General features: G+C 40.4%; 1 protein-coding gene across 2 annotated transcripts; it reads right to left on the bottom strand.

The window, feature by feature from the left end:
* Nucleotides 1-19289: 19289 nt before the first annotated feature.
* ANKRD55 (ankyrin repeat domain 55) lies at nucleotides 19290-65638 on the bottom strand. Of its 2 annotated transcripts, none has more exons than XM_075136559.1 (11): nucleotides 65238-65638; nucleotides 58586-58708; nucleotides 56590-56720; nucleotides 54389-54498; nucleotides 50927-50987; nucleotides 47220-47348; nucleotides 35021-35205; nucleotides 33145-33312; nucleotides 31036-31700; nucleotides 25434-25535; nucleotides 19290-20044 (listed from the first exon to the last, which is right to left on the bottom strand). In XM_075136559.1, the coding sequence occupies exons 1-11, from the start codon at nucleotides 65275-65277 to the stop codon at nucleotides 19776-19778; spliced, it is 1983 nt and encodes a 660-aa protein (XP_074992660.1). In that variant the 5' UTR covers nucleotides 65278-65638; the 3' UTR covers nucleotides 19290-19775. The 2 variants fall into 2 exon arrangements, with proteins under 2 accessions (XP_074992660.1, XP_074992661.1); XM_075136560.1 differs by having other exon boundaries at nucleotides 31036-31697; nucleotides 65238-65592.
* Between the last annotated feature and the right edge of the window lie 6451 nt (nucleotides 65639-72089).

The raw sequence follows: 72089 nt of genomic DNA, 5'->3' as shown, positions 1-72089 counted from the left end.
AGGGTTACTGGAATATGTTCAACATGTCGTTTCAGATTTTTTTTAATGTTACATTTATGCATACCTTATTACAAGCTTAATTGTGCATCAGTGAGAATATGCAGATTTATAGAGACTCAGATGACCATTAATGCTTGGAAATACAGCAATACATTCACAATAAGTACCCATCTACTTTGAAGCGATTACATGTTTAGTGTAAAGATGTATTCCGTATCTCATTTTGAAAAAAGCTGCCCCATAGTGCCTTTGTGTACCACTCCCACTCCTGGGAAAGCTCCTCAAATGTTGTGTAAGTTATGGTCTGAAGTTGTTTTGCAGATTATTTGTAGCTCAAGGTTTCTTAGAACATTCAGTGTTCCCAGGAATGACCTGGTAGTTGCTGTTTCTGTGCTCTTCTGCAGTGTTTTAGGTCTCAGGCTCTCCTTTTCCTGCCTTGTCTTCCTTCAGAGCTTTTTTTTAATTACTTTTTCCTTGCTTGCTCCACTACATTTCCTTCCCCTGACTTTTGCATCTGGCTTTATTTAGTGTCGTCCAGGGCATGTCTCAGTGTCAGGAGGCAAATTTGGCTGGTATCACAGCCTGTGATCTGTGGGAACCTTTGCCACAGACAGAAGTACTAGGAGCAGATACAGACAGGGAAGAAAAGGAAGATATGATTAACAGGCTACTGCCCTCACTGCTTGAGTTAGGACTTGGTGGTGGCCAGAAACTAGTACCTCACATACAGATGAGCTATTGACTGTATGGTGATGGGATCTTGCCCCTTGGGAAGCATCAGTTCCTGGCTCATGCTGAGTTCCTTCCAGCAAGTTCAACCACTGACTTAAAAAAGAAAAATACAATCTGACATATAATCCTTGACAAGTTGCTGACCCTTGTATCTGAGGGATGAGAGGAAACTATTCTCAGTGTTCACACAGTTCTTTTCTCTATGAGCAGTAATTCTTTGTCCACAGCCTTGGGGAAAAAAAAAGTCTGGATTGAAGACAGAAAGTTCAGTCTTATTTCTGTGTGTAAGAAGTCCGTTTTACAGATGATTGAATTCAGCTGTATCTGGGGTGAATGTGACAATTGTTTAATAATATGAAGCGTTAAATTATATCCAGCTGATTCTGTAGGGGGATTTTGCAGGCAGGAAGAAGTTAATTATCCAAAGCTGGATCCAGATCAAGATTAGGCTTATTGGCTCACACACTGTAGGCTTGATAGCTCTAAAGCGGTAACTGACATTTTTTTTTAATATCATTTGTGAGTATGTGCTATATTGTAAGAACGTCCTTTTCCAGCCAGTTCAAGAAACAATTTTTTGCCTGCTCATTAATCAATTATGCTTTTCTTGAGGAAAGGAATGTAAACCTAACATAATACCCCAACAGTTACTGCAAAAAGAAATCTAAGTAGCAGCTTTTCAGGTCATGATTTAGGATTTTTGAATGTCTTTTCATATCATGAATGCTGGCTCTTAGATGAGAGAGTTCTGTTTTTATGACTGTTTTGTTTTTTTTTTCTCAAAACTAGTCAGTCAACATGACCAGTATGTTTTCAGTGTTCTCATTGGTAGTAACGTGAAGTCATCTTGATGGTATGAATATATTGAAGAATCAGAGCTAGATTTTCATCATGTCAAGGGCTAGTTGATTTGCTTCCTGAGCTGTGAAGTGAAACTTACTGATAAAATTCTAGACCAGTAAAGCTAATGAGTGTTTTGTTATTGACCCTGTAAGGTAAGGATGTTCTCTGAGGAATTAAATCTTCAGCCACTATTAGAAAGAGTATGAATGTATATTAATCCTAATTCTGATTTCATTTAAATCAATAGGAATTTGCTATTGAGTTCAATAACAGTTGGACTGGACTCCCATTGTCAAATTTTGCAGGGTTCTGCTGGCCTCTACTAATCCCTCTTGTTTATATGAAACCTAAGTGATCAGTACCAAGAGTTTGTAATGATTTACAGGAAAATACTCAACAATATAAATTGTCATAAGAATTCTCTTATTTCATCTTTAACTTACAACTTAACTTTGTGTGACTTAACACACCAGTTAAAAGATTTTAGAAGTTATAGCCCATACTTAAAGTGAAGTTGATATCCCCTTCTAGGGATATCCCCTTAGGGAGGGTGAAACTCAGACTCATGAAGCAGTGGAAATAAACCTGTCACTGTGCTCTTAAGACAGGTTGCTGCTCAGAAATTAATAAGAAGAAAATACTTACTTGCAATTATAACAGGCAAGACGTTTTGAATTACCTATAGACATATGGGATCATTGTGAAAGATCTTGAACTATTCAGAAACTTTATAAAATGCTGCTATACAAAAGTGAAGTTATTCCAAGATCCAGTCGTATCTTTTTCTTTTTTTTGTTTTCCATGTTGTTGAAGTTAACTGAGGAGAAAAAGTGTTCTAGGATATATAAAGCCTATCTCTGGAAAGAAAAATCCTTACTTCAGCAGCAACCTTCTCATTCTATATGAGACTTTATACTGTTAATGCAGTGTATCTGTGTTAAATGAGGTTGATCTATATATGCTAGTTTTGTAGAACTAATTTTTTGCAGATGAGTCTAAAACGCAGACAAAAAATGACATCCCTCTGGCAGACAGAATTCACTTTCTGCAAGGGAATTTCATCTGTTGTGTGCACAGAAAATGTAACGCCTAAATAATGTTTTGTGAAAGTTGCCCATGTACAAATGGACACTGAAAAACAAAGTTTCCTCGGAAAAACTTAATGTATAAAAGAAGAAGTAGAGGGAAATTCTGATCTCACTGAAGTTAAATTTTTTCCATTGTCTTTTACAACATCAGTTTTCATCTTCAGTTTATCAAAAATAAGCTAGTGAGATCTAACCAAAAAATGTAAAGAAAAGTAATGGTAACAGAGGTCATCTACATTTTGAGCTTTTAACAGTACATGTTTTACCCTGTGTATCTTTTCAGTTACTGTTGATTTTTGAAATATATCTTGATTTTTGAAACGTTGGCACTAGTGTCAATTCCTTTGTGAAATGAAGCTCCAATATAATGGTGAAGTGAAATGGAAGACCAAGAAAACAAGGACAGGATGCTTAGTGCTTGACTGGCTGACATACACTCAGCTTGAAAGGAAAGGAAACACAGCAAATCCACTTCCTATTTGAGTCAGACCATAGTGCTAAAAAAAGAACTAGGGATAATAACAGCAAAGTAAGTTGTCTGAAAAGGGCCACAAATTGTCAAGGTAAAAGGGAGGAAAAGGCAAGTAACAAGGTTATTGAAGAGAAACAAAGCACATTGTGGCTCTGTCAACCATATTTCGGGTAGTGTACAAATTTTAGCTTCTGCAAGAAAAAGAAAAAATACCTTTTATCATTTACCTTACACAAAGAATGTTATAAATTGCTTAAAATAAGTTGCTTTAAGCAATAAATTGCTTTAAAACACCACCAAATTTCAACATTTCAATCTTCTCTATTTCTTGCACTAAAACCTCGGGTTTCTGCCGGTTTTTGATTACATTTGTAAAATGGGCATACAACTCACTCTGCTATGAAAAACAAACATATTTCTCTAATTATTATTAATGTGTTATATTTCCTAGATAACTTCTTTGAATTCTTGCTGATGATAGTACTTGCTTACTTTTGTAAAGTATCTAAAGACCTGAGGGTACTATAGTAGGTACAGCAAACGTTGTGTTGTCTAATGTTTGTATGGGAAATGCTTCCTACCCCAGCAACTAATAACACAAGAATGAGATTTGATAGTTTTATCATCTTAGTCTAATGTTGGTTATGGTAAACTAGTAGTAGAGTCAAACCCTGCATTGTTCCCCTCAGGTACAAGTTTACTGAGGCCTTTCCTAGCAGCCTATAGTACCTCGGCAACAATCAACATTTAAGTGGGGTCTGACATGCATTTAAATGAAGGGTTTGAATTTGTGAGCCAGACTGTGTAAATTTACTGACTCCAGACCTTTCAGAATCTGTAAAATTTTCAGTTTTTTGGGACATCTGTTATTTTGCTAAGCCCAATCATCAAGCAAAGCCCTTTGTGTTCTCCACTAACCATGATTAACCATCTGGCAGCTATCTGTAGATTTAGTTTCCCAAACCATAATTTCTTTCCAGTGCTAAGCCTAGGAGGACAACTATGGGCCTCCATTGGCGTCTGCTTTTTTGTTATTTTAAAAAATTACTTCCAGTATTTCTGCCCAGTACTTAGCATCCTTATTTACTTTAGAGTATTTCCAGCAGATGGGGAGGAATGTTCCATTTTCCTCACATTCAGCACATTTCCAAAGAATGCTGATTTCTTTTTTTGGGCTATAATATGTTTCATAAGGGGTTTCTTTGATGGTTGCACTTCTTGATGATCCCAGAGATCTCTTAGATGCCACTGTTCATCATCCTTACCTTGTGTTGCTTCGACTATGCCATAAAAGCAGAAGCATAGTCTGGAGAGCCAATCTGCTCTGAAGAAGTACTCCAAGTCTTCTCTACTGCCCCTTACAGCTCTGCATTCATGAAAACCATGCTAACCATGTCCAACAATTACAATTTAGAAAACAAACAACTGCTCCAGCTTACAGGAAAAGCAAAATAGTGCTCAATTCCAAGATAATAAGAATTTAAAAAAGCAAACCAAAACAATGTTATCTGTGGTTTTTCTCCTGGTTTGGAAGAGTGCCAAATTTGCATGCTATGGGGGCTTGTAGAAGCTTTAAATTGTGAACACTGTCGCTACGGTTTTGGTAGTGCTTTGTGTCAGTGGTCTGGCTTCCACTCCCTCAGCTACAACATACAGGATTTATATTCTAAATATATGAATCAATACCATTGCAAGGCTAGAAAGCACAAATCTTCCATGCACTTAGCAGTGTTGTGAAACCAGTGAAGCTATGTTGAAGTTATGCTGACATTGAATTGTTTTCCTGTTAAGGGTGATGGGGATGGTGCTGTACTTCACCTTTGTAATGTAATGTCAGAAAGAAGAAAAACTGCTGCTTTCCACGGTACATTTTGTGGCTGACTCTCAAGCTGTACCTAGGTAAGATTACTTTAAGGAGTGTTCTCAGCAGCCAAATTACTACATTTGCAGTGAAACAATTCTGCTCCAAGCCTAGGAATTGCAGATAAGAAATAAAATAGAAACATTAATCTAAACTTTGTGGTTAAATAATTATTGGTAGCAGGGGGTCTACCTTCCCATTTTTTTCATCAGCTGATTCATCCAGATCAGGTCTTATATCCGTTCTGAAGAGACTGAAGTCAGTGTAGTTTGGAAAGCTGTAATAGGGGTTTCTGAACCTTTTCAGTCTATGGTAAGAGAGGCTGTGGGTAGTGTAGCTACATGATAGGCCTCTTTGTATGTGCATAGAGAATTATTATGCAGGACACAGAATAGGCTCAAATAACATTAGTGGGGAAAGTCCAGGGAAGGACCATGGGAGTAGGTCATGTTTCTAATCTTTCCAGGCTACAACACAGGCAGAAGCTGTTTCAGAGTGTATTCTGGAAGACAGGGTGTGGAAGGCTGTGCAGTCCTCAGGGAGCTCATGATTTGGCAGGTGAATTCCCCCTTTACAAACACGCTCATAGCCTGTAGGTCCTGGCATCTTGCCTGGTTTTCTGGTTTGAAAAGGGAGGAGTGAGTTTCCATGTATAAAAGTACCTCTGTCTACAGTTCACCTCAAATAGTTGTTGAGCAGCTGCCACACTTCCTAGCAGGCCTTAAGCCTCAGACTCTGTGACAGAGAAACTTTTTTCCTAAAAGCACCAGGGATCATAATATATATATTTTTTTGTGATTTTTTTATATAAACACTTGAACTACATTGGACATATTGTTCAGATACAAATTGGAGTTTTTCCTAAAAAGGACGAGAAATATTTGGGGAAAAAGATGTTTATCTTTCTATTTTCACTTTCTACATTAAATCAGTCAAAGCTTGTGGGTGCTGATTATAATATTTCCTCTTTACTTCTTGTAATGCTCTTCTCTAATACAAACACTCATGTAAGCATTGCTGCAAATGGTTCTGTCATGTATTTCTTTTTTCTTTTCACCTCAGGAGTGTAAATGAGTCTAAAAAAAGTTTTAAAAGTCTAAAAATCTCAAATATTTAGAAAAATGCTTAAAATGCTTTATAATACTAACAAAACATCAAGAATTTATACTAAATATATCTTGAGGCTTTTGTGACATGAGACAAAAAAGGTTCTGAAAGTCCTGCTGCCCTTGTCTGCTGGTATGTTTTGCAGTCCAACAGCATCCCTGAGCTCTATAAATGTTATTTTAAAATTGTCAGGAACTTACAAATCACTTACTTGATTCTGACTGGCCCAATGTGCCTCTACAGTGATTTCACACTAGCATATGCAAGAATCCAAGCAGCTGTATTTTTCAGCTGGCCTTGTTGTATCTGTCTTACACCAAATGCAATCTTCCATTTTAGAGAATACGTTTAAATCTCTGGCTTCTAAAAATAGTAATGGGAATGAGGTAAGGGTAAGAGATGCTCTGCATGAGGATTAAAGAGCACTCTGTGTAAAAGATCCTTTGAAGGAGTGAAGCTATGTAACTGGTGAAAGAACGTGGATTTCTTAGTTTATACACATTGCTGACATGTTTGCAGGAGCACAAGCTGTTATCATAAATTTAAAAATAGCTAATACTTAGAGAAAGCCTAAGGAATTATGCATATGTGATGATTATATTTTATCCACTGCTAAAATGCAGCCCCCTCCTAGGGTGGCACACAGTGACTGTTAAAAAAAAGCTTATCAGCCCTACAAGGGTTGTATGTATTTGTTAATAGATCCATTCTGTCATGTCACAGTGAGAAAGGTGAGGTTGTATGCACAGTACATAACTAGGAAGGACAGACAGTGCATATGCAATGTCTGATAAAATCCCACATTCAGAGAAAATGAGAATATGACAATATAAGCTTATGAAAATCAAATAGCAAGGATGTTTAGAAGACCCTGTTGCATTGCAATGACGATATGAAAGGTTTCAGTCTATGTGAGAATTAAAAGGCCCCAAGAGAGTAGTGCTACAGGGAAAACAACAACTAGAGGTTTAAGAGAAAGCAGACCTTTCACACTTGCATGGGTTCATCAAAGTGTCATTTAAAGCACCATTTATTTCATTCCTGAATGTTGTTTCACAGAGCTCACATAAAGAAAAACACAATGGGGAATGAAGTTTATTACTTTTACGATTTTCTTACCATACTTCTATGGAGAAACAGGCAAATTTTACAACATGCTAACAGCAAATGTTCTTTCTGATTCATGGGTATCTGAAATGCCTTCCTTTCTCCAAATAGCATATCTTTCTTTTACAGCTGAAAGATCTGAAGCAAGGAGATAAAAGGAAAAACCACTCCCTGCTACTCTGTAAGTTTCCTTTCCTGCTGAGCCATTTTGATAACCAAACAGAGTGACTGATATTAATACATAATGACTTGAGAATGCCACCATTTTCAGTCATTAACTGCAAACGGGCATCATATTTTCAATTTCAGAAAGCTACTAACAATACGTATGGCTGAATCAAGAAACCAGCCAAGACATCTTTGCTGTATCACCTTGACCAAATTATTTCATTTCACCACTGCTGTTACTCTTGCTATTCTATGTTTAGTCTGCTTATATCAGTTCTAAATTTTGGGATTACAGGGTTTATTTCTTGTATTTGCACAGTAAGAAGCGTAATGAGATATAAATCTTCATTGGAATGTCCAGGTGCTACTTTGACAGAAGTAAATCAATTACAAACAGTTAAATAAGTAGTCACATCTTCTGTATAACAGATGGACTTTAGTGCAATTAGAGTCTAATGGAACAAGAATGAATAGCAAAAGATTTGCCTGCAGCTTGGGAGAGGACGGATGCAGTCTGAGGCAATGCTAGCTTCTGCCACAAGCTGTATTTCCAGTTATGCTGACTGCAAAGTGAAAGAATATTTTGCATAATGGAATTTGCATTTTTTTTTTGCTGTTTAAGCCAACCGCACAAATCACACCCTAAATGGTTTCTCTTTTATAAATCCCAGTACAGCTTACTGTCATGTGCCCCGCTGCTCAGTGACATTCCATTCTCTCATAAACGTATTTATTGGTTACTTTCTTAAACTCTTGCTAGAGGCTATTAAGAGTACTTGCCACTAAGATCTTAATTTAAATTGGATAAGTATTCCCAGAAAGTCAAAACTGTTAGCACAGTCCTGGCACTATATGGCACAGCTGTACGATGCTAACCAGTTCGCATGTATATAGAACACATTCCTGAGGTGGTGCCTAAGCCAGCCATGTTGGTGCTGGCCAGTATGAACGGGTGGTGTGAAAATCAGTATATGTTCACAGCAGAACGTGGCCAGGAATCCACAAGAAAAGGGAGAGTCACTGTTAGGATGGCAATGGGAAGAGAAGGAATAAGCTCCTCTGGCTCTGCCTGCAAAGCACCTTCCCATTTTTGAATGCAGAAGCTGGAACTGTATTCTGGTGTTTGTTTCCCTGTATGTAGAAGCATAACCCTGCAGATATTCTTGAAAAATAATCAGATCAAGTCAGAGACCATGCTGCTACCTCTCATGAATATCTTAATTTGATGTATTTGCTAGTCACTTAGCATCCGGTGGCAATAGTTGCTTTCACAACTATCGTGAATACCTCATTGAAGCTCTTGATTTAGCTCAGATCATATTGTGAGGTTCCCCTTGGAAATGTGGCATCTTGTGGTTTTTCCTCAGTTCCTTCCTTCCTGTTTGGCAACAGCTTTCCAGGGTGCCTCTGTATGGGCACACGGGACTCAGAGCTCAACACATTATCATCTTTCCTTCCATTTTGTTGTTATGCTGCTCTGTTCTGCCGAACTAGGCACTACCGTTTCCTCTTTGCAGAGGGTTGGGGTGGCAAGTGTAAGCCTCAGGAAGCAAGTTCTGATTTAAAAATAATGTATCTTACTAATCCATTGAGAATGCCACTGAAATAAGTGAAGGTAACATACCATTTTTATAAAGAAAGCGACATTTTTTTCAGAGTACACAGCAGAAATGAACTAGTGATCTGAGATAGCTCGTTTTGTTTTCCTAGAATTTCAACATTCAGCTGATACTCCTTTACCATTAAAAACAAAACAAAAAACCACCCAACTGCCCCACATCACCAAGTATTCTTATTCAATGTTTTCTTACTCAGTGTACAGACAAGACTACATGTTCTGGGAGACCTGCCCAGGAAGACTGGGTAATCAGTTTAAAAATGACAGACCGACATTTTAAGTCCAAAAAAACAACACCTGAACAAATACATGTCATTATACTGAGGTGGTACACCATACCTTGATGTACTGGAACTAATTATAGCCATTTGATGTTGTGACATGGCTGTTTGAGAGTTTGCAGTGTGTTATCATTTCCAATAATGCATCACATTACTGTGTGTTGATGGCATTGAGGAGTTAACGCTGTTCATCCTACCATGTGGATAATATTTCAACAGCTGGAGGGTCAGTGCTGATTACTTTCAGGGATCTCCCGTAAACAGAAGAAAGGAATACTCCCCAGCAGAATTCAGACTCTTGAAGAAATCCAGATGGCTGTCAAATCAAAAATGTCACCAGGATGTTCTTCTGTCTAAAAATTCTCTCTTGAGCTGAGATACGATTTCTGTTATGAAAATACATTTAAAAATAGCTTGAGAGTCGGTTTCTCAGACTAACTCTAGGATTGAGATTGTTGGTAGATGTGCTTGAAAGGAAGTAGTTCACACCTGTGGCGGCATTTCTTTGAAGGTCTCTTTATTTAGAGAACATTTTGACACAGATCTCTGACATCTCTCAGCTTCAGGCAGCTGAGGAACTAAAATTTTTCTTGAAGAATGTTTGGAATAGAAAAATCAACTTGACTATCAATGTAATACTGTTACATAGTTAAATAATACAATGTGGTTATGCATAGCAACCAACAGAAAAAAATCCCAAACTCTGTTGTGTGGAATGCAGAATTTTTCATGCTCTTGCAGATTGTAAACTTGCAGAAATGCACATGAATGTGAGAATTAGCTCGATGTTCTGACACAGTTGAGAAGATGGGCCAGGAGATAAATAAAGCTTCTGCTCATGTAATGGCATATTCAAAGAAAACCATAAACAAGTGAAGGTTAGCGCAGAGAGGAAAGTCTACAGGCTTTATTCACATTTTAAATTAGGATAATTTAAGTCATCACTTGAAACAATTCGTACTTGTTAGTTTGAACTGGCCCAACTATTGAACTTAACCCAACATTTGGGTTAGTAAACTAGGATTATGGAGTTTAGAACATTAAACAAGGGAGTTATGCTAATGTGGATTTTATTTCCATGGCTGCACATATCTGAGTGGCACAGTAATACAAGAAACTTTTCAGAGTAGACTGCTGGCTGAAACAGAATGTGTCAGTAAGAACTGAACTCATCCTATAGCTTTCCAGTGACCTCCGTTGTTTGAGTTGATGATTTTGGTTCAGCTTACAGAAGACAGTTGTAAGCACTGTTAGCACTGGCCTTTTAAATCTTACAGGCAAGTCAAAGAAAAGAAAAAGAAACTTGTGATTTAGATTTTACTGCAAGAGTTTTCCATTTGTTACAAATGGAGAACATGACAACCCCCTGCCTCTTCAGCACTTTCCTGTGGTTAACCTGTAAATACAGCTCTGCATTCCCAAGTGGTGGTCATCCACCATCTTGTTTGGGTGAAAATGATGTACCGAGGTGCTTACCAAGCAATGCTGCCCAAGAAAGGTTGTGCTGATCCCATGTACCGTATTTGGTGTCCCTCCACAAGCAGTACTAGAGGGCAGCAGCATTTCGATTCGGATCAGCTAGAGGATGTGAAACAAAACCGTTCTCTGTGAGAACGGCTGCAGCTCTCCTATGTGGTAACAGTCATTGTTCAGTGACTATTGCAGAAAACCTAAAAAAACTAAGAAAGCCTAAGAAAAGTCATCATTCTAACATGATGAGTTCAATTAGAATTAACAAAACCTGTCAGGAAAGCAGCTGGAACATGCTCTTTACGTATTAGCTTGTTTAATCTCTTTTCTGTTGTTCGAGATGGCAGAGTGGTACTGTGACTCCAAAATCTCTGCCTATTCTCTTCCATCCTCTAAGGAGATTGAGGAGGCGAGAGGACAAGGACGATCAAGGAGACAAAGGAAGAGCTAATCTCAGCTGGCAGATAATTTATGCAATGCAGCTCTACGTCTTTCCTAACCCAGACAATAGTCACACAAAGTAACTGCCATGAAGGTTGTCACTTAATTTTCCTGAAGATAAAGGCTCTTAGTCCTTTACTACTGCTCTGTGGCTGTGGTTCCTGGCCAAGATCCCCTACTGTCCTGGGTGAATTGTCCATAGCCGTGGGTAATGTTGCTTTTCAGACTGTCTGTGATAGCACTGTGACTACTACACGCGCCCCAGCAGGAGCTTTACAGCTGAGCTGGCCAAGGTGGCTTTTGGCCAAGAATAAGCATAGGCCACTGGCCAGGATCTGCTGTGAGACTCTAACTCTCCACACTGTGCCCTAAGGAGAGCCATTTATAATCTTTACTTTTCAGCCCTTCATTTGCTTCCTGCATTTCTCCACCTGATTGTCATAAATACTGAACACTCCCAAGCAAGTTCACGTAAAGAGGGAAAACAGAAGCCACATTTTGGAGGGTTAACACCTGCACGCTGAAAGTAGCCCTCCAACCCCAGTTCTCAGAAGCCACTATTGGTGTCTAATCTTTCTGCCTTAGTGTCTTCATATGTGACATTGGGATAATATTTACTAGCCTACCGGGAAGGTTTCAGTGATGGAGTGATTACTTTTTGTTAAGTGCTAAATTTCATTAGAACATATAAAAAAATCCTTCAGTTTGCTACAAGATCTCCATGGATTTTAGTGACATAAAAGCTGAGAGGAGAATAAAACCTCTGTGAAAGCAGACTATCTTCCTGTTTACCACCTTAGCAGAGAGCACCAGAAGCATGCAAAAACTGGTGCTTGCTTTTTTCCATTCAGATAAAGAGCTTACCCTGGTTCCTGCCACAACTTTACAGTCTGTTTTTGACACTTGTCAGACATGTGCTGATCTTACCTTTACAAAAATAACATTGAAAACTGATGTTCATAGTATTGATGTCAAATGAAATTTTCTTTGTGGAAAAGAATTCGGAAAAGTATTTCTTGCTGTTGTGAACCAAGAGGCTTAAGACCTCACAATTACCACAGTTAAAAAGGTGGTGTCTGAATTCTCAAAGAGTACTTCAAGGAAAGGAGTAATATAGCTGAAAGTCCTGTCATATTGCTTTTGCATTTCTGAAACTAAGTAGTACGAGCTCTGCATCAGGAACAGTGTAGGAAAGGCTTGAGCTGTGCTTTTAAAGTGCCTATAAATGCAGCATTTGATTAAGTGTACAGTAGGCATGTATGTAAGAGTGAAAACAATAAAATCGTGATGTAAATACATTGGACATAAAAAAACTCTAATGGAACAGAAGGAAAAAGAAGGACAGCAAGGGCACAAATTGCTCCTCATGGCCCATGCCACTGACAAGTCACTACATTTCTGTCGTGGTTTAACCCCAGCCGGCAACTAAACCCCACACAGCCACTCGCTCACTCCCCCCCAGCGGGATGGGGGAGAGAATCGGAAGGGTAAAAATGAGAAAACTTGTGGGTTGAGATAAAGACAGTTTAACAGGTAAAGCAAAAGCTGTGCACGCAAGCAAAGCAAAACAAGGAATTCATTCAGTACTTCCCATCAGCAGGCAGGTGTTCAGCCATCCCCAGGAAAGCAGGGCTCCATCACGTGTAACGGTTACTTGGGAAGACATCACTCTGAACGTCATCCCTCTTCCTTCTTCTTCCCCCAGCTTTACATGCTGAGCATGATGTCATATAGTATGGAATATCCCTTTGGTCAGATGGGGTCAGCTGTCCCGGCTGTGCCCCCTCCCAACCTCTTGTGCACCCCCAGCCTACTCGCTGGTGGGGTGGGGTGAGGAGCAGAAAAGACCTTGACTCTGTGTAAGCACTGCTCAGCAATAACTAAAACATCCCTGTGTTATCAACAGTGTTTCCAGCACAAATCCAAAACATAGCCCCATACTAGCTGCTATGAAGAAAATTAACTCTACTCCAGCCAAAACCAGCACAATCTCTGAGTGGAAATTTCCATGCATATTAATTATAATGAACTCTTTTAGTGGGCATGATTTTGTGTCTCATGAAGAAACCTAAGCAATGGCAAATCAGAAGCAGCTTTCCTAAGATATGTCTTGGAACCCATAATGAAAATAAGATGGCAAATTTATTTACAGGAAAATTAATCCTTTAAATATGTTGAGAGAGAAAGACCACAATGACAATGACAAACTTGAAGCGGCTTCAGTCTGTAGTTCCTCGGACATACTAAAAAAAATGCCCAAATCAACAAAGGGAGGAAAATCTCTGTAAGACCACAACGTAGTGAACTATGGAAAAAATACTAGACACTGTAACAGCAGAGGCCAAGGCACAAAAATATTTTTAGAGTTTCAAGTATTAGAATTTTCAAAAGCATCCAATCCCTTTCTGATAAATTCCCTACACAGGAAGTCTTTTTGGATCAACAGCTGGAGGGTGAATGAACCTTTAAGAAGCTCCAGACCTCCAGTTCAGAAAAAAGTACATCTATCTGGTACTAGGAGTTGGACAGAACAGGAGGCAGAGCCTCCCTCTGGGTTAAGTCATCACTTAACCGTTTGGTTTAGCTGTTCTTGATAATAAATCTCTGCCTTATTTCCAAGAGTATACTACAAATAGTAACTTCAGAAACAGAACAGGATTGGCAAACTTTAGAAACTGAAAATGCAGTCTTTACAACTGTATAGCCTTTCTGGTTAGGCCTTATATTTTTTCCTTCCTCGGATGATATTTACCCTCAACTTCTGTGTATGGAAGATACAGTCCCATTTCTTTTCAGTCGTTTAAGTGCAGCCAACTATTCATGCACTGTGGGAAGGTCTCCCTTCATAGTTTTCAGCATATGTGCAAAGCTACTTTGAGCTGAGTTGACAAACTAAAATTATAGCTGAAGTTTGTGCCACTGTGTGTTTAAGCAGGGGATCTACCTCTCCTGCTGCTTACCCTCACTTGTCCTCTTACCAAACTAATTTTCCTGATGTAATCTTGATAGGGAAGGCTATGACTGTGGGGTCTTTGGTAGTGGTGATGATGGCTACAGTGACACCGTCGGAGGGCTTGGACCTAGCCTTTTCTTAGTGCACTGATGTATTCAGACAGCTTCAGTCTGCTCCTGTGTGATACAAGGAACTCCACCACATTTTTCTTCCTAAGGACGGGATCCCACACACTGAGTACAGAAACATGCACAAAGGTGCAGGAAGGCACATGTGCATAGAGTGCGTAGAGTCAAGTACTCCTCTTGGACAGGTATGAACACCCCTTTGACTCTGCAGGTTTGTCTTGGTGTTTGCCGAGCAGCAGAAGGTCACACCATGATGCCAAGAACCCTAGAGCACCACAAACAGTGAGATGGGGAATGGAAGGTTACTGCAGGAAGCTGTACCATGTAGGTGTCTGCAGACCTTACTAGGCTCAGTAGCAGCTGCCGGAGGCAGGCCCTTGACAGGGTTGGCTGGCAGAGGGGGAACATCGGAATCCCGATGGGCCTGGATTTTATTTCTTGGCTCTGTGTCAACTGCTTCACATCAAGTACTACTCACTGCCCTTGGTTAGAGGTGGCTTTCATGCTGGACACCTGACAACCTCTGGTCTAAACTGCCTCTATCGTAACATTGAGCTTTTCCAATACGGACAGCACAGGAAAATCTTTGCTTTCTTTAAAACTAAGGAACGTAGGAAAACCCTATGAAAATAATGAGAGAAAAATTCCACTTTTAAAATATAAAGGCAAATAATGTATACTTTCAATACTTCTGTCTTCTTCTAAATGATTATTATAATGCAGATGCAGAGTAACAGGTCTGATGACTTATGATGACAGTATGATCAGATGAGCTCTTTTAGCCCTGTTAGAATTGTTTGAAAAGTTGCTATGCTTTTATGTCCCGAAGCGGTAACTACGATGCTTCTCATGTTTTGCAGTGGAAAAATATATGGATTGTGCAGACTCCTGTTTGGTGATGGTAGAAGAATGCAGTGTATTCGGTGTGAAGGGACAGAGATCTCCACCTTTGGGAGTGGTAGGGGTGTTTAAAATGCTTTATTAGGACTGAATTTTAGAGGATATAGCTTCTTCTTTAGGTATTTATACAAGAAAATTAGCCTGCTCATCAGATACTCTGCTCATCAATAGAATAGCCTTTGAAAGATCCCCATAATACTGGACAAACCTTTGTTTTACATATGAACATTTTTCTCTGTTTTAAATAATGGACTAATGCTAACCTCCTGCACAGTTTACTGGAAGAGTGGACGCTCCATTCAGTATCAGTGTATAAGTAAATGGTCCACTGGAATAAAGGCTGCACCATTTTTAAAAGCATTTTCAAATTCTGTTCATAAGAATGATATATGGAATGTAGAGCATGTTCCAGTGAGGAAGTGTATTGTGTTTTGGTCAGAAAATGTATCCTGTATGTACATATATTTTTTTAGCTCTCTCTGCCAAGCCAAACTCCCCAGACACCTGACTACTGCAACACGCTATGAGTTAACACTCAACTAGTGCCACAGAAGAATGTGCCAGAGATATTTAATCACTAGACAGAGGAAAAAAAATCTCTGTCATGACCTACTGACCAGACATTTCTTGGCAATTGCTAATCAACTGTGTTAGCCTTTTATTGTCTCTGCTGCCATTATCTTCCAGGAAAGGTCTGAGTAAGAGGTCAGTGTAGTTTAAGTAGGTATTGGTTCATTTGTTATCTTTCATGCAGTATGCTGCAGTCAACAGTCTGCTCTCCTCTGGAGGGGAAAGACTTCAACTTAATTCGACTTGCTTATTTACTGTAGAGTTTGGCTATCAAACCCAAAAGATAAGAATAGTTCCTGGTTGGAACATTTCTGAGAATAATTTTTAGTGCTTTCTCTGAGCATTAATTTTTAAAAGATCTATATTTGGTAAATTATGAACTACTTCTTTATTGACAGTCTACAGAAGAAACACATTAGAAAAGTAACCTGGATTTTAGTTGAGATTACCATGCATTTAAGACTGTCTCTGTTCAGGTAAGTACTGTATTCTGTGCTTACCTTTGAACAGGCAATTAGATTTGCATTCCTTTCCTGAAAAAGTCTATTTCCTGGGTTGGAGACCGAGGGAAAAAACCACTCCTTCCTAGAAAAAGATGAGGGAAGAAGGGGGAAATGGTAGGAAAAAGTCAGCTAGCAGATGTCTCCTCTCATGTAAACTGATTGTATAGAGAGGATGCAGTGGTAATGTGTGTTTCTAGCTTCAAGTGACTGCACCTGAAATTCTGCATTTTGGAAGGAATTTCATTTGAAAGACAGTGTTATCTTTGATCAAAAATTGTTCATTATTCAGCTTTGTCCGCCCATGCTGCATTAACAAAGCACTGCTGAATAGGAAAACCAGAAGCTTATTACTTCCTTTCTGGGAATGGAAGTGTCTAGCCTACGGCGTGGGGGAATGTCTCTCTCTTTCTCTCTTGCTGTAATACTGGAAACATTTGAAATTTGTTCAAGCCTCTATAGGAAGCCAACACAGACTGCTCCTGTATCTTTGTCTGCAGCATGGAACCGCAGCTGGCAAACAAATGGGCACCACCACAGCTTTTATACGATTGCCATTAGGCAGCCCAGGATTCTCCTGATCCCTGGACAGGCAGCGTAACACAAGAGATGAGAGAGATTCACTCCCTCTCTCAAAGCCAATAATAGCAACGAGGATCCCCTTCTACTCAGGAAAAAATGTAGTTGCAGCACGTGACCTGCCTCTTTTGAGTCTTCCCAGTTGATGGCAAAAAGTTTGGTTTTCTTACCCACTCAAAAGGGCTAGAGTGGCGATGGAATTACAAACATTTGACCTCACTGGGATTTCCTTGCTATGCCATTTGGTCTTCTCTTCCTTCTACACTGCACCCATTCCCAAGCAGTGTCTTAAACTAAAGATAATTCATCTCTGCCAGAGTGGTTACTTTGGTGGCTCTCACTCTGCGAAGACAAACCTCATTCTTGTAATGTCTACACTGACACTTAGAGTTAACATAGAGGTTATTCGCTGCCAGCCAGAGCTGTATGAATTAGGTTTTCCTTCTCCTCTATGCAGTCTGCACCGAAACCATCTGCTCTGTACCATTTGATAATGGTTTAAGGTCTGCACTGAAGCTTGAATGTTTCTAAGAACTGACTTATGAACCACTTGCCTTTTGCGTGAGGCCACAGTGAGAAGTACAAAAGGGCTGGAGTCAGAATAGAGGATTTGGGGGTTGCAGCTGGTGGAGTTCCAGAGCAGATAAGCTTAGGGGCTCTGGAGAGCAGAGCAGCTCAGGCAGTGACCCTGTGGAGCAAATACCAGTCTGCTACATTAGAGGAGAGACACCGGGCTTTTCAGTGAGGCTGGACTGAGCAGGACTGGTCAGGTGCAAAGACAGAGCATGCCAGAATTGATTTTTCCTTTAAGAAAGCATGCTTCTGTCACGCAGTATTTTTTCTGTCTAGCCTCGGGGACTAGGTTGCCTGTCAAGCCCAAGCACATGAGCTTTTTGCTCTCACGGATTTCAGCAAGAAGCTAGACTTTTACATCACTTGTTGAATTCGAGCTTTATACCCTGATGTGCTGGTTTTGGCTGGGATAGAGTTAATTTTCTTCATAGCAGCTAGTATAGGGCTATGTTTTAGATTTGTGCTGGAATCACTGTTGATAACACAGGGATGTTTTTGTTACTGCTGAGCAGTGCTTACACAGAGTCAAGGCCTTTTCTGCTTCTCACACCACCCCATCAGCGAGTAGGCTGGGGGTGCACAAGAGGCTGGGAGGGGGCACAGCCGGGACAGCTGACCCCAACTGACCAAAGGGATATTCCATACCGTATGATGTTATTCTCAGCATGTAAAGCTGGGGGAAGAAGAAGGAAGGGGGGCGACGTTCGGAGGGATGGTGTTTTGTCTTCCCAAGTAACTGTTACATGTGATGGAGCCCTGTTCTCCTGGAGATGGCTGAACACCTGCCTGCCGATGGGAAGTATGGAATGAATTCCTTGTTTTGCTTTGCTTGTGCACATGGCTTGTGCTTTGCCTATTAAACTACCTTCGTCTCAACCCATGAGTTTTCCTCATTTTTACCCTTCCGATTTTCTCCCCCATTCCACCGGGGAGGAGTGAGTGAGCAGCTTTGTGGTGCTTAGTTGCTGGTTGGGGTTAAAGCATGACACCTGACATTTGGATTAGATGTTTAAAAATAAAATATTCTTTTATTTGTGTGCAAAAGCTCCTTCTTCCCCATGTTGCATCAGAGCAGCGGTTGTGCTCGCTTTTTTCTTTCTGGGACTGTCTGTGACAGCCACCAGCCATCCTTCTATTTACAGTCATTACCTCAAGGAAATTGGAAACTGCAGCTATGGGGACATGATTATCTTCTCTTTCATGTCAGGTTTGTCTGTTACTGTGACATAGCAAAAGAAATGTTTGTACAGCTAATAAAACATTTATCTAGAGATAAACAGAAATGCCATGTCCTGGCTGAATGAGCTGCCGATGTAGAGCTAATGTAGGACAGGTTTACTAGCAATGGTGATAGAGAAGGGGTGACAAAAGGGGACTTCCCCTCCCTCCCCCCCCCAGTAATGCCCACAGGCCCTCCATAATCAGAAGTGGGAAAGCCTCCAGAGTAACAGCAGCAAGATTTAGATAAGAATTCTGAAGCAAGCAGAGGTTGGCGTCTTTGTCGGCCTCTACGAAAGGAGTCTTGTGAAATGGTTAGTCAAAGTCTTATAGCACTTGCCAAGGCTCTTGACTGGACAGCAGTCTAGTTAGATTTCCATCTTCAGTTCAGTGATCAAAGTGATGAAATAATGCCTAATAACTCAGGACCATGCAATCCTTGTTTTATGAAAATAGCAATACACAATTGCATTTTTGTCCCTGAGGAATATGGAGAATTATATGAAAGAGACATAAATCTGTCTGTGCAATAAACAGTTTTGAACAGTGTGTGCTATAGCCTTGTCTGTCCCACAGGGATTAGTGTTTAATTGTACTTTTTTTGCTTGTTGAATTCACAAACCCCACAAACTTAAAATGTAGAAAATATGTGAAAAACGAAGAGCCAAAAACTGTCATTTGCTAAAACTGCCTTTTATTTTGAGCTTAGCATTTTAATCTTAAAAATATATTTTTGATGGCACACAGCCTCAGAATCAGCACCTTTGCATTTACAAACTATAGAGAATCCCTGTCAATTTATGTTTCCCTAATTCCGACTTTTAAATCATGCAGAAAATCTTACTCTTTGTTCCTGTTTTCTATGAAAGGCTTAACAGCACATTGCTGCAACAAGATTGCATGTTATGAGGATTCCATTCACAAAATAGATTTACAGCACGTTCAATATTGATTTAGTAATTTCATCATAAATGAAAACTATAATGAAAATGCCTATATAAATACACAGTGCAGCATTTGTGATGTGCTATCCTTTCTTGTTTTTTGTTCATTTACACTCCAGTTCACAAGAGCATCATTAGTGCAAATTAATGAGATTTTACTGTACAGTTATCTTGTAACAAGCTCTTAGATATATTTCCACTGATTGAGGCCAGTATAATGAGTTAATTTTCAGTGTCTGGTTTGGTGAGAAATTTCTCAAGCTCTTCTGCAGGGTTAGATTTCTTCTGGCTTGGGATAGCAGGTAGGACATGGCTTGGTTTCAGAGGCTCTCCTGATAGACCAGGCAAGAGAGAATACAGCAAATGACTCTGAGAATGTCCCCTTTTCTGGGATCTGGAGGCTGGGGCTGGTGGGAGAATAACTGCACCAGTCCTTAGGGAATTTAAAGGCAGGGACTTAAACTTCTTAGCACCCTGAGATGGTAGCTGAACTAGAGGAAAAAGAAAAAGAGAGAAAGAGTACACAGAAAGTGAAAAGCATGACATTTTTACAAACAAGTTTGTTACTTTCTTTGAACTATTGTTTGTGTGTCTTGTATTGTGTGTACTCAAACCTGCATTTGAAAAATGTGATCAAAATATGAGTAAAAAATCGCTGGCAGGGCTAATCTTCAACTGAAGAAAACAACTCCAGTGTTACGGGATTTACTTTGTGTTTGGTGATCAATAAGACTTGATAAGTTCAAGGTTTACCTTTGATAAGCAGGGAATCTATAGTTTGTCTGAAGGAGACTTGGTCTCTTTGGAGAGATTTCCACAAGACATTTTTCATCAAAAACCACAGGCTGACCGAAACGGAAATGTTCCGTGGGAATATATTATTTTTAACAAAACTTTTGTGGGAGGATGTTCTATTACCCAGGGTAAATTCTGATCAAAATCTTAGGAAGATGAAATGGAATAACGTGGGACACTGTGTCTGGGTTGCTCTAGGCACAGTCAATCACGAAGATAGGTCCACATGTGCTCTGCAACTCACAGGCCACAAAAGTAGGCCATTACTCCGTAGCACACTTAGACCCACACTGAAACACAAGAGCCACAGCTGTTGTATGTCTCGTGTGTGTCAGCAGTCTTGTAAGAAACTGTATTTAGATCATCCTTAATCTCCACCTCACTCTCAGCAGTGTAACATTGTTTGTGCTTTAAAGTTAATATAGTTCTATATTTTCTCTAAATTGAAATCCTCAAGGTCCTTCATCCAGGCAACTCACTAACTAATTTCCTAATTTTTTAAAAGGAGAATTCAAAACCTTAATTGTAGACCTTGCCTTGGAATTTATTGTGAATTGCATTAACTTCTTTTCATTTAATTCTCCATTTTATTCACAAGCTCTTTGTATACAAACTGTTCGGGTTTTTCAGTTTAACCATATGAAGAGCTCCCTACTGGAGTTAACACCATCTCTGTTTTGGCTACAGAATCTTCCTTGCAATTTTTCATAGTAATATTTCCTTGATTGCATTCTCATTCCATCTATGATTTCCTTCCATCTGCATCTGTTGTGATGAATATATGAGAGGCTAACAACGTTTTCCTCTGAGATGTCTTTGAGTTTCATCTTACTAGTCATGGCAGCCTCCAGAAGGTTATTTGGATTCTCTGCCTGTTTTGCTGGCTTCATCCTTTGAAACTAATCACAAACAATTCCTAGTGGTCAGGTATTAAAAACATTCTCCAAGCCAACCACTTGTCCTCAGATTGGTATCATGCTTGTGTCCTGGTTCTTTACATGCAGGAAGAATCCTGCTATAAAGCACTCTGCCATCTCAGCCTGTCATTATCATGAAAACCTGAGTGTTCATGTTTGCATTTTTCCTGGCAGCCCCTTTGATTATTCCCTTTTTATAATCTCTGACAGCAATTTTCCTGGTGGAGGTTCAGGGAAATTCTACAGAAATGAGGAATGGAGAAGACTATTCTCTCTTAACCCCATGAAAATCTTGTGTAATTCCAGAGAAATGTCTGAAGTTAATCTAGATTTGGACCGTTTTAATAGAGGATAAACTGATAAATGAACTGATTTTTATTAGAAATAGCAGACCACATAATCATCTGGTATGAACTGAGTAACTACTGCAGTCAATGCACCTGTGATAAGCTGGCCCTTAGAAGTCAATTTTGATCTTAAAAAAATCCCCAAACCAAACTAAACATTCAGCACAATTGAGGAACTCATAGGTAGAATAGTGGATGGGGTTTCTTGAGGGCTGTAGAATAAAAACACAAGAAAAGAGGACTTAAGGAATTTCAAGTCAGTAAACGTAACCTAAAAAATCTTAAATACCTGATATCCAGCCCACAGTTGGTGTTTCTCAGAAGTGAATCTTTGAACCTATGAAGTCTGCCTGCTCATCAAGCAACATCAAAAAGAATAACTGGGACGCTGGCAGAGTGGATGCAGGATAAGTGGGAAATTATATAGTTTTAATAAGGAAGGATTATTAACTTTGTCACAAATTTTCATAAAAAGGCAGATCCATTACTATAACGTGCACACATACGATGAAAAAAAGGCACTCAAGGTGTAATTTCCTGGAGAACAGGTTTACAATGCAAAATGACCTCGATAAATTGGAGAAACAGTAAAAAATTCAGATAATGAAACTCAGCAAAGGCAAATGCAAACCACTACACTTAGGGAAAACAAACAAACAAACAAATCCCAAATCATAAAAAGTCCAAATGTAAGATGGGGAATAACTGGCTAGAGGAGTAACAGTCCTGCAGGTAACTGGGGACACAGACTGTGCCCAAGTCAGAAATACATTGAAAAAGTTCAAGCAGAAACCCTGCAGCTTCTGTGCCTTGGTAAAGTCACTCAAGTACTCTTTTCCTAGGCTACAGTTTCATTCCTATTATCCTTTTTCTAACTTGTATTTTTAAATGTTTTTGCTTAGAGATTAAAGCACCTCTTCCTTTTTTTCATTGCCCTTCCTTTTTTGGGAGATGTTTCTTCTTTCTGTTCATCTCCGAGTAGTTTCAGTTCTCTTTCTAATTTATGCTTATTTTATTGTTCTACCTCCCTGTGTGCTTTTTTCTTCCACTGGCTTTGTTGCATATTTTTAACACACATCTTGTGTAACGAAAATATTAGAGAAACACAAATGTTTATATTCAAACTTAGTTGCTGGAGCCATTTGCCTGGATAAAGGCTGTGTCCAGAACAGTTATATTTTTAGGGCTGGATGGAGGATGAGTGAAATCTTGGCTCTGAAACAGTTATTTGGAAAGCTCCAGGATCAAATGTGTCATTTGTGTTAACAAAGAAGAAATGTAATCTATTCTGCAAATAACTTTGCTTTTCTATTATTGGCTTGAACTGATGTTCAAGCAGTAATGGCATCTGGATAAATGTGCTGTGTTAGTTAATTAAATCATGATTATTAACTGTGATAATTGTATCTTATTTATAAAACACAGTTTTTGGCATGAGAGTAGAACTAAAATCCTGGCTGTTTGTCTGAATTACTGCAAGAACACCACTGATTATGAAATAATTTTTTTTAGGATTTCGCTTACAACTATGTTTTAACTAGAAGACACAGAGAACGTTAGTAGAAAGCCTAAAAATAGAAGACTTGGAGCTGGGATTTTGAAAGCAGTTAGATTATTTTCTTTCCTCTGAGCAGAGAGTACCACCTCAGTATTCCACATATCTCTACTGTTCTTCTTCCTCTCATATTTACTGTGCAGCAGCAGTGCAGGATTCTGTACTTCCCCTACCCAATCTGATGTTCCCTATAAAGCTGCCTGTGCTGTTTCGTTTTTAGTAATATTGTTACAGCTGCAGAATTCCTTCTGAAACTTAGATCATAAAAGGCAATGAATCTTAAATTTAGCTCTGAAATGTTTTAGGACCTGGCTAATCTGCAGGATGACAAATAGTAAACTGCAAATCCTCATTCAAAATACATTGGGGAATTTGCGCTTAGTGGAGCACAAGAATGTGAGGGCAGGATACTGGTGGGAATAGGGCTAGTGTTTGTATGTGAAGAACACCCCAGTCACTGGCTGGATCCAGCCTGGGGCACTCACTAAGTCTTGACACTCTGCTGGGGCTGTGGGAGCAGGGTAAGGCTTTCCCTGTTCTTCAAGACATTGCTTCTTACTGCTTTACGGGGAACGAGGAGCTGGCTGAAAGCGCAGAGGAAGAAAAGGCTTCTGCTTTCTCAGTCCCTTTATTTTAGCTCCTGTTATAGAAGCTACCCAAACCAGTTGCTGTTAGAATGAGAGAAATGAATGATTCCCATCCTCACGTAAAAGCTAGTCTATCCACTGTGCTTAAGACACAGGTGCTTTTCACATATGTAACATTCAGAAAATAACAAAGTTTTTGGAAACATAATGATCTTGTTCTAATCCTCTTCCTTCTAATTTTTGCCAGCAAAAGGACACAAAAATCAGTGTCATGATATTTTAATGCTGTCTGCAGAAGAGTCATTCCTTATGGGGTGGCTGGCTTTCATCTCACATATCCAACTTTTGTCTGCCATGCAGTCATTAGGGTGTTCTCATCCATCTCCTTATATCCTGTAAGTCACCATGTTACATCATGTTATGCCCCCTATGAAAAGCTATCATCAGTCATACAGGCATATGCAATCAAGAGTGAAGCCAAGAGTGAAAAATCCTGTCTCTGCAAGAATTCCAGTCACCTCTGCTCTGGAAAACAAACGTAGAACCAAACTCTCCTCTGTATTGATGTACATCGCTTCTACTAGGACAACTCTATGAAATTCATTAGAGAAAAGGGTTATGATCCGCAGCACAAAGTCCAGCTGGAGGTGAGCCAGTCACTAGTGGAATACCCAAGGAGTTAATACTCAGGCTAATACTATTTAATGTCTTCATTAGTGACTTGGACGATGGGGCAGAGTGCACCTTTTGCAAGTTTGCAAATGATACGAAACTGGGATGAGTGGCTGATATAGCAGATGGGTGTGCTGCCATTCAGAGAGACCTTGACAGGCAGGACTCTTACAAAGGGAAATGTAAAGTCCTGCACCGGGGGAGGAATAACTCCCTGCACCAATACATGCTGAGGATCAAACAGGTGAAAAGGAGCTTGTCAGAGAGGGATCTGGGGGCCCTGATAGACAACAAGCTGAGCATGAGCCAGCAATGTGCCCTTGCAGCAAAGGCAGCCAACAGCATCCGGGGCTGCATTACGAAAAGTGTGGCCAGCAGATTGTGGGAGGTGATCCTTCCTCTCTACTCAGCACTGGTGAGACACATCTGGAGTGCTGTGTCCAGTTCTGGGGCCCCCAGGACAAGAGAGACACAGATATACTGGAGCAAGTCCAACAAAGGGCGATGGAGATGATTAAGGGATTGGAGTGTCTAGCCTCAAAGGGGAGGCTGAAAGAGCTGGGACTGTTCAGCCTTGAGAAGAGAAGGCAGCTCAGGGGATCTTGTCCATATGTGTAAATGCCTGATTGGGGGGCGTAATGAAGAGGGAGCCAGACTCTTCTCAGTGGTGTCCTATGAAGGGAAAAGGGTCAATGGGCACAAATAAGTAAGAAGGAACTTTTTTACTCTGAGGGTGGTCAAACACTGGAACAGGCTGCCCAGGGAGGTTGTGTAGTCCCCATTCTTACAGGTATTTAAAACCTAACTGGATGTGATCCTGAGCAACCTGCTGCAGGTGACCTTTCTGTGGGCAGGGGGGTTGGACTAGACAATCTCCAAAGGTGCCTTCCAACCTCAGCCTTTCTACGATGCTGTGAAAAAGGAACATGAAACCTCTCTCAAGCCCTCAGATGCCAGTGATGGAGACACACAGTATGATACTGTAACTGAGACTTGCCTGTACTTACTTTTGTGAGCACAGTGGTTGGGTATGGGAGCTAGGCTGTTCCGTACAGGAGTAAGATTTTTTATTTTGGGTTGGTCTATGGACATCTGTTGAAAATTTTTACCTGTGGAAGAAAAAGATAATCTGTTACCATATGAAAGTAATTGTAAATAATACGGTGCACTGTACATCTCTGGCTTCTAGGAAAAAAAGAAAACTTACTTAGTAATTCTCAGAAATATGTAATAACAAGAAACCACCAACTGAAAAAGCTGTTGCTTTGTTCTCTTTACATTCATTAAAAAGAGTGACTGACTTAATATAACCTTCACATGTACCCTTATCACTTCCTCTCATATAACATTGTAATTGGTCTTAAAACAGGCACGGTCCAGTAGCTAAGTCTGTGTAAGAATATTTGGACAATACATTTGTAGAAATATTTAACTAGATGGATTTGATTTCAGAATCAAATCTTTAGTTTGCAAACTTTTCTAACAGGGTCTCAGCCTTTCTAAGTATTAGAACACAAATGAAGTTCAACTGCTGGTTGGAGAATGAGACTGGTAGAAGTCTATCACCAGGTTTGAGAGGGTTTTGCTGCAGATGAAAACATAGCATAACGGATATAAACTGATACTGATTCTTATTAAACTATGTTTATGGCAATTTCATTTTTACCAAGAAGAACAGATACTGGAAAATGAAAGGTTAATTGGCTAAATGTGGCATTTCACGGGCTCAGATTAAAGCTAACTTTGGTCTAGTACTATTAAAAAAGACAATATGTTAGATGATGTAATGCATTTCACTACATAAATGACACATCAAATATTATTAAAAAAGTAGAAACTCAAGCACCAAATCAACATTTTCCCCAGATCCTTTTCCTGAGTTGATCTTATTCTGTGATGTTTGGGTCCCTCAATTTTTTCTTTTTTGTTATCCTCAGATCTGAGACGAGCCTTGTAAGGAGCTTTGAGTTGTCTTGCCAAACAGCTGCTCATCCAACACGGCATTGCAACATAGCTCATTGCAGAGCAAGCATATGCTCTGTCAGCACGCAGAGACGAGGGGAGACAGAGGCTGGATGTAGTAGAACATCTTAAGCAATAGGAAGAAAGGGAATGATATAAATTGCCTTTGTGGCTTTGTAGTTGGTACTTGAAAATACCTATGTATTGCTGGGCTATGCAAGATAAAGCTATAGGAAAATAGTTGTAGAACAATTTCCTAGACATGCACTGAAGTAGTTGTCAAGACTGCTGTAACTTTGTTGCTGACTAAAGGGATTCTGTGTGAAAGGAGCTAAAGTGGTGTTTATCAGACAAACCCCCGGTGTTATAGTGCAGCCTTCAGCTCAGTGTGGAGCAAGATTCTGGTCCAAAGACCATGGAAATTGATAGACATTGGATCAATCTACGGGATCCTGTGGGTAAAGCTGATGTGTATTGGGCTAAAGCATGAAGAATCTCTTACGGATGAGCTGTGTCTAATAGAAACAGACTTTGGTTTCCTTTTCCCATATTTTACTCTTTGTTTAGTCTTTAACGCTTCTCCAGGGCGTTCAAAAAATGGATGTAAAAGTTGGTAAATTTCTTCTATAGACATCACATCCACTGTGCACAAAGAAATAAATATATCAATTCCAAAACAGCAAAGAATCAAGCCTGTTGCTCCCATGAGCACAATTCGAGTTATATTGGTTTCAGTGATGCTTATACTAAGAACTAATGGCTTATTATGTATCTACCATTATGGCTTTGATGATGGGAGGTTGTTTTACTGTCAAGAGATACGTTTATTTCATAAATGGGGATATCTGTCAGCAAAACAACAGTACAAAGCATAATCATGTTTGCAAGGCTGATATGAATGCTTGGAAAAGAATCCTTGTTGTCCAAAGTTCTGGCATCAAGTAGAAGTATTCTTCTGCTCTTCCTTTCTATGCTCCACATAACATCAGAGAAAAAAGTTTTTCTTTCTTTAAGACATCATCTTTGTCATCAGAGCATATTTATGATGACATTTATTTTTGAATGAAATGAGAAGGAGGCAATTTCATTTATAAATTTATAAAATATATATATTTATAAAATGCAGGACTGTTCTGCATTTCATTTTGTTTACTGACATTTTTTACAGGTTGTTCTTTGATTTTGCTTTGCACAACATTGTGGTGTCTTTTGTGGAAAAGTTGTAAATATCATGATGAATGTCCCATTGTAAATCAGTCCTTCAGTTTGAGAAAAAAACAGCCACACTCTTCAGCTTTGCTCTACTCTTTCCTGGCCAAGAAGTGCTTCCTGTTGGACTATACCATACTGCTTATGCCAACATAAGCTTAATAATAGCCTATTTTTTACACTACCTGTTCAAGCAAATAGAAGGTACTGGGCTGCTGTAATAAAACCTGTAATAAAGTATTGCCTTAGACCTGGAAGGTTAGTAATCTAAAAGATGAGTGAGTGATAGAAGGAGGCTCCAGCTGGCTAGGGGGTGCTAAGAGCTGCCTTATGTTTGTGACAGGCTTCCTTTCACCCATATCACTTGGAATTTCTCTACTTACACCATTTTCCCTGTGGAAAGTAGATGGCAGCACATTTTGCAAAAAGAGATGATCGCAAAGCTCATAAATACACAATGCTTCAGATTGTGGATGCCAGCTCAGCACTGTGGCTGGCAAGCACTCTTGCAATATGACAGTAGTTTTTGGTATAGTCTATCTTTGCTCTCCTCAGTGGAGAGCAAGACAAAGTAGTTATTCTGAGAGAAACCAGTGGCATGATAGTAAGGTAAGTCTCATTGCTATCCACAGCAACCTCTCCCCTTTGTGTAAGTGCTAAGGCTCAGCTAGTAAATTGACTCATCTTTCATTTCCAGGAGCACAAAAACCCTCCAAAAATCCCCATCTATGTGCCAGCTGCCTTAGTAGCAGTAAGCACAAAAATTAGCTCTGACTTTAATAAAAGGCATGGTCATGCAAGACAATCAACACTGTGTGTCAGCTGAGAAAATAATTTTCAAATTGAGTTCCCCTAGATTATTGACCCCTAATCCTGCCATGGATATTCAGTGATTAGGAAACTATATGTAGTCCCCACAGTAATGACTTGAGAAATGGAGTATTAACACTTCAGTGTCCTTCAAAGACCAGATGTTTTTTTCCCTCCACTAGGCCTCCTGCAGAAAAAAAACCAAGGAAATATCTTTCCTCAGAGAGAGCTGCCCGCACAGCGCTGCTGGCTGGGCTGGAGCCAGGCTTACTTTGCTTCTGATCCCTGTAAGTCTTGCACGCACAGTGCACTGGAGACCTGGAGGCCCTGGAGTTCATACAGTAAATGCAGTTCTAATTCACAGCAAATCAGGTGGCTTTAATTACAGGGGCAGACAGATTTAAACCACACACATAGGCGTGAAGAGGGATAAGCAGATCTTTTTATCATGAAGAAATGTTAGACAGTATCTGGGTTGTGCAATATATTCCTGTCAGACACTCTCTCCCTCCTTACAAGCTGTTAATTCACATGTTTTTTGCCAGCTACAGAAATCTTTTTATTGTTGGAAAGTTTTGTTAAAGGGAGCTGGTATACAGAGAACTGGGCTTAAAGCAGACTCAGGCTTTTTTTTCTCTGAGGGAGATAATAAACTGTCAGAGATAAGATGACTTTCTCTTCCTTTGGACATGCAAAGACAGCTCCCATCATTGTAATAATTAGAAGATTTCCCATAATTGGTATGATTTTGCCCTCATTCATGCATGTAGACTGCTGGTCCTATACTGAGTCCCTGTGCAGATCATGGAGCACTGAGTAGATGCACAGGGTCCATCCTGATTCAGCTGGTTGCAGCTTTTTGTCATAGGATGTTCATAGAAAACCACCTGTCCTTCTATCCAGAGCAAACAAGGATTTAACCATACAGTATTCTACAGTCCTAAGAAAAATCTATAATCACATTTTAAATAACATGGTAGTTACTTCCACATCAAATGTATTCATAGTCTAGCTAATTCCACCAAGAAATGTTTCCCCATAGTTGTCCTCAGGTTTGGTTTATCCAGTTTGAATTCATTCCTTCTCCTACTGTCAATGTGAATGATCTCAGATATCTCAGCCTCACTGTACCCTATTATATTTAGGTTGTAAAGAAGCCCTGCAGGTTTTCTTGTCTTCCACATGTGAGCTGAACCTTGCAGAGTTCAGTGTAGAAAGAGTCATGCTGGAGCAATATAGCTGTGTGGAGTTTGGGGGTTGTATGGTTGAGTGAATAGCTGAAGAGTGCACAGTAAAAAAGTAGTGACACCTATAGACCACGTCTATCAAGCTTTCAGGAACGTGGCCTGATGTTCAGGAAGTGGAACTTTGTGAATAGCTCCTTCTTACCCCGAAAAACTATTTCCAGCCTTTATTTGCACAACGTAGAATGACCCGTCATTCTGAAATTGCTGTCTCTATTCTCATTATTAGAGATGTGAACAAAGATTTGCTATTTCATAGATCCCTTCACTTAGGAATCAGTACAGTTTGCGCTATCATTCAAGCTCAGATAGTGACTTGACCTAACTGAGCGTTCTTCTCAGACAGGGTTTCTGTTCGCTCCTCTTTCCACTGGAGGATAACGGCTCATGTCTGTTGGGGTGAGGGTAGATTAACTTATTGTGTAAAGTTTACTCCTTGTAATGGTGTACTGGTAAGTTTGGGGATTGCTTTTGCTTGCTTCCTTTTCAATTGGATATTACAGTGGTTGGAAGGCATGCTAGATGTGTTTAATTTTGGCATGGGACTAATCCCAAAGGAGATGAAGTTGGAGACGCTGATATGTTGAAGTAAACTCCAGCATGCAGGCCAGCCAGCCAGATTCATTTAAACATGGATGTGAGTCAAACAAAGTACTAGATCCCAAATCCTGCCAAACCCTGGTTTTGAGTTTACTTCAGAATTCTGATGCTCTGCTTCATTACTGTTGTATTATAGTTTCCAAACCACAACATAAAAGCATTTACTCCGTCTCTGTAAATTTAGCAACCTGAATTCAGCTTTGGAGAAACCATAAGAAGAGCACATTAGACCAAAGAGCTGGCACTCAGGGTGGGAGGAGTGGGAAGGGGTGACACTACAGCCTGGAGTCAGGAGATGTCTATAAGGGGGAAGTAGCATGGCACATGTGGACTTACCTGATTGGATCCAGAAGCAGCTCTCAGCACAGTTAGAGATTTGAGTGCAGTAGTGTTCCCTTGCACATCTAGTTCCAGGACTAAACACGGACACAAGACAGCAGGCATGGCAGTGGGTGTTAACGTGCAATTCACAAAGCATATATATAATCTGGAGGCGCTTACCTTGCTCAGGAATGTTACATGCTTCCTAACTACCTGTGTTTTTGCTTGCTCATCAGACCTACTTAAATCTCTTATTTCCCATATCTAAGCACCTTGCTTCAGCTGTCAGCTGATCTCCTGTCCATATGCTATCTGTGACTGCTACTACCTACAGGGAGAAGAAACCAAAAAAGATATAAAAGAAATAGAAATTTCATGGGTCAGACTTACCTATTTTTTCTGACTCAGATTGCCACATCACTAGAGATTATAGGATTTGGGAGATAGAGAAGAAAGAAATTACCTGATGGAGAACTGGGAAGTGAGGGAAGGCGGGGAGGGCACAAAAGCACATGATGAGATCTGTCAGAGTTTAAGCCATTTATCAGTTTGTCTGAAGAAGTCCTAGTATAGACTTTGTAGGAGAGTAGTTGGTTAGAGTCTGTGTTCCAGGGATCACCCAACAAAGCCTGGCAGCTGCTTCTGTGGTCCAGCAAGTTGTGTTCACTCTTACTCTTTTGAGACTTGTGCGCAAAATGGTGGGTGCTGGTGCTGCAGGAGAAGCTTGACATTGTGCTCTGGGAAGCAGTTAGGAAGGAATTGCCCACAGTGATTGGGGGGAGGCTCTGGGTTCTGACGGGCAGAAGTCCCTGACACTCTGGTTGCTTCTTTTCTGGTATGAGGTACTTTGAGTCTGTGCTCCTTCTTTTAAAATCAGCAGTGGTCACACACTCATCTGGAATGTCTTTGCAGTTTGTGTCCATAATGCAATCAAAAGTGGTGATGATGTCATCTACTTCTGAGGTCTCTTCTCTAGGGTATCGGTCTCTGCTTCTCTCCTTCTGACTGGTTTTCTGATCATCTTTCTTCTTTTTGCAAGAGAATATGTGGTTCAGCATACTGAATCGTCCTTCTTTCTTTAGGAGTGCATTGTTATGGGAGGGAAACTGATGAACTGGCTCGGATCTACTGGAAGTACAAATCAAAATGTGATGTCATTATTGCCAAATAATGAAAAAAATACTGCCTATGTTAGCCCATGAAATGGGGTATATACTGTTCAGATACATTTGCAGGGGTGGTTCAAAGAGGCAGGAAATTAGGACTCCAAATTTGTAATTAACAACGACTGAAAATGATACCGTGTTACTTCACTCTTTCTTATGGGGTTCATTGCCTTACACTCATCTTAATGTAGGCTCAGTGCAGCTACCAGGAAAAAAACCAACCAAACTTTTCTGACTTCAGCATCTACCAGCTGCAGAATCATTATTCTTAATAGTGATGCAAAATCCAATAATAACAAGAAGAACATGCTGGGATCTTTAAAACCAAGTGATCTTTGTATTATGTCATATTTGGAAAATGGTATTTCCAACAGCACAGTCATTGCTAATACTGTTACAAAGGCATTAGTTCACTGTTCCTTCCCCCCCTTTTCCTTTCCCTTTCCTTTTCCCTTTCCCTTCCCGCCTTCCCTTTCCCCTTCCCCTTGCCTTGCCTTGCCTGTGCTAAAGAGGCCCGGCACAGTTTCAGAAGATCTATCAAGATGATTAGCTACAGTGGTGTTGCTGTAGTGGTTTTTAGATGAGATTTTCACTAATCAACATTTCAGACCTACTCTGATAGGCAGAGTACAGGAGGAGGAGGAGGAGGAGGAGAGGTAATGTTACCCATGTCTCACAATTTGTAACACAGGAAATAATACTAACTGCTGACTAGAAAGGAGGGGAAAGCACAAAGAAATGTGATGATAAATGTCTTTGTGAGTGCATGGTCATTTACCAAAGTTGAAGAACTGAAATTAATTAAATGACAGCTGCTGAAACATGAGAAATACAAAGAGAGAGGAAGATCATAAGCAATGGTAAAAGAATTATACTTTTTAGCAGAAAAATAAGCTCAGAATAAGAAGAGGCAATCAAGGTAGAGAATTAAAGAAGGCTAGGAAAACACTCCCAAACCCTTACCCTGAGGATGAAAACTTAAAATTTATTTTATTATCTATCTAGCAAAGCTGCTTTTGTGTTCAGTCTATCCTTCTGTCTGATTACATAAACACACAGCTAGTACATAGAGATTTCAAAAAAGTGGAAGGCATATATCTGAGGGCTGTAATTATTCTGTAAGATAAATTTTCTGCACAAAGGTGACCGAGCAAGAGCTATACTCACATCTTCTTGGTTCAGAACCCTCTGCTGATCGACAGACTAGCGCTGTAACCACAGTGATGAGTCTTCAGTAGATGACTAATTCTAATGTTGCTATTTTGGTGGAAAACTTGAACTGAGTATTGCATATGAATCGAAGAGACATCACCCAGGGGTCAAACCCTTTAGTAGCATACAAAAAGCAATAAATTTGTTTTCTAGTCAGTGGCAAGATGTGAGCAAGGTGTGAACTTTTGCTTTACCTGCTCTCCTGAGACAGCAGCTTGATGCATGCTGTGTGCCCACAGAACATTGCATATGTCAGAGGAGTGTTTTCATTGATGTCTCGAGGGCTGCTGTCTATCCCCAGCTCTAGCAGTGTCTGCACACAGTCAGCTTTCCCTGCTGCTGCAGCCCAGTGCAAAGGCGTCCTACAGAAAAGGGGGAGTATCATTAAAACAGATGAATAATTTTACTATCGAAACTATTAATGACATAATGAGGTGTGCTGCTATGCTACTCATCCAGGTTCACAACATTCATTTTAAGGAATTCCCCAGCAACTTATCCCACACTGATGTAGCTGCCAGTGGTGGTAATAAGGCCATACACTGGCATCTATGTGCATCTATTTAGCTGTAGAGAAAGTAGATATGGGGCTGCAGAATGCCTAAACATGCTATATAATAGCATCTCTTCCGCTGCTGGAGTTGCAGAGTGGGAGGAGTGCCTGAAGTTTTCAGAGCAGAATTTGAATAAAATCTTTGTAGTGTCCGCTGCACAAGGACAAGCTCTTCCCTGCTTTACACCAAACACAATTAGCAGCGGTTGGCTCAGGTCTCTCCATGAAGGTAATAGGAGAAGAAGCCTCCCCCAGATGAATGAGGAGGACTGGACACATCTACCAGACTGTCATTGCCCCTTTGCCAGTTTCTGTGTTCTTTGATGGGCACAGACTGGAGCAGATATAATTGTCTTGAATCTGTGTGGGAGAATCAAACTGATTTTATGCTTGGCAGAAGATTTGCATCTTGTCTTTGGAAACTTTTGTCCAGTTTCCAAATTTTAATATTTTGCTGTTGTGAAAAATCTGGAAGGACAGAAAATACCATAAGAAAACTGCAAGAATAAAAAATAAAATTGACTTTTTTTCTGCCTGTGTCTTTGCAATCCCAGTGACATCAGATGGGTGCAGTCAGAAACACAATAGAATGGAAATCTACTGTGTGTTTATAATGAACAGCTTATCTTTTCCCCTCTTCAAGTATAATACCTTCTGTGGAAATAGCTGAGGACGTGTAATAGGAGGTTGTGTCTTACTGTCTTGAGTGTAGTTAAACTCCTCCCTTCGCCTTTCTTTCCATAGAAACACAGCCTTCTCAACTGCATTTTACTGATGTTTAGAAACTTCTCCAGAACCCTGTTGGTTTTATTTCTGTTCCATTTTATTGCACTTTTCCATGAAGAATACTATTATTTTAAGTACCTGAAGGCCTAAGCCAAGAAAACCTTGGATTTTGCTCCACTGAGCAGGATAATCAATGTGAACAGTCAGTTGGTTCTGTTTGCATTAAATAAATCTACGAGCAAAGTTCCAAGGGAGGTAGGTGTGGGGTGAAAAAGAGGAAAGATGATGACTCTTCTGCACTTATGATACGAGGATTTCATCCTGGAAGGAATCAAATGCCTTGTCAGAATGGAAGGTGAAGGTCCTCTGGTCCTATAGGAATATTGTATTAGCATCTTAAATGCAACTGCCATTTCTTAAATAGAAATAGCAGCAGGATCCCAGCTTCAAGTTGTAGGATCCTGTTCTATTGTTTTGAAAAGAATGTTCACTTTTGATTAAAAGAAGTTAAGTCAAGTGGTGACAAAGTCCTTTCGCACATAATCTTATCATTTCCTACCAGAAACACAAAGTTAAATAACATTCCTACTAGTCAGTTATTGTACTAGATGTGATACATGTGAGCTGGACTGCTTTGCAGTGTTTCTGAGCAAGCACGGTTCTCTGTAAGTGCAGTTCATTAACTAGGCCACGGCCTGTGAAACAGGAAACATGATTATAGGATAAACAGAGCTAGTTTCAAGTTAATAGAAAGGAAACAGCAATTTCAGTTTCGGAGTTTCCATGGTTACCTGTCATCCACATCAAGGGCCTGCAGGTTGCACTCCGGGACTTTAGCCAGCTCACTGATAATATCACTGTAGCCTGCAGCAGCAGCAATGTGCATACATGTTTTGCCATTCTCGTCATCGTAGTTTATTATTGATGGTCCCTGGTAGTGCTCCAGAATGATGGAACACAGAATCCTGTTGCCACTCTGGAAGGAAGTTCAGAGAAGAAAAGCATTTTACAAGCTCACACCAAACTGCATTTTCTCTGCTAGAGAAGGCTAAACGCAATAATGGTATTTTGTTTCTGTATACCAGACTCCCCAGGTATGAAAGCCAAAAGATTCCAATATCCTGCTGGGATTTGGGTTTGCTTCATGAATTTCCTAGAACACTTTGAACACTGGAAAAATAATAAATAATATACCACTGCAAATATCTCCAAAAGTTACAGAGTGTAAATTACTCAATAGCTTTCTCAGAAATAGCTTGGGGTTTTTGCTGTTTTGCTAAGCCAGAGTCCAGAAAGATATGAGCCTATATTTTCTCATAGAAATTTAGGGTTGAAAAGAACCTCAAAAGACCAAGCCAGTTCTGTAAGCCTGTCCAAGTACACCTAGAAAAGCCATGTCAAATATTTGCTCAAGTGGTTCTTGAAAACTTTCTTAGCTAGTTTGCTCCAGTGCTTCAGTATCTTAATAGAAAGTTGACATTGTTCTTTAACCTGCAAACGAAACTGAACATTTTATTTCCTAACTTGGTGGAAATAGAGAAAAAGAATTAATGATTTTTTAATAACAACATAGAAACACAAGGCTGGAAAGGTCTTTCTAGATCATCAGATTCAATCCCTGCAATCACTTGCAGCTACATTACATCACCCCTTTCATAAACTTACTTTGTCCATTAAAAGCAATTAGGGTTTTTGTCCTCATTACTTCCAAAGGAAGGCAGTTCAAGAACTTGTTTGCTTTAATAATTAGTATCTCTAATTTCTATTCATACTCATGGCTGATTTATGTCCCTTTGTTTCTGTGCCAGCATTATTATTTAGATTAAATACTTCTTTCCTCTAACTGGTATTTGGTCTTCGGATGTATTTATAGACAATCATCATATCCCTTCCAAGCTGTTCTTTTGCCGCTCTAATCAGTCGAGGTCTTTTAAGTTTTGCATGTGAAATAGGTTTTCTATTTCTCTCATCAACCTAGTAACCCTTCTTTTTTTGTGTTTTAGTTGTGTATCCTTGGAGAGGGATGATTCAAATTGTACTTAGTCATACACAGCCATTTTTGCCAGGTCTTTGTACAATGATACTAGCTCTTCCCTATTTGTGTTAGAAATACCTCTTTTGGTATGTCACACAACAGAATTTGCCTCATTCACAGCTATGTCCCATTAGAAGCTCCTAGTCATTTTGGAATAACCCTTTACACCTTGGTACTTCTCTTCCACAGTCGTTGCCAAACATAGAGTTTCTAGTTTCTGGGAGGACCTTCTGTTATTAGCACCCAAGTGCATGACTTAAACATTTTATCCTATTCAATTTTGTCCCATTTATATTGCTCTGGACTTGAAGACGATCCCCTGTATGATATCCCCATTCTTTTCTGTTAATGTCTTCCAGTTTTTTATTATTGGCAGATTTCATCAGAAAGCCCCTGTATTTTGTGCCAAGTTATCATGAAAATATTAAGCAAGATTGATTTCAAGCTTTATCCCTGAAAGTAATTTCCTTCCAGCCTCTATTCATTTCTTGATTTTGAGATACAACTTCTTTTGTTTCTCTGTACTTTTGCCTATTTTGTAAGATGTCTAATTATTCTAAATATATCTTTTAAAGATGGATAGTCATCCATTATATCTCAAGCCTCTTCTACACACTTTTCTTCTCGGCTCTTGGGATACAGATTCCTGCTACATTTTGCACTGTTGACAGGATACGTTCCAGGTCCCTGGAACCTGCTGGTCCCAGAGCTTCTTAGTCCAGCTAAGAATTCCCTTAATTTACCAAAATGTGTCCCTCTGAAATCAGGAATTTTGTTTTCTATGTGGTTTGTTTACTCACCTGTTTAATTTAGAGTCTACTCATGATCATGCCATCCAAGCTTATTTTCTATGACCAGGCATTTTATAACGTCCTCATTAACCATGTTAAAATTGTTACTAATTTATAGTTGTCTGAATATCTAATGAAAAAAGAGTGTTGATCTTCATGTTCAGGAATAGCAAGGTCCTATGCATAATTGTTGTTTTTATTCTCCAGTCCTTATGCCAAATGTCAATGATGTCCTCCATACTAGCATAATTCTCAGTTACATTTTTTGGTCACTAGCATCAGAGAAATCTCTAGGCACATTCAGGGCTAACTGAATCTAGAAGTCTATTATATACTTCTAGTACTACCACAATAAATATCTATCTGTTACCATCTTTCCCCAAGTCAGTTTTGATACAAAAAATTATTAACATGCAGTATCTTACTATTTCTGTATTCGTGTTCTAGTGACACTACTGTTGCTCTAGTTTTATACTGTCTTCCTAAGTCCAAATTTCACATCCTGCACCTACAGTTTCAGTCCCTCAAAATTCTTGCACAATTCTTAATATTTGCATAAGAAATTTCCAACTGTTCTTACTGGCATTTTATACATGTTCAGACTGTTCTGTCTCCCACCGATCTTCCATTTTCTAGACTAAACAAATCATTTCAACCTCTCTTCATGGGTCAAGTTTTTCAACCCACTTATCATACTTGGTGCTTGCTTTTGGCCTCTTTCCAGTTTGTCTACAACTTTCTTCAGCCATGGCACCCCAAATGACATAATTATCCAGCTGAAGCTTCTCTCCTGGAATTGAAAATGACATTGCTACTTCCTGTAGCCCACATGTATCACACTTCTGTTAATATGTCCCAGAATGATGTTTGTTTGCTTTGTATCAACACCATAATTTAAACTCCTACTCACTTTGTAATCCACTAGTCTACTAGTCTACCATTCTCCATTTTGTGCAAACAGCTTTAATTTTTTGCAGTTCTGTACATAATGCTATTTTATTAATTTCAGTTCATTCCTACAATTTATCAAAATAATTTTGAATTTCATCCTGACCCATGAAATGCTTGGTGTACCTCTAATTTGGTTCTAGCTGGTTATATACGTGTTCTGTATTTTGTCACCTCATTATGGAACAAATAAAAACATTCTTAAGATAAATCCCTGGTGGACTGTCTGTGAGATGTCCATCTCCAATGATTATTTGAACTGTCCTGAATGTGGCTGATAGAGAATATGTGATGTGTGATATAAGTCCCTGGGTTAATTTTGATTGCAGTACTCCCTCCCCACTGGGACATTCTGTCTTTGGACTGAATTCTGGGTCCATTATAGCAGGTTGTACTTATACAAATTGTGCTATTGACGTAATGCAGTGTGATTAAAATTGCATGTACTGCTCAAACCAGAAAGGGACAAAGAACTGGACTTTTTATGATCATTCTATTCACCATCTGCTTAACAAGCTTTCTGTGCCACATGATGAACTTTGTCTTGTTGGCACTTTTCCAGTATTTCTGTGTTTTACTACATGGTATTAAACTGATTAATTGACATTCAAACATACTATATCAAATAGCTTCTTATCTGAGTAAGCAATAATTGAAGATGGCTACAGAATTTCTGTCCTGTTTTAACAATTCAATCAAATTGTTAATTACATTTTCTAAATAATAAAAGGATAATTCCTAATATTTTGAACCTTCTGAAAGATATCTGGCCAACAGCTCTGTGGCTTTCCAGCTCTCTTTTCTTAGGAATGCCTTCTTATCTTTACATTCATCTTGGCTTTTTTAAGTTGCACACAAAATTCTCCTAAAACGCTTACACTGCCCTTATTCTTAGATTGAAAGCTTAGAGCTGAGGTCACCAAAAATGTAGTCTTGTGGTAAATTTACCATGAACCACAGTACTATTGTTAGACCAGGATGTTCAGTGGTAAATTTACCATAGGAAAATTACATGTTTTTGTAACCTTACTGTATGTATCCCTACATTTCATCTTCCCTTTTTGTCTTCAAATTCTTTTCAGCAACGTTCTCAGAGATTATTAGTTATTTTTGCTATGTGTTTCTATATAATTCTGCAGGGCTCCCCTCACATTTTTATTTACACTTTTGTCCCATCTCACACCTTTATCTGCTTCCACCCATTATTCATTCTCCTCAGTGAACTTTTCTTTCGTAGATCACTCATCTAAATTAAACTTACTTCATGAAGAAAAACTGTCCTAAGGCCTTGATCCAGGAGACCTTGCAAGGCAAACTCTCATTGTGCTTTATGCAAGTTTTTGTTTGAGATTTGTGTCATCTCCAGACAATGGCAAACAACAAATTCACTAACAGGGCCATTAGCTCTCACTTTCACTTGATTACAACTCCGTTTTCTTTAGGTTGGTTAACGAAAAGCCCAACTTCCGGTAGTTGCATCTCTCAGTGCTTTCAAAATAAGAAAATAATTCTTCAGGAAATATCATAGAATCATAGAATCATAGAATCATCAAGGTTGGAAAAGACCTCTAAGATCATCGAGTCCAACCATCAACTCAACACCACCATGCCCATTAAACCATGTCCCTAAGCACCACATCTACACGTCTTTTAAATACTTTTACAGGGATGGTGACTCCACCACTTCCCTGGGCAGCCTGTTCCAAGGCCTGACCACTCTTTCAGTAAAGAATTTTTTCCTCATGTCCAATCTAAACCTCCCTTGGCGCAACAACTACCGAATCAAGTACCATGAGGAGAATCCTGCAAGTTTGGGACACTTTTCTGGTTTTGACACTTTTTTCACCTATGTCTACTCAGTTGTTATTCATTGTTACTCTACCTCATTGTTATTACAGCCATTGTTCTTATACTCCAGCCCTTTGTATGTCCAACTGATATGTAGAACAATAATTTTACTTGAGAAGTTTATTGTCAGTTATATAATGTTCTACCGACACATTGCATTTTATTCTGCCAGGTCTTCGATCATACATAGTACAATGTTTTCCTTGTTCACTGCACTGTATAGAGGGTTAATTTTTTCCCCTTGTCAGAATACTCTAGTGGACTAGCTATTTCAATGTCAAAGAGAAGAATCATATGAAGGGCATCTGCTAAGCTGGCTTGTGGCTACCAGTAAGGTAGAGGTGGAAGGGGAGAGGGCCAAGCAATGGACCATGTAACTGTTTTCAGGAAACCCTGACAAAGTATTTTTCTTCCAAGTGAATGCCTCTGGAGATTATGTGGTTAGGTTGTATTAGTTGTCCTATATTTTCTGTCTTTTCGTATTAGTGTGCAGTTTAAAGCCTTCCTATATCGATAGCCAGCTTTGCTGCATGGAAATTCCCCACTAGTAGCTCTTGATGTTGTTTCTTATCATTAGCATTGCACTTTAGGGCTGTCTGTGTTTCCTCTCCTTCTACATTCCCTCTTTTTTCAATTCCACACCTGTGAATCCAAAGCTTTGACTTTCTCTTTGATGTCCTTCTGCTCTGATGCTGAATGGCTTGACATTTTAATCATTATTTCACTCCTTTCTGCAGCAACAAGCAAATACTATTCCCATTGCACTACTCTGGAATCTAACTTACTTTTATAAAGAAGCACCATAAATTACTATAGATTAAATAAAATTTGCATCAGTACTTCTGGCTTCCTCCTGGAAACCATCTTTGTGCATCATTGGGGGCTGTTTGAGTTTTATGTTACAGAATGCTGGCTGGTTTCCCAACCCTTTTATCTTTCCTCTTATCCTTCATAAACAGACACACATCACATATTTTAATATGAAAATGACTGTAACAAGAGCAGGGCCACTGAAAAAAAAAAAGCAAAGATCTTTTTCTCCTTTGCTGAAATAAAGAAACATGAACCATTTCAAATATTTGTTGAGCAACCCATAGCAAAATTTGAACAAATAACTTGTCTGTGGACTTTTATCCTTTATAACTCCAGTTGAGGTTATTACATTGTTAAATACATCTTTCCTTTCAAAGTCACCTTTTTTTTCCTTTTTGATTCTGAAATTCAGTATGTACTGAAAGCAAAAGCCATTCCACAAACTTTTCCCACATGGCTGTTTTGCTTGGGGCTTGAGAAGTCTTGATCTTTGACTCAAGGCTTTGCTGGCAGAAGCCCTGTGTTCAGTTACAGCTCTACTGGCAAAACTGAACCGTTCCTCCAGTACCATTTTTTCCCTTATGGGAATCATTTCACTGAAGTGCAGTTTTCCTCATATTCATGTTCAGAGCACCATGGCAGTGTATTATGTCATTACCTTTATTGTAACATGATTTCAGAATTTCATCCTAGAATCAGAGGAAGACAACATAACGTTGCATTAACATGAGGATATGTCTGGTTGGAATTACATATTAAGGCTGTATCAGAATAACACATCCCTGTCTTCTTGTAGATGCAGTGTCTGCTGTTTTAAACATGGAGAATGCCACTCAAGAGCAGAGACATAATGCAGCTCCTTCTAGTCTGCAGCAAACATAGTGCAATGAGAAATGTCCATAAAGCTGGCAACTTGGGTTGCTGAAGAGTTTTGCACACATGGGAGCTTTCTCCCATTGTTAAGGACACCAGCATCCCCCCTTTGTACCCCAGACTAGGGAAAGCTGAGGAATGGAAGCACATTCACTCTACCTCCACTGCTGCCATGCCGTGGCTGCCAGATGGCTGTGTTGGCAGTAGAGAACCAGTGCAAAAATTCAGAGTACCCTGTGGTTTCTCAGCCCTCAGGGGACAGAGGCAACTGGGCCCTGTGCTGAGGAAAGGAACAATCCATAATACCACCTTCAGCTTTCCTCCTGCGAGGGAAACTTTGCCAGAAGTTGCCTGGATGCAGCCCAGGCACTTCACAGGGTGTGTTTCTGATGGCAAACCAATACAAATTAAAAACAACTCTACTGACGCCGCTGTAGTTACATTGGTGAGACTCAGCAAGCTCAGAGAGAAGCTCATTTGTCTTCTCCTAATCCTAGTGCTTCAGCCTCAGACACCCACTGAGACAGTGTCTCTTGCAGACTCAGAGTGACCCAGCTTGGCTTGACTTTGTGGTACTCCTGGAAAGAGAATGTGTTGTTGTTGTACAGGATACTTTGTCCTGTGGTCCTCAGAGCACTGCTGCCTCTGGTACAACTAAGTGACATGGTGTTTTTAAAATATTTATCCTCTCAGCAGCCTTAGTGCGTGTTGGAAAAAGCTACCAAATGACAAAGGCAGTCATGGAGGCATATGTCCATGGCTATCATATGTCCCTGCCTCTCTTACCTTCTCTTTGCTCAAACAAAAAACTGCATGAAATACTGGCCAAGTGTCTCTGAGAATTTATTTTCACTTGAAGTCTTATATAATAAGTGCTTATGATTTACTGTGTAAATGACTACGGCTATGACTAAAATTACTTGGCAGCTTTCCCCTGCTAGTACATTGTTGTGAGGACTGATTTCTCTAGATGAACTGTTTATGTGCTTTGAAAAAGAGGTCATCTTTTATTCCGCAGTAGAATAAGGATTTATTCCTTACTACTATCAGAAAAATGGAAACTTTTGTCTTCCAGTGCCTTTTTGTCAGGCATAGGAGATCAGGACATTTATAGATACGCAAAAAGTGTGGTGCATGTACATTACTCATGTTCTGGCATCCACTTGCAGAGTTACACATAGATTGTGTGCTGGGAAGATGTCTGGCAATTATCCTGTACTTACCTACAGGTTTTGCCCAAGACAAATTCCTACTAAGCTCAGTGGGAGTTCTGCAATTGATTTCCTTGGAAATTTGATTGGCGTGAATAATTACACTGTCTGGCATGTTCATACTTGAAGGACTTACTGTATAACAGTCAATTATTTCAGGTGAAAGCAGTTTTTCTGATGATCTGGTTGTACTGATGAGTTTGTATATCAATACTGCTGCACCATGTACAAGTCTTAAAAGGGGCTTTGGCTTATGAACTGACATAAATGAACGTGGAGAAATAGGTTACAGCTATATAAAAAACTAAATAGCGCTAGGGAACATCCCTGAGCATCAGAACTCGGTTGTCTGTGCCGTAAAATTTTAAAAATCCTCCGTGGCTTGGGTCAATTAACACTTTCCCCACCAGTTCCTGGGCATAGTTCAGGAGCTAGCACAGGCCACAGATCATTCCCAATAAGTGGTTTGCATATGACCATCCTGTTTTAGAGAATAAGAGTTTAGCAGTAGGGACACAGGCTGTCCTGTGATGGTTGGCCTCAGTGCCAGAGCCAAGACTCAAGCACATTTAATTTGCTATTGCAGACATTGTCACAAATGTTGAGGGCAGTTTTTGGCAAAAGCTTCTCATGGTATTGGAGCAAGTTTATTTCTTACTCAAAACTATTTGCAAACTCTCTTCCTCTTTGTTTTGCAACTTGACAACTCACTCTGTAGAGCCCTGCTGCTATGCAACAGTTCCAGCCTCCATGAGCAACAGCTGTACCTTTGCTGGAATGACAATATTTACACAAGAAAGGGATTTCTTAAGGGTATGCTTAAAAAATGCAAATTGAACCTGTTTTTCATTTGTTTGCTAACAGTCAAAATTGTCTTTAAAGCTTAGTGACATAAAAAAAGAAATCACTACTCTCCCTTTCTAACTATCTCCAGAAAACTGCATGAAACAATGAGAAAACAAATACAATTTTGCAATGAAAGAAATCTGCCTGAAACCAACCAGACTGTGAACCGTGCCTAGCAAATGCATCTTTTTTAGCCTAATCCAACAACAAACATGTCTGTCATGGAGAAATACTCACTAAGTTTTAAAGTCTTTGGAAGTCTCTCTGAATTCTTCCACTGTAGGCAGCCCACAGGAAAAAAATGGGGCGCTGGGCAGAGAGAAGGAGCGCAGTGATCCCTTGGGAGAGACCCTAGCCCTGAGCCACCACTCTTTCCCTGCCCCTTCCTCTGCCCTGGCTGGGTGGCCAGCTGTGACCTTGAGATGCCCTGCAGCAACAGAGAGATTCATTCCTAGAGATCCTGAAATTTAAGTGTGCTCTTACCTTCCAAGTAATTACAGAGAGACTGCCACGCTTGCTCAGCCAAACACAAATGAATAATTGCCTATGATTTGCTTTTACAATGTGTTTAAGATATACAAGTATTTCACTCTGCTCTCAGGAAATGAGGGAATGAAATAATTGCATTGTTGCTATGGAGAAAATATGTGGGCTTGTAATTTTTTAAAACTCTGCATCAACCTATAAAAAAATCATAAGTGCAGCTCCACATGGCAAAATATTATTTTTAATGGCTTCTTTTTAGTTGCCTTCTTTTTATCCCTAGAGGTTTGCATTTCTTCACTTTGGAAGAAATCTTTGTTTGATTGTTTGTTTATTCTTTAAATGAAAGCTGATATTTTTACATAATCATATGACTTTGGGAGCCAGTTTTAAGAAAGAGACAAAGAAACTTCTGGTAAAAATCATGACAATTGGCAAGGCATGACAACTGGCAGGAAGACTCCAAATCTTCCCAGGCTATTTTCAAGGTACTACTTACACTTACAGTAGTATGTACTACGGTAGTGTATACTGTATAGTATATACTATATTTTATTAGGATTTCAATGACACCATTATCTAGAACTGTTAGAATGGCTTTACACTTTGTTCCAGTATCAGTTAACAGTTTTTTGTTACAAAGATGTGTTTCCTTTTCATTATAGCAATTATTGCTGGCTGCAATGAAAGGAGAGAAATACCTTCTAAGACACTTCTAATATAGCCCTATCTGGACTAGCTCTTAAAAATATTGCATGTGTAAAAAATGTGACGTGAGATATTCTCACTTCAAACCAGAATGATCTGTGTTTTTGACACTGATGTAACACATTTGCACTGAAGCGGCAGGAGGTTGAGTTTTTCAATAGGGCAGACCTAAGCGTGGGCAAGGTCTGTCTAGTTACACGGCTGGGACTCCACAGCCACTATTTGTCTGATGGGAGACCAAGTGCCAAACATGCGGTCTTCGAAACAGCCAGCATGGAACAATTATTTCATACGAAACATGCCTGAGAATTTGGTTTCAACGAATGGCAGGCAATGGGTTTTATGTGTTTCAGCCCAGTGTGGCTCTCTGTTTCAGCCCAGTATGTGCAAACTGCCTCTTTCCTGCAACTTCTGAAACAAGTTTCTGTGCAGTGCCTGGTCTTCCCCTTGCTGCATTTTTTAAAAATGAAATTAAACACAGGGCCCTATTCAGCTGAAAACAACCCCTGCAGCTGTGACTGCCTGAGGTCTGCGAGTCTCTTGTGCTCTGGAGATATTAATACAATTCTTAAAGGAAAATATCCCCTTTCCAGCAGCCACTGGAGGAGGCTATTAGACATAATGATAATCCCACCCAGCAGAAGAAAGTCATGCCTGTCCACAGTATCTATTTCTCCTGGGCCTAATAGGGCAGCAGAGAGCACTGGCTGAAAGTATTTTTTCTTGGCCCAGCTTGAGTAAGAGAAATATTAACAGATCTATTCCATGCTCTGGTATTTCAACTACGCCTTCTGGACCTAGAATATGGAGAAGTATGTGGATGGATGAAGCAATTTATAAGGCTTCATAGCAGGAATCTCTCAAGAAGAAAAAAAGGGGGGTCATCCTGCACATGTTTCCTCTGATTTCTGGGAGCAGCTTAAAGGGAGAAAGAAGAGGGATTTGTGATTTGCCTCCACCTGAGGGCAAGTGGGTTTTGTGCAGTTTTAATTTGCCCCTTTCTCAAGAGTTGTTCTGCATGTTTGTGAGAGAAAGGTGGAGGTGGGAGTTAATGGTGGAATTAAATAATAAAATTTACAAAACACAGAATTAGGGAAAGATTAAGGTATGAGGGGAACTCTGAGGGCCCTGATATGAAGGGGATTCCCTTTCGTCTTTCTGTTTGAGAGACAGCTTGTTCCCAGAGCTCTGATCCAGACCACTGCCTAGCCTGCAGGAGCTTGCATGAGTTTCAGAGATTTCCCACTGGAAGCAGCCTGCATTGGAGTAAGCCTAGTAAAAAAGCACAACAGGTTTTAGAGCACAGATACCTTTAGTCTCCTAACGCAAAATAGCAAGGGATGTAGCCCAATTCCAGACTGCTTAGGATTAAAGAAGAACAAAGCGAGTGTTGAAATAATACCATTTTCAGAGGCCAAAATGTACCTCTACTTCAGAAAAACAAAAGTTGAGCCTATTGTACATGAACTATCTATGGGAGGCTGTGGTTGAAGGAAACAGATTATTTGTTCTAGATGTCCTTACTCATTTACAAATATAGTATGTGGCAGTTCAGAGCTTTTAAATTTCTTTGTTGACACATTTTTTAAGATGAGTGAACTTAGACCAGAAGGTGAGGATGCAAATATTTAGTCATGGTAGGAAAATGTTACTGGATTTTGGGCAAGTTCTATTTCTGCTTATCTGGCGTGCAGGTGTTTTGAACATTGATACCGGAACTTGCTATGGCAGGTGAGCAAGTAAAAACATATTTATATAATTTCATCTGGGAAGTTTTTTGCAGTAAAGTTGAGGCATAACTTAGTAAATTATGCTATCTTTTAGACCGCTTACTACCAATTGCATAATAGTGTTTAATGCTTATTAAACCTGTGTGTTTTTCTTCTCTAATGATGGCCTGAGTAATTTTTAGCAATTTGACAGTTTTTTTGCATAGGAGATAGGAACATACAGCTCAACAGGAAATGTGTTTGGCTCCCTGTCTTCCTTAATCTCCAGAGAAGTAGGGCCTCAACCCTTCAGCTAATTATTCCACAACTATAGCTGTTTAATATGTTCTAACTTGTGTTTACATTATTTGATTCCCAAAGGCCTTTGGCAAGACTATTTAAGCTGCTTATTTCTGCAACCCTGATTTAGTGAAAAAATTTGGGCAAGACTTCAACATGAAGCATACACATAGTCTCAGTGAGATAAATGATAACTTTGTTTAGGGCAACAGTGCTGAGCCTATATTAAGTATGCCTTGCTCTCCAAAGAAGGTGTTAGATCCTTGCCCGTGCCCACTGGCAAAATGCTGGGGCTGTTAGTGGGCATTCCCAGCATCCATTTTCCTCATTTCACAGCCAAAATAATTGCTTTTGGAGTATTTAGGACACCACAACAGTCAGCTCAGCTCAAGCAGCTGTCTGGTGAAACCGCGGCCGTGGCTCACCTGTACTGCCCAGTGCAGAGCTGTTTTGAAGTCTTTGTCCACCAGAGTCAGGTCTGCTCCCTTGTGCAGCAGAGTCTGGGTATGCTGGGGCCTGTTGTGGAAAGCAGCCCAGTGGAGTGAAGTCATTCCCTGAAAGCCACAAACCGGGAAAGCGAATAATCGTCACTCAGAGGGGCACCCTTCAAGTCTGTGTAGATAAGCCAGACAGTTCTGAAACCATTCAGGACTGACAGACTCTTCCCTCTCCCTCTTGATTTGGAACAATTAGTAGAAGCTTCTGAATTAGTGGAGTCGTAAGAGGGAACCAAGCAATTAGCTTTTTGGAGTTATTATAGAAAATGGATACAAATACAAATGCTTCTTTCGTACATGACTATAGCCTGTTATAAATAATGCATCAGGACTGTCAGGACCACGACGGCTGGGGGATGGTTCCTCACTGCTCAGTTTGGATTCTGTGAGAAAAGGCTGTTTCAGACTGGTGCTTTGACATGATGCAGTGTGATGTTTATTTTAGGTCTTATCTTTGATGCAAAATAAATATTATAAGCTAATATTCTAGCTGGCACTAATCAGCAAGCTAAGGAACTGGCCCTGTGATGTCACCAAAGAAGTCACAATCTAAACATCTCATATTTACTATTTAGGGAGAAAACAAAGCTATTGACCTGCATTTTCATTCCATCTTAGCTGTGTTCAGTCAGTCGTGGTAGACCAGAGAATTCATGGCCTGTATTTGCACCTTCATCAGCATTGTTATACACACCTATATTTTACTCTACATCCATAATATTAAAGATTCTCTGTATAAAGTTACTCATTCAATATGTTTCTTGAAAATTGCTAGTGTGGTTCAGATGTGGTAATATTTTACTTTTGGCAGGTGTTGTTTACTATCTCTTATCACGGAAACTGCATTTCAAGGGTCTTGCCTGGTTTCCAAAATGATAAAAAGCAAAACATGTAGAGTGGAAAAGAAATTAAAACTTGACATAGAACCCTATAAAGCCAATAGGCAACAACTCAGGTAAAGTATGAGCTATAAAACATTGATGCAGGCAGCTTATCAGTGCATTAATAGTGGAAGTTGTTAGCAGTGATTTTCTAACTAAAAGCTTGAATACCCTAACATTAATTTCTCTCACTCATCAGGTATCTTATAACACTTTTCAAGTCCCCAGATGGCTTGAGTATACGTGATGACAAAATAGAGCAGTTGAACAAGAGCAGTTTTGTTTTTAGTTAGGGTTTGCAAAGCTTAATCATGGGCGTTTTGGTTTTGTAAAACCAAAAATGAGGGTAAAATCCTGCCCTAACTGAAATGAATAGGAGCTCTGGCATTGACGTCAGTGGACCGAGGTTTTGACACAAGGGACTTAGTACTGTTGATGGACACTCAGTATCTGTGAGTGCTGTGAAGTGAGGCTTCAGTGAAGTGATTTCCAGCTGGGAAATGGATTCTCACCCCTAGTCCTGGAGAGCAGGAAAAATCACTGAAAGAGGAGAAGCTACAGTGTACTAGGGCAGCTTTCTGTCATCCACCCTCAGTCCATTGATATGGACAAAAAATCCTTGAAAAATCAACTTTCTCTCTGTTTCTTGTTACAGCAGAGTCAGCTGTAACATAAGAGTGTGAGAACTGTGGCTAGGGATGAAAGATCTCTCCAGTGCAGGGAGAGAGGTCAGTAGCAGATGCTTAGGGAGAAAACATAAGAAACAAGGCTTGATGATACACAGTCACCTAATATTTGGTAATCAGGCTAAAGACTTCCTATGACATCCAGACCTCCACTGGGTAACAATGCCTTTTCTGAAAAAGTAATTATTTTCATTTTCTTTAAAACTACTGCCTGATAATTTCTGTAGGTGTCCCCATCATTTTACATGTAAAAACCAGTTAATAATAATTCTCTTTTCATCTTCTCATGCAATTTATGATGCCATGGGCTTGTATTATATCATTCCTCTCACACAGTTGCCAAGCTGAAAGTCCTGTTGTAGTTAGTTTGTTCTAGCTGTTAGCCTGCCCATGAAAGGAAGCTACTCTATAACTATTACCATCTTTGTAGTCCTTTTCTTTTCCTGTTCTTGTATATCCTTTTTCAGATTACTCTTGCAGCTGACATTCAAGATGTGGGTGTACCAAGAATTCAGACAGAGCATAATGCTGCTTCCTGTTTTGTTCTCTTTTCTAACAATTCGTATACTCCACATATACGAATGTGGAGCACCCAACTGAGCAAAGAGCATTGAGCTGGTTGTAGCGGCAGCTCACATGTGTGGGCCTGCTGCATTGGGCACTGTCTAGCCTGCACCCATCTGATTTGTGCATGGTGATACCACCCTTGAGTGGCATCTGTAGATAGACTACTGTTTGTGATAGGAAGCATGAGAGTGACAGCAGAACTGTCAAAGCTGAAGATCCAGCAGAATATAACATTAAAGGTGAGACAGCCAAACAATTGCACATTTATAAAAAATAAGCAGCAATAGGGGACAGAAAAAGAGAAAAAACAAGAAATATACGGAAATATATATAGTGGGAAAATATAGCGTGACACTTGTTTTGCCCAGAATCGAGGCTTTTTCAGGGAATGTTTCTTCACATTGTCATCTCACAGGCTTCATAAGTAAACCCACAGAAAGCCACAGTTGTGGAAACTATGAAACCTCCAGATGTATTTCTTACTGTTTATGCCTTCATGCATTCATCGGGGTGTTTTTCGCGAGTGTAAGATGGGAAAACGGAAGTGTTTTACTTATGCCAAGAGAACAGCCCTGTTAGCTGCAATCATTTGTGAGGATCCACGTTTTTCAGAAAACATGAATATTCAGGGCTTGTACTGACACTTGAACAAATATCTCCTCAGTGCCAAATGACAGTGAGCTGGACTAAAAGTTCCAAATTGCATGTAGCGATGCATCACAGCAGAACATTACGGCTTGAAATTATGATCCATGGTTCCATGCAATCCATTAGCAACATAATTCTACACCAAGACAAAGCATACATCTGGTTTAGGTTGTTGTGAGCAGGGTCTGCAAACCATCCAGTGGATAAGGAAGGTTCATGGGAAGAGGGAAAATTAACAACCCTGTGGTGTTTCTGGCACTGTGGAGAAGAGATGCGTCCTTGAGCAATTGTTAGAGTGAAGAGAAACATATGAAAAGACATTCAGAGTCTCTCTTGTGTCTTGGCTTCTCTATTTGGAGAAGAACACATTTGGGAAGTTAACACTCTCCTGTGTATGCTCTAAATATATATATGCAGGGCACAATTCTTTAAGGATCAGAGGATAGCATAAATTTTTGTAGCTCCCTGACTGTTCTGTGTAATACCAGCTTTCTGATATTTTTCCTGGGAACAATACTTTAATGATGGGATGATTGATAAAGGTGAAGATTTAGTCCAACGTTTAACTTCAGAAGAATCAAAAGCAATTAATGTCTCGGCAAGTGAGTTAAGAAACTGATTCAAAGTACCTCATAGTTGGCAGTATATGGAGAAGGTTTATTAGCCTAAAGGTGCATCAGGTATAGTAGGAAAAATGAGATAATGCTTTGCAGAGTTCAGCAAAAGTGAAATAGAAGTTTTTGACTAGTGCATAGTCTCTCATAAAATTGATAGTACAGTGGACTTTTCTGAACAGCATGACTTGTATGCCCCCAGAGCCTGGGACTGTGACTTGTAGCACAAGCTCACCCACCTCATTGTCCTGGTGATTAATTTCACTAAGATTTGACTGCTGCAGAAGCACGTTCAGAAGCCTGCGGAAGCAATGACATAATCAGTGTGCTGTACTCTTGACTAAACCTGAAAAATTGACATTTTTTGAGAAACAAAACATGCAATTTCAAGAAAAATCAGTATTAGTGATGGGCACAGGTCAGAATCTGAGGTCTGAGCTTTGTCATATTAGAAAAGCAAATAGGACTTTATGGCTTGCTGTAACGACAGAAGTTTAGTGCTGGGAATTAAAAGCAGATCCACTAGGAAGAATTCTTGTGCTGATTGCCAGGCTAGAATCAGAGTGTGTAATAGTATACATGTGTGCAGTTTTTGGTAGCTTAGCAATTCATTGTCATCGTATTTTATGAAGTTTTCAACAAACAGAAATGCTAATGACCAGTTTCTACAAGGATTTTTCACTCTCCTTAACTCTTGGAGTAATGTGATGTTGTGTATGTGTTTGTATGTATATGCATGCATACTATGTATTTACACACATACAAAGGGATAGTATTTTACAAGGCTTTACATGTATCTGCTGGGATAGGGCCGTTTTTATGGTATAAAATACAGCAATGCATTGGTTCACATTTTATAGAATATCAGACTACAAACACTCCCCTCTGGTGGAGGGAACAGTTACAATAAAATAGTTACATGAAATATTATTCAAGCGCATAATATTTTTAACACCACATGGATTTTGCTTTCCTTTTCCTTTTGGTATCCTATGAAGATGTTCTGAAATCACTGTAGGTTTAGCGAAGAGGTTGTGTTTCACAGTTGGGTGCTAAGTGTGTGGATCATGTACATGGGTGGAACATGGAAATGGAAAGGACCATCCTGTCACAGGCTGCAACAAAGACAAATAGCATAGATCCCAACATGGATGTACAGTTCTTATGATTCTAGCAAAAGGAAAGATACATTCTCAGTGGATCCCTAGATAAGATCATAATGCAAATCTGTGGCTTATCTGAATTTGCTAGAAACCTTCAAAACATGGACATTTGAAAGACATGCTGCTTTGCCAGGAAATTAAAAGATGATGAAGTGTCAAGGAGGGAACTCTGATAAATGTACAGATAATGCACAGATAAATGTGTACAACCATAGATTTATTCCCATGCATAGGAGACTGAATGAAAATTGTTTGCTGCTTTTCATCAGGACAGTCTTCAACAACTTCCAGTATGTTTTCTGGATTGAACTGTGCTCAGGTGTGTGGATCAGATCAAGTTCAGGATGTTGCATCACAAATCTGTTCTTTTTTTTTTTTCCTCCCAGTAATAAAAAACTATGTATGTTGTTTATTGTAATGTAATATATATTATTCAAAAGAAAGACATTTACAGTTGCTTAGGGATGATTTGGGCAATTCTGCAGGTGAAAAGCTTATCCATTGGTCACACTATCTTTAGGTGCCAGAAGTCCAAGTTTAAGTTTTTTTTAACTAGTATATCCCTAAAGGGTGAAGACTGGGCAGTTCCTAGTGCTTTGCTAGGACTTCAAATCCATTTGTATATAAATACAAGTACTTGTAGAAAAGGGATGTTACACCTCCTTTTCTGAATCACACAACCAATGGCATAATGGAGTCATACTATAGGAACTATGAAAAGGATGACATTTTAGGATTGCTGTGATTAGTTTGGTAAAAATTTGTAAAAGGGAAGAGACATTTTGTGGTCATTTGGGAAAGTGACTCAGAATCTCAGAAATTCATTACCCATGTCTGGGTAAAAATCGACTAGTGAGCAGAAAGAAAGTGAGATAGCCAAAATATGCTTGTAAAACCCATTTATCACATAGTTTTATAATCTGATACATGGTTATGTAGTTTAACCCCAGATATAATCAATGAAACCAGTGTATGTGAAGGAAATGTCATTCTTTGAGTGTAAAACCTCTATGAACAACAAACTTTGGCTCAGTTGTATCCTTAGACCATTATGGCAACATAAGTGCTACCACTCAAATAATGTAGATATTCAGCCATGTAGCTGAGGTTTCTCTCATATCTATTCTTAAAGGCATAGATCAGGAAGTCCATGGATTCTCTTTCCAGTTTTCCTTTTAGGCTCTGTGGAACGCACTGAAGCACGTAAATCAATTATCAAATCACATAAATTGGCTGATCACTGCCTCTGTCTTTCCATGTGGTCCATGTGCTGCCTCCAGCACCTGGGGTTGTAGCAGTGGGCTGCTAGCTTTCAAACTTGGCTGAAAAAGCATTTCATAGCTGGCCACTGCATATACCCTTTTGGCAACGACATGGGATTCAAGAGAGTGAAAATGGAAAAAGCTTCCCCTTCAGTGCGCCAGGCATGTCTTCTGGGCATGGGGCAAACCCAGTGAGAAGACAGATGAAAAGGAATTGAGCAACTGGTAAACTCCCGTGCAGAGCAAAGGTCTGCCCATGTCCATGGAGAATATGAAAAACGTTCAGGGAACTCTGTGTGCTGCTGGTAAAGTAGATTACTGTTCCCTTTCAAGTAACAGCATGTGCAGTGTTGTACAAACATTGTCTTCTTTCTGTGGAGGATTTGTTTAATGATAGTGATCCATATTTTTGTAGAAACCTCAAACTATTCTCTCCAAGTGATGCATGAAAAGCAATGATAACGTGGAAAATAAATAAAGCTGTTAAAAAAGGCTGGAGAGCAAGATCAGCAGAAACGCACAGAGGTCTGGGCTGGTCTGATATGGCAACAACAGGAAAACTGTAAACTCAGTGATTAAGTCACATGAACATTTTGCATGTACTAAATGATTTACCTGTCTCTAATATCTTCCTATCCCTCCAGACATGATTGACTTAGAAGACTTTTTTGAGTGAATATATTTAGATGTACAAATCAAAATTTGTTAAACCTTCCTATTATCACAGGCTGGAATGAGACAAAGAGGATCTTTCTTAAGATGTCTTGTGAAGACACTCTGTAGTTGTTACTCCACCTTCAGTAAAAGTAGTTAAAAACGAGCCAGTCCACCAAACCTCAGCTTCCCCTTTACAGTAGGGGCTCTCAGAGAGATTGTCATGTGGAAAACTTTTCTCACATTTGCTGTGCTACTCAGAGAAGAATTCCAGAGAAGGATCTTCTTGTAGTATTTCTTGTGGGGAGGTGGCAGAAAGGTAATTCGTCAGGAGAAACCCAGGGTTTCAACCTCTATTATATTTTTTTTTCCCTCCTGCTGTTGTGATCTTAAACCAGGCTCCTCACCTTGCTTGGCCATATAACTCTGTTACACAGGTGTTGTACAATGCTTTTCCTCCTCTTTACCCCATTTATGATAACCACTGGACAAAGGAGCAAGTCACCAGTGTAACTGTCACAGCTAACCTCCTGACTCGGGCTGCCCTTTGGGCTGGGTAGCTTGTGTGGGTGACTACCTGTTGAGATTCAACCAGCAAATACTGTTGGAGCCTGGGACATACCTCACGTCAGGTTCTGCAGTAGCAGCGTGTAGTGGCAACCTCCCGTTTTTGTCGGGTATGTTCTGCTTAGCACCGTTTCTGAGCAAGCTGACACAGCCTTCCAGCCAGCCCTAAAAAAGAAATTAGAGCCTGTCAAAGAGGAAAGTGAAATGCATCTGGCCAGATCTTTGCTTGTTGGTTCTGGCATTTGTGTGTGACTGTAGCTGTTTCTGCCAGCAGTGGAACTGGTCTTTTGTTTCCCCAACAGAGATCTCGGCACTGAAAGCGGTTCTGTTTTGGAGTCTGAGTCTCAGACTAGCTCAGTCATTCATTTCTGTGATAAAGTGTTCTCTTTACACTGCATTTTGGTTTCTCTGCAGCTGTGGCAAGTACCGACTGAGTAAACAGTGATTGAAAACCTTCTAATTCCTGTATCACTAGCAAATGCTACACATATTCCTGCATGTGGATTTAATTATGCTAGGTTAAACCAAGAACATGAGCACTTACTGTTGTTTCCTTTATGAGATTTTAACAGGGACGGCAAATCAATAGTAAAAAGCCTTAGAGTGTGGTCTTATAAACATTGTTGCAGAAGTTTGAATTAGTGACAACGCTAGACTGAAAACAGCACCAAAACAGATGGGATGAATCAGTTCTTGGACTAAAACCTTCTATTGATCACCTCAACAAAAAAGCAAGTAAACAATCTGGTTGTGACTGCATAAATCTTTCAGCATATACTTAAGTCCCAGGGAAATGAAGCATGAGTTTAAGTGTTTTGTTCAAACCTCTGCAGGCAACCAATAAAGACCGTTCCCTCCTGTATGAGCTACATCAGATCAGCATTACCAGCATTTATAGGGAAAAGGTGTGGAACGATGGAATCAGAATATCCCTGTTGCAGCTCCTGGTGGAAGTACAAGACCACTGAATTCTGCATGCGATTGTGGCTGTGGAGCTCTGCTGAATTCAGTTCTCTGGACAGACTTCACAGCCAAATGCTCTCTAGACCTCTGATTATATCCATCACAGAAACAGAAATGGAAACTTCGAAGCCTGGGTGGTTTAAATCTTTTCCAGTAATTTCTTTTTTTCCAAAGAATATTTTTTTCCCTCTGGGAAAAGAGGAAGGAAAAAAGGAGCATGACACTAATTATGGGATTTTTTGAAAATATCTGGCAGAGGAAATGTTTATTCTCAAGTAAGTGGGGCATACTCCTTGCACTGAATAAGACTGCCTGTTTTGCTATTTTCTACACTTATTTTCTGGCTGAATGTCACATAGCTGAGCAGCAGCATTGTTTTTGTTCTGAATTTGCAGGAAGAAACTAGATGCAAGGGATGTGACTTAATTAGGCTTCCACGGTATCTCTTTAAATGAACTGGCGGTCATCCAGCCATAACTCATACTATGCAGCATGGGTGAACACTTCTTCCTCCTTTCTGTCCAGCTAATAATGGAAGCCCATTGTCAACCCCTCTGCCCAATTAACTTGGTCCCATCCTCTCTCTGAATCCTGAATTCCCTCCAGTGAGAAGTAGAAGACTAAGGAGAAGAGGACCATCTTTGTGTGCTTCAGACAGAGAGCACCACATCTCCCTTCCCAAACTCCTCAATGGGATGTCTACCTCTACTATCACTTGCGGGTTGACTGGGTGATTGGATTGCTTATGATCTGAGTATCTGCACTGGTACCTGCAACACCTTGAACTAAGTTCTTAACCTGGCCATCCAAGGTCCAGAACTATAGTGAAAAAAAGCAATGCCCTGGCTCATGTGGTGTGCAGGAAAACATGCCTGCTGACCACCAGAATTTGAGATAGGAATGTCCTCTCTGGAGCATAAAAATCTGATGCTGACAGTGGGAGGGGAGAAGTTAATCTGCATATTAAGAACAAGAGAGGACTTTCCAGTGCACAGGAACAAGTGGCTTTCTTGAAACCACACAGAGGACCTTGGATCTAGGGAGACCCCCATACCATGCATTGATTTCACAACCTGAAAGAGAAAGGACACTCTGACAGGAATCCTGATCCTTTTCTAATAATCATTGCTTCCAGCTTTGCATTATAGTAAAGTTTACAATTTCACTGTTGTCTAGAACCAAATGTTTTGTACTTTTTTTCTTTGTGTAGTATAAACAGAAATCTTATTTGGTCTGCACGTTTACTCCTTCACTCCATCTATCTTTCCATCCTTCTCCCCCAATTCTTGGTACCAGATAAGTTGCCAGAGATAAACTGGTACGTCCACAAGCATCTTGAGTATTAATATTGGCTCCCATCTTCAACAGAAGCTTCACTGTATCAACCTGGCGTCCTGACACAGCATGCATCAAAGGTGTGCAACCTGGGGAAGAAAGTCAAATGTTCTTTTACAATTTTTATTTTGTCAAATCCATAAGATAGAGATATTTTCTTATTTGCTAATGTTAGCATTGGCAAATTAACAAATCCTTTCTCTGACAACTGTCCAACAGTTGTACTCAGCTTTTTGCAGGCAGGAAGCAACTGCTATGCCAGTTACTGACCACTGATTTTAAAAAGAGCATGACTTCATTAGCAAAAGCCTTGCCTCATTAACTCTACTTCTGGAGGGAAAACTGTTTTTCTGTTGACAAGCTCCCAGTATGAACTGTTGGCTTTATACACCATTTTGGAGGCTGATATTCTTCAGAGTGACTAGTAGCCAGATGGTGATTGGCTAATTTTCTCAAACCCAGTTTCATTCTGTCTCTATGTATTCAAAACATTTATGAAATTAAGCCCTGTCCCATGCAAAGGTGTATGTGTGTGAATTGGTGCTTTATGTAGACAACATCTTATTTTAAAGACTGGATTTGCTCTAGAATATTTTCTTTCCTGTTGTCATGAGAATTTATTTTATATTCTGCAAAGAACTTCTGTGCTGGAAAAAACCTGAAATCTACATTCAAACCTAATACTAAAATTTCATAATGAAGTATTATGATATCTTTTAATTGCTTCCTCTTCCTTCCATTCTGTTAACTGCTGAATAACAGCAAAAGATTTTCCTGCAGAATCTGACAAAGCAATTTAAGATGACTAAGCTGGGAATAAACATGAATATTAGAAACTATAAGACTACTAGAAACTTCAGACACAACTGAAGAATAATTATTCTTACTGGATTCAATGAGACTGCTGAGCAAATGCACGCTTCTCAACCTGAGGTTATGCAGACTCTGCCATATGTGCAGGATATGAGCCATATGTTTTGTCTTGCAAGACTGGTCTTTAGTTACATTTGTATGTATAACCTAGTAAACAAGTTTATTCTGGAGCTGAAATACTTCCATTTGCTGATCAGTCTATCTCCACCCGCTGCCCTTCATACCTAGTCCCTCTCCCATTAAGATCTGGACTGAGAGCATTTTAGCTTGATTAAGCATTTTCCCTACTGACCAATGGATGTTTTAAAGATAACAGTTAGGATGTCTGGTTTAAAGCGTAGGAAAAATTGGTGACTTGGTAAAAGCTGGTAAAGATTAGAATAGACAGTGTTCATATGGACCCTTTAAAAGAAACTGCAATTAAAAAATATTTTTGAATAAACAAAGTCTTCCTTGAGAGAAGCTTCTGCAGAGTTCTGTGGCTCTAATTCGCTTGGGAAATAGGTGCATATAAAACCCAGCCAATGGACAGCACTTTGTAATAACATTAAATAGTAACCTGAACATAAAATGAAAAGGAGCACAGTCTCACAGATGAAACAGATTATTTAGATCATTGCACTTTGTACAACCAACCCTTTGGCAAACAATTACATGACAAAATCATTCAAACTGTGTCTGTACACATACTTTTTAAGTGCAAAAGACTGGAAATTCCTACTCTAGAGATGTGCAGAATGTATAGCATTTGGCTTTGATAAAAATTATTATTTTTCTTTGCCTGAAATGACAACGATTTCTCAGCATCTCCCTAAAGAAGCTAAAATAGATTCATGATAAATTACTGTCTGATTATAGCAAAGCAACTTATTTGTATCCATATAAAAAATCTTACAATTACAGGGGGAAAGAAGTATCCATACTGAGCATTTCCAGTGGGTGTTCCAAAGAATAACTCAGATTTCCCATATTCTGCTACTAAATATAATTTGCTGAACACAAAAATCAGGATAAAAAATGGAAAATTTAATTGCAAGCTGAAGCAACTAATCCCCTGAGAAAAAGCTCAGCCTTCACTTACCCTCACTGTCGCAGCACTCCAAGATGGAAGGGTCTTCTCGAATCACTGCAGTTAGTGTGTTCACATCGCCATTAGCTGCTGCTTGGTAAACCACAGTCAAGTCAATCTCTTCTGCTGCATCACCTGCAGGGGAAGAGTACGTCTGTGAGTAAGTGGAAAGCAAGTACAAATGATTAACAGTGAAAATAATGACATTTATTTCACTGAGTTTTTATGACTATATAACTCGAGGTGGAACAAAGTGTATCTGAACAGCACTGTGGTTTTTCTTAGTCATCTGAAACTTGTTTTTCAGCATAACTTCTTCCAAAAACTGTCAGATGTAGACACTGAGAGGACAAAAGAAAACTTCTGGAAAGTTTCCACCTCTTATAAGTAATCATACTAACATTAATGTAACATGACTTGAGAAACAATGAAGTAATAACTGAACTAGCTCATAATATTGCTGGCTACACTTTTATGAGATAGGATAAAATCAGGATACAGGTGTTTTCATTTCAGTGTTATCCTTGCACCAGTCAGAAGACTGAGGCTTTTCACTTCCTTTCCCTGCGGTGTCCAGGGGAATTCTCTTCTCAGGAGAGTGAACTTCTGTCAGCAATAGTTTGTGTTAATAATTCCTGCAAAAAGGAAAGGTGGACTATTGCTTCGAACACAGGAGAGGTTTATTTTATTTGGCAGTTACAGTATGAGGTATTATTTAAAGCAGATGCCTTGCAGGACCTGTTCCTGAACACTCCTCACGTTTTGTTTCTAGAGAAATTAATGCAGTGATTCTCTCCTTGCTTCTTTGCTTGTAACTTCCTTCCAGACTGGTCATCCCATGCTCCACATGCCTATACCTCCTTTGGCTTCAGGTGAACTATTAACGTGTTAACTCCAGGAGTCAAAAGAGTTGATTTTTTGGTGCAGAGTCAAATCTGATGTCATGGTAAAATGCTCTAGATATGTATTGTTGGTCAGCCACAGGTTTAGTTTTAAAAAGAGTTTCTGATCTCTATTAACTCAAGAAGAAGTACAGCTGCAGTGAGCTGTGCTGTTCACTGTGGCTGAGGGTCAGAGCTACATAGCGTAACATCTGTCCAGCTAGTGCACTACCCTGATAGCACAAGAAAGTGAAACTGATGCTTGAATCACACTAGAGCGTTGATCAAAGGGAAGACAGATTAGTGGCTGGTGACTTATCCTTACTGTTGTGTCTTCTGGAGATAGCATAACTATGTAAGCTGTGCAGAAAAAAGGGACATGGTTTAAAGAGAATTTGAAAAGTTAGTAAAAAGTCTTTTTCATAATCAAATAATATATTATTATTAACACATTGATATAAATTATATTTTAAACATTGTCATATATTTTTTCAGTGATAAAAGATCTTTAAAGATAATAACTATTAGCCATGCTATTCAAGTTGTGATCAGATGTTGTCACAGCTGAACCCACATGAGCTCCATACTGGGGTTTACAGCCCAACGTAGTTCCCCACATGTGACCTTCTCTCCCCAGGATGCAGTCGTCACTCTTGACTTCAAAACTTGGCTGCCGTGGAAACACAATCAGCTCTTATTCTGGGAAAGGCTAGTCTGTCAAAGCTGGAGCTCTGGTTGTGGGCTTGGGAAAACTAGAAAGCTGATGTTAAATTTGCCTTCATCAGTGCACAGAATCCCTCTCCATCACTACTCAACTGAAGAGAATTTAATTTATTTCCTTTCTTCTAGCTGGTCTTTTAAATTACACATTTGATAAAATTTGTGGATTAAAAATGTTAACTTGATTTTTATTCTATTGGGGAGTCTATTGCTGAGGGAACTGTTCATTTGGCTCAGAAGCTTTGATCTGTGTGCTTGGGAGATCAGGGGAGACTAAGAGTCATTGCCTCTGGAGAGTCATCATCAGTGACTAGTAATTGAAAAAAGAAGTGACTTTGCCACGGACCCATTAATCAGATTTCCTTATCATGCCAGATCTGCACTGTTCTCACAATCGGTAAACTCAGCAAAGACATGTTATTAACCAGGTCAGGTCTGAGCTACTCCCTTACTCGAAGAGGGGTATGGTATGGGCTGGGTGAAGGTAAGGAGGCGAGGCAGAGGTTTATTCCTTGTGTTGCTCCTCTTGGCCAGTCTCTGGAGGTACACAGGAGGTGCCAGCCACGAGCACCAACACAGCTCCTCTCGCAGTTGCATGTGGTGGTTATTATATGGGTATGGTACAGAGAAGATGCTGGGAAGGAAAGATGCTTGGGAAAGAAACCATGAGATGTACTGAGACACACAGTGGATCAGAGGGGCCCTCACCTCCTTTTATGCATTACTCATGCAAATTTTGTACATTTTGCTGTTTAACCTCGTAAGTACTGTTAAATTTTCCTGCTGTCAGTCAAGAGCAGAGCAATCCAGCCACAAAAGGAAACTCTCCTGAGCAGAGCAGTTGCTTACCTGCAGGGCAGGATGGCAGGAAGATGAGGACATGGATGTACACCTGCATGTGGGTCCCTGACTCCCTCTACCCTTTTTTATCTAACTAAAACCAAAACACCTTCTCCCCTGTGCCTTTGCTTGTGCTGGGCTGAATCTGCTTTCCCCAGAGCAATTATCCTCCTGTATGAGGAGAGGAAGCAAAACTCTGAATGGATGCATGGATGAATGAACAGAGACGTTTTCCCCATGCCTGCTCTCGCAGAACACGGGCTCCACTCCTGTTAAGGGATGTTGGCGTGAAGCCACATCCAAGATTCACACTTTCCCGCCCATGAGTCCTAGCTGATAGAGCAAGGAGAGGCAGGTGGACCAGGCTGTCACCCTGCTGGCGAGGGGGACTGGCCCAGGAGGAATTGATGAGAGCCATTATTGTGCATCTGACATAAAGTAGGCTGACACAAATTCCCTTTCTACAGGGTGACACGATTTCAAGTGGGGTGTCTTTCACATGACCTGTGTGGCTTTGGGTGGGGGGCAAGGAGGAAGACAGATGCGTGGTCTTCTGACGCTCCACATGGCAGGGAGCAGGAAATGCCTGGAGGGCTTAGATGTCATTTATGCCGGATGCACTTGGCTCCAGGTGACACAACATCTCTCACTTCTTCTTCCTCCAGCTTACCCTGTGCAAGGCTTGTAGGCCATTTCTTTTTGCAGACACCTTCCTGGGCAGAAGAGGAATGGTTCAGAGAGTGGGTATTTGCAGAAGGTGACAGTGAGGTACTGGGCGCTTGTGCCCCCTTCTGTGAGCTTACCCTTGGCTGCGGCTAGGGCACCAGCACCACGTGGAATAAAGGGATTGTGAACAGCCAAATGCCTGACCCTCCATCTTCAAATGCATTAGCGTTACTTCATTTACTACCTTGCAGTTTTGTAAATGCCAGTAAGTACTGGTGCCATTTCAGATACATTTCACATTTTATTTTGGAAAATTGCTGTGCTACTGGTGAAAGGAAGCTGTCAGTCAGCTTCAGGAAGGCAGAAGGTCCAACTAAGAGCCTGCATATGGAGCAAGGGTAGGGAGAAACTGCAGGCTGGCACAACAGTGGCGTAGAAAGGTCCGGAAGAATCTTATTGAGCAAAGACCAAATGACATACAGGGTTGTGACATCTTCTTTCGTAGCTAAAATCCTCAGAAAGAATCAAAGTTAAAAGCCAATCTATCTGAAAAAAGCTCCAGTGTTTTAAAAGAGCATCATTTCTCTAAGACAAAGTAATTGTCTTCTAGTTGGAAAAAGGGGTATATAAAGAAACATGCAGAATGATCACAGGATTCACAGTAATGAAATTACACGGCTTGTGACATTAATTCTCCTCTGACTCTCCTATGAAGAATGTGTGTTTTACATGATTTGTGATGTCGGCTGATGTGTTGATTTACAAAGTGCATGTTAGATGTACGTAAGTGCATGCTTTCTCCTGCACTGGATTTTTAAGGTCTAAATAAATTTGCTGCAGCTTAGTGTACGTGGTCTTGACGATGGCTGATTTAGACCTTGCTAAAACACTAAGTTTTGAAAACTGAAGGCTGGATAACAGGATAATTTATGTTCATTGTGAAGAAGAGATATTTATGTATATAATTTAGTCCCCTCTTTCCCATAAACCCTCTTGTCTCCACCAGTAACCAAATGCCTTATGTGATTCCCACAACTTGTCGGCAGGACACAATACTAGGCAGTTTATTTGAATTCAGCATGTCAGTGTCAAGGGTCAGTGGGACGTGGATGAGTGCAGTTTTTGGAAATTGTAACTTGCTCTCTAATGTTATGGATTTATTGATTGCTTAACAAAGTAATAATTTCTGTGTTTGCCTGGCTGTGAATGTACCAGTCCAGGCCTTTGTCTAGCTTCTCTGTTAAGAGGGGAGGGGTTTCTGATGTTGCTTGGCTTCTTTAAGTCCCACATTGCTACTGCTGTTATTATTGATAAGTATTATAAGATATTAATGAGCAGTACCATAGGAAGTGTTGCAAAGAGACAGTATGATTTTAAGTCTGGAATGCTGTTTTTTTGATCTAAAGCTGGGATAGTTTTCTGATGTGTGGGGTGGAGAAAGGGTTTGTTGGGAGGGTTGGATTATTTTATCGGACCAACAGGTATTCATCTGGTGTGTTCGAAAGTGTATACTTCCGTTGTTATAAATTGCTCCAATGAAAGATATTCCCCTTCTCCTTGCTAAAAAAATTATGCCTGCTTAAATCAGTAATGTGCCAAGACATTAACATGCTATTTAGATAAAATCCACCATACACTAAATTTTGAATAGAGCTTTCTTTGCATGATAACCAATGGGTTCTGTGTCCCATTACGGTGCGTTGTCTGCTCCTGCTCCCCATCTGCCTCCCACGCAGCTAGCAGGGAAGGCAAACAGTAAGTCACAAATCATCTAATGAGCCAGCATCCCTGCAGTGGTGGTGGAGGAGATGATGAATTTATCTGGAGGAGGTGCTGTGAGTGGAGTGTGACATGGGGCTGGAGATGATGCTGGACAGGAATAAGGATGGGTCAGTGTGGACAAGTGGCCTGGCAGGAGGAGGGGCTGCAGATTAGGAGCAAGGGGAGGTACAGGCAGATGTTGTCTCCCAACTCTTTCACTTCTATCTAGATAAGTGGTTTGGGTCACTGGTCTCCTGCATTGCTGTCTGCCCCCTTATCCATCTGGAGACTTGACTTCGCCTTCCCCAGTCCTGGTCATATTCCAGCCTCATTCCTGGCACCACTTCCATCAGCTCCCTGGCAGCCATCCCCACGGCACTGAGTGTGCAGGTTTCCCCTCGCCCTCCCTCATCTGAGCACTGCTGGATTGGCATGTGGCACAGGGCACAGCAGTGCCTGCAGAAGGAGAGCTTGAAAACGGCTGTTCGGAGCTGCAGAAGCTCAGTCAGCCCCACACCTCTGTCCTGTTGGGGAAAATGCTCCTTATGTCATTCGCACATGACCTAGGAGCACCTGTCTCTATTCCTGCAGTACAGATCCCCCTTCTCCCATGCACTTCCCTTCCTCCTGTATCTTTGCAGGTAGTATTTTTTGTCTCTTGTCACTCAGTTTTGCTTGATGACTTCCCACTCTTCCCCATCTACTCAGGGTGGTGTCACGGCTGGGCTGGTGCAGACCAGTACTCTCAAGACTTGCTTCAGGCTTTGAGTCCTACTGTGGCTGAAAGGCAGCCATAAGCCCACTGCTTTACATGGAGTGTATTTACTTTGGATTCACCAAAAAAGCGTAGGCAAGCACAAAAGTACAACCTGTGGGACCTGGCCACCCAAAAGGCACCGCAGCATCTGTCTTCCTCCTGCCCTTCAGCTTTTTTCTACAGTCAGCACCTTTGTTGTGGGGCCAGCATGGCCATGTCAGCTTCGACACTTTGCAGGTGTGCACTGGAAACTGTGGCTACTGCACATACATTATTTGGCAAGCTGACTTAAAGAGAAATTTGTTGCAACATGGATAATCAAACAACGACAGCTTCCTCCCTTGGGAACATAAAAGGAATGCCACTACATTCCTTATAGTGAATTAAGCCATAAGACATAAAAGCTTGTATTGGCAAATAAAGACATGAAATTCAACCATTTAACTTAAAAACAACCAACAAAGAGACATTTGTATTTCCATAGCAACCTTACCATGTAGAAAATCTGCATGTTGGGGCTTTTAAAGATATCTTAAATTCACAATTATGGCAATACTTACCTATACAGCTAAGATTTGCTGAAGCAAAGTCAATCACTTGTCAGGATCTAGTCCTTTTAATATATACAAACTAGTAGACTTATGAAAATCAGCTTTTCTTAAATTTTTACTCCATTTTAAACTGTTCTGTTCGCTGATATTGCAATTGTTCTTTTATATATATACCCATAAGAGGACCAATATATAATATAAACAATAAATATATACGTATATCTCTCAATGCTAAGCATAAGAGCAATCAGCTGCTGTTGCTATTTTGCTGAAAAAACTTATTTTTAGAAATCACTGTAGCAATAGACTGAAATATCCATGTCTAAAACGATGGAAGAAATTCCTTCATGTGTAACCAAAATAAATCTCTATGAGACCTGATCTTCTCCAAAAATTCTTGTTAGTCATTCTGTCAATTAATCTCAGTACATTTGCGTGGGAGACATGGGAGGACCAGAGGATTTTGAAATTAGTAGCAGGTGACTTACCTTTGTGCTGATCAAACACTGATGAGGAACTGAAATCCATTGTGGTCTATCTCATTATTTACAACCAGACCAGACAAATGCCATCTCCAGGGTTTTCAGGGAAGAATCCCATATGTTACAGAAAACAATGCAACGATAGCTGTCGCCAATCTTCTTGTCAGAGAATTAAACTCACTTTACGGCTGCAGGTTGTTGTCACTAGCCTGATGGGAACGGTTTATTCTGTTTGTCTGTTATGGACCCTTTTAAAATAACATCCCTGGAAGCTTAACTGAGCTTCTGAAAAACGTCTTAGCTTCTGCGAGTGAAATTGCCGATGAGCAGCTCTGAGAGATGCTGCGGCTCATCCAGGCTCAGCAGCCAAGCACAAGCACAAGACAAACAAGCCTCGGAGGGTGAGTGGGACTTGGCTGGCAGACGGAGCATGTGCAGAGCTGCCAGCGCAGGTCGGGTGCAGACATCCTCGCTGTGCTGGTTGAGCGGCATGTGCTGCATCACGGACAGCCCGGCGGGCAGCCTGCCTGTACCACTGTGCTGTCAGCATGTGTCTGAGGATGGTTTGTGAAATGATGTTTCCAGAGAATACCTATTTCCTGATTTAACTCCTGCATGGAGAACACAAATTAGCAAGCCCCTTCTACCTTAGTTTAGTACTACCCAATTACAGTTAAAGTACAATGTTTAATGAAGAGATAATAATTGGGAGCACGTTACCATGGCTGAAGTGCATAGTGACAGCTCCAACAGCATGGTCCAACAGGTGTAATAGTTCACAGCCAATGCTCCAAACCCAGTGTCTGTCAAACTAAGAATAGACCCACACCTTAACGCTGGTTTTTTGACTGGGCCTCTGCCTCCTTAAGTTGGGAACTCAGACTCCGTACTGTAAAGGGGAGGAGACCCTGGTGAGCTTTGCTTTTTGCTGGGTTGTTTCCATGGAAGAAATAACAATAAATGGGCTCACTTGGAACAGTAGATCACCAGCAGTGCCTAGAGGCTGGTGGATGGGAGGGATAAAAGTTTACTTAGCACTGGTGCACATCACTACTGCTGAATAAGGCAAACTAATATATGAAAATTAGGAACGGCAAGACACTTTTAGCCCAAAAGTGCAGACAGGACCTACACTAAAGCTATGCCTAAGTTCGGTCAGCCTAAGAAGCCCCTAGACTTTATTCACTGTATTTATTCTATTCTGGTGTTTTGACCAATTCCCGTGACTGCAACAGATGCTAGAGACATAACGTACATGTGGGCACTGTAGGAATTGTATCTGGAGCTGATTCACATCCCAAGCATCTGCTTCTGAATCTAAATCCAAACTATGTGTTTGGAAAAACATAGTACGGTCCAGGAAGCAATGCAGCCTCAACAGCTTGAAATGAAAAACCAGAGCTGAAATTCTCCAAAATGTGGCAGTGTGATCTGCTCAAGGGTCCTTAACTGTGGAGAGGCATGTGGTGGGACTGTGGAGCCAGAGATTGGCTCTGTTTCTTTTCTCTACTGCTGACTGGTTTATGCTTTGGCTCATCTCAGGCCTTTTTTATATTGAGGAGAGATCCACCGTGTGGCAAGTGCTGTCTATGCAATCTGGGAGCAGAGTGTTAGTTATGCAGACGATCAGCTCCTAACTGGTATCTCCTTGGCAGGAGGGTGGCTCAGGGGGTGGCACCGGCAGGTGACAATCCAGTCCAGTCCAGTCTAACACCCTGGCTCTGCTCAAAGAGATGCCACGGCTGCTGACTTCATGCAGGAGGCACTGGAACTGGAGAGGTGTCTGTGGTCAGGCATTTTGAACTGCAAATTATCACCTGTGGTGATCTTCAACAGACCCCAAAAGTGGCCTTTGCTTCCTGCATATGACAAGAGGCCCTTTGTCCTCTTTGTACACAGGATTTCTAACCCTGGGCACTGCTGCAGTGCAGGTTACGCAGTTAGCTGGCTGCTCCACCGACCTCTACCTAATCTGATCAATTAAATACTCACAGTTTCACCTGCCCATTTACCATTTCTGGGTTTCTGTCCTTCCATTCTGCTCCTGAGATGGAGGCAATGGGCTTTGGAGATTACCATTCTCATTCTTTCAGTGCATTAGTCTTGAATATTTGCAGGTATGCAGCCAGTGAATTTGGGGGAGAAACATCTTGCAGCTGATACCTTGTGGATCCCACGTGGGGCACAATATTCCCTATGGCACTGTGTACATTTGCCAGGGACTCAGCTTGCCTTCAGCTTTGGGAAAGCCAAGCACCTCCTCTGAGATAGGTGTCCACAGCCCACAGGGACAGAGTGTGTTTGAGAGCCGACAACTCCTGTCCTTCATGTCCATCAGAAGAGAAGCAAGGCCAATGCTGTAACAAAACACCTTTCCCCATGTAGACACGAGCACCAGGTGAACACAGTTCTGTAACTGTGGCTATGAAAGTAACCCTGGCTAAGGACAGCAAAGCCACAAAAGAGGTAGAGCCTGGTCTAGGCAGCAGATAAACATGATAGCTTTAATATTGTTAATTTACATTATTCTTTAATTTAAGCAAAGTATTCCTGACTTTTTATGCTGTCAGTGGTAGTTGGATTTTTTAGTGGGAGACAGCTCTGGTACAGAAAAGTGATGAAAAGAGCGTAGCACAAACACAGAGCTTTCTTTGCGTGTTTGTTTGCCCACATTTGCCTGTGCATCAGCGTTTGGCTGTATGTAGGGTAGTTAACTCTCCTTTTTCTAACTGTTGTTCATCAGATGAATGCAAAAGTTGTGGTGAGACCACAGAGAATGGTCGAAACATATATTCAAATGCTATGTAAATGTTATTTACTGGGGCGAAGAGCAGGGTTGAAGACTGGCATTGCAGAGATTGAGAGATCATCGGTGCTTACAGCTGACAGCACCTGCTCCGCGCCACATTGCCATCGTAAGCATAGACTCAGCCTACGTATCTGCTCTTCTGCTGCCCCTGCGGAAGACATTGGGAAGTGGGCAAGGGTTCTGCATCCATTTTCACCCTGACACAGTCAGTGCTTTGGAGGAAGGATGATCTTCTGCTTTGCAAAGCGCCTGGAGCAGCAGTGCCCCCATCTGTGAGGAGCACCGCCAGGCAGCCAGCACCGCAGAGACAGCAGCTCCAGGGGTGAAGTGTTTCCATGCTTTCTTCACGGGTGTATTGCAAGCCTGAATGTTTACACCCTCTGTATTGCTTGGTAAGCATGTAATCTAGTGAATGGAAGTCAAAATGAACAAAGGGATACCATCAACCTTCACTTCCTGTTCCTAATGAAATCCAGTAATAATAATTTGATTATAAAGTATTTCAAGAACCACGCTATATATATAAACTAACTCCTAATTGGATTTGGAGCTCCATCCTCAATGTTGGGAGTTAGCACCAAGCTAGCACCAAGCTCAGATGTGTGTGGAGAAGTCAGACCCCCTAGCCAGGCAGAAGGATTCAGTGTGCTGTCTGGTGGGGACTGATCCAGGGTCCACCCAAATGAGCAAAATCTCCATTAAAATGTCAGCAGATAAACAGTGACTAGAGAAAGGAGAATAAAGTCACAGCTATATCTTAGAAGTTCCCACGTGAGGGGAAGTGAGGATCCGTTCTGCTCTGCTCCCTGCCTTATAAGGTCAACTACATCCTCTGCTAAGTCAATATGACTTTTTGCCCTTGACTTCAATGGGATCAGGGCATCTCCTGTGGTACAATTTATTGGAATATCACCAGCATCCTGTGAGACAAATTTACTAACAAGCCAATCACGCCTGAGAGTCCACTCTGTAATTAGAGTAGGGCTGTTAAACAGGTACCTGTTTTATGGGTATAATTTTCCCAAATGATAATCTGTTTGTAATTAATTAAACCAAATTTAAATTTTTTCTCAGACTGGTTGTTATACCCGCTTCAGAAGGAGTGGGGAGTCTCCCACTGAGTTTATTACCCTTACCGTGCTGTGGCTTTCTCTCGTTACCCTCCAAAGACTTCCTCATGATATTTTCAGGTCTAAAACTGCATTCGGTACCTCTGGCATGGTGTAAGGCTGGTTTGAAGAGCCTGGTGGAGTGGGCAAGTCAGATGTGCATCTGGAGGAGCAGATGGGGTGGGTGCTGAGACCTGTTGAGTCAGGAGAGTCAAGGTGCAGGAGTGTCTGTCCTGTGTACACACCCGTGTCTGCGACACCAGGGAGCTGGAGCCGGGGCACGTCACATTTGTGGTGTTATACTGGTAAGGGGAAAGCTATGTGCAAACCCTTGCTTTTTAATTTTTTTTTATTCCGTTATTGTTTGTTCTACAAGATAACATAAGGAAAAAAAAAGTGTCTGTTCCAGGTCAGATCAAAAGTTCACCTAGCCTGGTAACTGCTGTGTCTAAATAGCACTGACCAGAAGCTGTCTGGCAAACTGCAGGACAAGTGTGTAGTGATATTTCCTCTGCGTACTCCCCTAGTCTCCAGCCTTTTTCAAGTTGTGCAGAGTGAAGAGTCTCTACCTGTGATTCTGCAGAGTTCCAGTAGATGGTGGGGTGGGATCAGCACTTGATTCTTTGAACCAGCAGAAGCAGCTCTTAAGTAGAGACACTTGCATTGTTTTTCTATTAAATCCTTTTAAGCGGAGAAAGAAAAGTTCATTTGTGGGAAACCGATAATATCTGACATTATGCAGTGCATTAAGAATGCCTGCAAATTAATGAAGTCCCACTCCAGATATCAACAGTACAGAGCATGACTGTCATCTATGAATGGTAAGCTTTGAAAGCCTTGCTGTAAACCTTTGTGATAGTAAATTTGCTAAATACACGAAAAGCTTTTAACATGTGTTTTTACCTCTTCGACTCCAAAATGCTCTATCTTAAACAAGAAAAGTTAGTCATTTAAAGGTAGATGGCAAATTACAGGAGGACTGAAAACAGTATCGAGAAGAGTGGATCAAAAAGACAAAACAGACTGACTAGTGTATCTCTGTATAGTTAAAAGGCAAAGGGAGAAAGTCACCCCTTGCAGCACCAAATCAGGAGAAGGCGACTGCCTCTTCCCCAGCAGATGGGGATGTACACATTGGGAATCCCAGTCTCGCTATGCCACTGACTTGCTGGAACAGCTAGGTCAACTCATCTTCGTACTGGATCCGGAGTAATAATACCCAATGGATGTGTGAATGTCTTTTCAAGGCTATTTGCACCATTCTGCTTTTGTGCGCTTGCTGTACCAGTTTTCCTATGAGACACACAAAAGCAGGGTAGTCACTCTGGGATCGACTGCTATAGCAGTGGTTGTGTCCAGACTCTGCAATGGGACACGTAGATGACGCTGGCAGTGTAACAAATCCAAACAGGCACAACTAAACAGAAAACAGGAAATTTGAGTGAGAAGTCAATTCTTAGAGGAACTGCTTAAAAAAGAAACTAGTTCATCCCTGCTTCTGGACACTTTTATATTATATGAAAGGCAAATATAAAGCATCCTGTCCAATTAGCTTTGGTTGTAGAAACAACAGGAATCTATTTATTGTGTCATAGGATTATTATATCGCACAAATCTCCTCTGTTCCTCATTAATCCTTACAATATACTGCTACCAGCCAACCACGCTTCATATTTTTTTCTGCAGCAAGCCATGGAATCACACGCTTTCTTTCTAGTCCTGTTTCTTTGAATCTCTTTCTCTGCCTTTTAATACAGAAATCAGAAGACAATAACAAGATTACATCCCACACCCGTATCTTTACGTCATGTTCTTTCCAATGATTTCAGTTTCATGTAATAGTGGGTGTTTCTGTGCCAGAGTAAGTGCATGTCTTTGGGATGCTGGCCCCTTCTGTCTGACCTGCGAAAACCCAGAAATTGCTTACGACCCTTACCGTGACATCTCGCCATCTGGCTGGGGTGGTAGCACGCATCAGGGAAGCTGGCTGGCATAGTGAGGAAGTTGTCAAGGCATGGCCACAGGCAGTGACAAATCAGAGTCATACATAAGAAAAGTAAAGTGGTTGCTGGTTGAACAAAAGCATTTTCACGGGGCCACGTTGCAATGGCAGATGTCATTACATCTGAGCATCAGAATTTACACAGTGCCTGGAGAATAACTTTTTGCTTGCTCCATTCATGTCTTGTTATTGTCTTATGCAATTTTTCTATTTACAGCTACAACCTGGAACCAGTTTACCTTTTCAGCTGCTGATCATTTTTCTAATGTACATTAACTCCAGCACGTGCAGGCAAAAGTAAGTACAATGCAATGACACATGCCAGATTATTACTTGTGCAGCTTCAGTAATGACCAGGGTAGTCCAGATGTAAACGGGTAAATAACAAGTAAATAACGCAGCTCCATAATATTGCATCAAAAGCTGCTCCTCTGACTCTCTTCAATGTGATTACAATGAGGTGTGTAATATGGAGTGAATGAGCTGATGACTTTTGTCTTTTTTGTGTTTGGAGTGATTGAAGGTATGTGTCCATTAAAGTCTTTGATCAGCAATATTTTACATTTCATTGCCAAGGTATGTCAAAGCCCCAGATATGAGGAAAAAAAAAGGCGTCTGTAACATGCAAATTGCAGCACAAAGGGTTTAGTCCTGCATTCCTTGCATACCTGGGACTCCTGTTGATATCTCATCCCAGATTATGAGTTTTACTTCAGGTTTGCGAGGTGACAAATGCATTAGCAGTAATGGAGCACAGAGGTCTAGGGTTTGGTATTATTATGCTTATACCGAAGTGGCAATTTAACCATGTGCCAATGAAACTCAAACAAAAATGCAAACATTTAACTGGTATCTCAATATACATAGTGCACTCACTGTCAGAATTTGAAGTTAAGCAGCTGAGCAGGTCACAGCACCAGAGGTAGGTTCAGAAGAAA

This window comes from Calonectris borealis, chromosome Z (genome assembly GCF_964195595.1).
Source record: "Calonectris borealis chromosome Z, bCalBor7.hap1.2, whole genome shotgun sequence".
In the NCBI taxonomy this organism is placed as follows: Eukaryota; Metazoa; Chordata; class Aves; order Procellariiformes; family Procellariidae; genus Calonectris; species Calonectris borealis.
This window is presented reverse-complemented; position numbering and strand designations above follow the sequence as displayed.

Bases quoted from the DNA above. Each gene is read 5' to 3' on its own strand.
- ANKRD55 (XM_075136559.1), bottom strand. From the start codon at position 65,277: ATGGATTTCAGTTCCTCATCAGTGTTTGATCAGCACAAAG. The intron at 47,349-50,926 runs GTGGGTGAGCTT...TGTGGCTTTCAG, and splicing joins TTAATCACCAGGACAATGAG to GGAATGACTTCACTCCACTG. The intron at 20,045-25,433 runs GTAAGTACAGGC...TTTTTCCTCTAG, and splicing joins CAACCACTGTGCTCACAAAA to TTCAGCTACCATCTCAGGGT.